Source organism: Carex rostrata, chromosome 13 (assembly GCF_964058835.1).
Source record: "Carex rostrata chromosome 13, lpCarRost1.2, whole genome shotgun sequence".
In the NCBI taxonomy this organism is placed as follows: domain Eukaryota; kingdom Viridiplantae; phylum Streptophyta; class Magnoliopsida; order Poales; family Cyperaceae; genus Carex; species Carex rostrata.
The window spans coordinates 10,668,464-10,729,411 of record NC_135930.1 but is presented as its reverse complement, the minus strand read 5'-3'; the positions used below and the strand labels follow the sequence as shown (position 1 = coordinate 10,729,411).

Here is a 60,948-nt window from a genome sequence, read left to right as displayed (position 1 = left end):
GTGAACTTAAGATTTGGGATGATCTATTTAAATGTTGGTATCATTTTTTTTTTGAACAAAATGAGTCTAATACTAAATATATTTTGCCATCGTTTTTGACAATTTTTAGTTTTTCTTTATCAATTAGACAAAAAATGACCTAGAAAGTCTATACGAAGGAGCATCTTTGGGTTTGAATTTTGAAACAAGACTTAAAGTCAATATAAGCAATTCTCTATATGCAACATCTTGCCGAATTTTTTATTAATAGAAATAAAATAAATAAAATATTTAAAAAGAACACTACTGTTGAGTTTTTTCGAAAACTAAGTAGACCGGGCTCTGTAAACCCGTCCCACCGGACGGGTCTAATTGACCCGTCCCGGTTAATCGGATTAGCCGTTAACTAACATCACGGAAAAAAAAAAAAAAAAAAAATTCCCGGACGGGTTTAAGTATCCCGTCCCGAGTCTGTAAAAAAAAAAAAAAAAAAAAAAAAAAAAATTCCGGACAAGTTTAAGCATCCCGTCCCGAGTCTGTAAAAAAAAAAAAAAAAAAAAAAAAAAAATCTGGACGGGTTAAGTAAACCCGTCCAGAATTTGAAATATTATATTTATATTATATTATTATATTATATTATATTATATTATATTATATTATTATATTATATTATATTATATTATATTATTATATTATATTCTATTATATTATATTATTATATTATATTATATTATATTATTATATTATATTATGATTTTATATATATTATATTTTTTTTGTTTTTTATATTATATTATTATATTATTATATTATGATTTTAAACATTTGAATTAATTTAGTATAAAGTCAATCGGTCAAGATTAAAAGATTAATAAATTAATTTTAGTGCATTTATTTTTTGAACGTTTTCTTACCGCTTGACTTTATACTAAATTAATTTGAACGTTTAAAATTTTCACATGTAGATGCATCACTCGCAAGATAGGCAGGTTCTAACGGTTTGGATTCGTCATTTGAAAACGATTTAATAAGTTTTGGAGTTAAGCTCACCAAACACTTTGGTGAACTTAAGCAAAACTAAACTAGTTCTATTCATAATATAATATATATATATAAGTATATTAATATAATAATATAATATAAAAAACAAAAAAATATAATATATATAAAATCATAATATAATAGAATATAATATAATAATAGAATATAATATAATAATAAAATATAATATAATATAATAATATAATAATATAATATAATATAATATAATATAATAATATAATATAAATATAATATTTCAAATTCTGTAAATCCGTCCAGATTTTTTTTTTTTTTTTTAACAGACTCGGGACGGGATGCTTAAACCCGTCCGGATTTTTTTTTTTTTTTTTTTTTTACAGACTCGGGACGGGATGCTTAAACCCGTCCGGGAATTTTTTTTTTTTTTTTTTTTCCGTGATGTTAGTTAAGGGCTAATCCGATTAACCGGGACGGGTCAATTGGACCCGTCCGGTGGGACGGGTTTACAGGACCCGGTCTACTTAGTTTTCGAAAAAACTCAACAGTAGTGTTCTTTTTAAATATTTTATTTATTTTATTTCTATTAATAAAAAATTCGGCAACATCTTGAGATTCATTATTCTGTACTTCTAATTTGATTTTTTTTATTTCATCAAATAAATTAATACCAATTCACTTTTATTAATAAAGCAAGAAAAATCACAATTTAACCAAAAAAATTCATATTGTCGAATATAGTAAAAATTAGATAATATTGAGAATTTGAGTTGAATGTTGCACGTTTTATACTTAAGTGAAATAAGTATAAGTTATCAAAACTATTTAATATTTTTGTTATTATAATAAAATATTTCTTTCATTTGGATTTCAAATCTACGATCTCTCGTATCAGAGACTATGTGCCTTTGCCTTTAGACTAAAAACTAATTTTTAATTGAAATAAGTGATTGAATCCAATTTTGTAATCATGGTACAAAACTTTTTCATTGAAGTAGAATGTCTCTAATTTTACCGATTGTTTCTGAGTTAAATTTGTTTACCATTCCATCTCTTGGCACACATGTGCACAGTGAAACAAAATTGTGTTAACGTTTTCAGTTACTCAATTCTTTATTTCACGAGGATTGATATTGGTGAAGAAAATTAGTCACGCTATTATTAATTTCATTATAATACATTACATCAGGTGAATTGATTTGGTTACGTCATGTTATGTTGGGGGACAGGGACACGTTACATGACTAATTTTTTAAATATGTTTTTCTATTTTAATTTGTAACAGCTTCTTTTTTTTAAAGCATATTTTTCTTCTTCTACAAAGGTAGGGGTGATTAATGAGCGAGCATGAGCGAGTTAGGGTATGCTCATGCTCGCTCATTAAGTAAGTGAGCGAGTTTAAATGAGCGGATAAATGAGCGAGTTGTAAATGAGCGAATTTTTAATGAGCGAGTTATGACTTATGACTCAAAACAAAATTATATAGTATGCCCACGCATAACAAAATTTGTTAAAAGTCATAATAACAAAATCCAACCAATTGTCATAATTCATTTAAATTAATTGTTATGACTATTATTTGTTTTGGGCTTTAGGTGGAGGTTTTGGTTCTGCCGATTTACAAAAAAAAAGAATATGAAACTATGAATATTAGTATATTACACAGGATTAAATGTTACATTGTGCTCACTATATTACACATGATTAAATATGAAACTATGCTCACTATCTATCAATCTTAACGAGGCAAGGTTGATGTTACACATAATTACATAGGATTAAATGTGACAAGGATTAGATGTGGCAAATTTTTAATGAGCGAGTTATGAGCGAGTTGGGTCATGCTCATGCTCGCTCATTAAGTAAATGAGCGAGTTGTTAATGAGCGAGTTTAAATGAGCGGATAAATGAGCGAGTTTAGGCGAGCTTTTAATGAGCGAGTTATGAGCGGCTCACGAGTTATGAGCGATTTACTCACCCCTATACAAAGGAATAAAATAAATATAATACGCATTGAAAATCTGAAGTTGGACATATATGTAATGTTTTATTTATTTATTTTATCATGGAGACACAAGAGATGGTGCGTTTGGATGAATCAAGGAATAGCTCGGAATAACAACTATTTTTGGGTTCAGAATAACTGTTAACCCAATATTTCATAGGAATAGCAGAATAGCAGTTAACCCGAGCTATTCCTTTGTTGAGAATAACGTTTTTTTTTTTCATCCAAACGTGCTGTGTTGAGAATAGCTCGTTAAGAATAGCAGCTATTCCTGTGTCATCTAAACGTAGCCTATGTGTTTTCATGGAATATCTAAAATTTAAAAGGATGAACGTAATATTTCGCTACGATTTAATTAATTAATCTAGTCCGCCCACCCAACAAACCAACCATCATAAAAAAACAACTCGTCAGCTATTTCTGGTCAGGATCTTATCTGTTATTAGATGGCGGTCAAACTTCCAAGTATATCGTAAACAATTAATGTGTGAACAAAATCATTCCCAACTCTGAATTTTCTTTTAAGAATGCCAAAAATTAAATCTATAGGAAAATACTCAGTCAAATCTTAAGATCATGAAAATTGGGTTTAATTAATTTTTTTTTTCAAATTGCTACAGTTAAAAAAATAAAAAAAATCTGTCTTGCTCAAATTTTATTTCTGGTAGCGTCATTGCTATAATTTTGTACTTAGTAACGCCTCATTGCTTTAATTTTGTTTTCAGTAACACACACTGCTTTGATATTATTTTACCTAACGCAATTATTTTTTTTCGGGTAATCATGATTTCTTTAAATTTTGTTCGTAATAATGCGCATTAATTATTACTTGAATTTTATTTTTAATAATAACAATAACAAAGGGAACAATCACTAGACTTCTATTAGTACAATTAAATAAGAATAATCATATTTGTGTTCAAAGATGCACATATTCCTCATCCCTATGCATTTTTAGCTTGTTTATAGTTAAATGTTTTAAAAAACACTCGTTGTCTAATATTATGTCTCAACTTAGTACTCACTAGAATGTAACTTTTATGATGTACAAATTGTGCTTAATGAAAATGCCTACCGATTTCAACCAAAAAAAAAAAAAAAATATCCCCGTCAGGTGAGGTAAATCATGATTAATTATTCTGTTTCTCTTGATGATAGAAGTAACTAAAATTTGCTATTAGGCTAGTGCCAGCTCCATATATATTAACTTGATTTGATTGTACCTACCTATTCTGTTAATACTTAATACCAATAGCGTGATAATTAATTCAATGTACATTTCTACTTGTAACTTTACTTTATTTTGTGCCACTATTTAAAATATGAAAATACAGTATATAAAATAGTTCCAAGAATAGAATTAATAAACGAAACAAAACTGGAATGAACAACATGACTGATTAAAAAATAAATACAAATAGTGTGGTTTTATAAATAAATAATTATATATACACATATAATACATAACAATGTATCTATCTATCTACAAAAGCTAGATAAAAAAAGAAAAAAAGAAAAATGGATATCAAAATCAATAAATATTATACATCTGCAACACTGTGCCTATACATAGATACAATTAGTGGCGATGACGACGGTGGTGCTTTTTTGCCTCTTTTTTCTCGTGGTGTTTGTGAAGTGCGAAACCTGCACTGCCGACTGCGACAGTAGCTGCAATTTCCTCCTTAATCTTGTGACTGCGTGCATGCTCGGGATCCTTTTTAGCCTTATGCTTCTCATGCTAGTACACAAAAAATTAGAATAAGTTAATAATATGTTACTATATTATATGTAGTAGATGCATGTGTTTAAAATTAAAGATTGATGTCTAATTGTACCCTAGCGTAGGCTCCTGCAGCAACTGCCCCGAGCTGACCCAGTTGTTCCATGTGCTTGTGGTGCTTCTCCTGCTTGCGATAGTCGATCGCTGACTGGTTGCCTTCCTGATTCGGGTGGTGACCGAACATAATTGGAACTTAAGGGTGTGAACCGTGAATGGTAATTGACAAACTCTTTTTTATTTGTAAATAAATTGATCTTTTAATTGCTCTCTACTTGCTTGATTGAATTTCGTTGAGAGGCTATATATGGATTATGCAATAGAGCCTGGGTTTCTCATGAATTTATACTCTACACAAGAGATGTGATGGAAATAATTAACACGGATGATGCTGTTTCATTACCTTAGCGACCAATTAAGGTGCCAACACGCTTTAGAACAACTCCTACGCGGTAACATTTTATTTTTGTATATATATACCAAGTAAGAAACTCTCAAGGTTTGTTCAAAGTTCAAACCATCTATCTGGATTCTGGATGGTGGTGACATGAAATCAGAGATCTTCTAGGTATTTTCTGATAAGCCCAAAAATAACAATTTGTAAGCTGATAAGGTTTTGATTTTGAGCACTTACTTGGGCCTCCTATAAAAAGTCACCTTTTTATCTGTACGGGAGAAACCAGCAATTGAAGATTCCAATCGTAGATACGAGTCCAGTCCAGTCCAGTCCAGTCCAGTCCAGTACTTCAATCCGACCAATTGACAGCCCAGCCCATATTAACAGCCTAACAAGGCCTATATATATATTCAGGCCTGGGCTCCTCTAGCTTGTATTGTAGGCGTGTCAAACATTTGTTGATGAAGGAAGACTAGAGGACCTTGATTTAACCCAAAAAAAATATAATTAAGGGTATATAATAGAACTAAACAAAAAATGGAGGGACTAAAAGTAAAAACAAACGTTTATCGTTTATCTTTTTTTAATAGCATACTAGCTATATATCCGCTAAATACATTAAACCGATTGAATCCTTTCATGAATAATCCTGGTTCAGTGAACATTAACTAATAATTAATGAGCATATATTTAAACATTTATGGTACAATCAAATTAAATAAAATACAAAGATTAATTTGGAACATTGAACTTTGAAAACGTATATATGCAGCCTATAAAAACACAAGTGCTGCAATCAAACTGAGAGCAATTCAACCTTATTAAAAAGAAAAAGAGAAAAACTTGAAGAAAACAAAAACGGAAGTTAATTTACTTGTTTATCTTTTTAGTGCAAAAACATAAGACCAATATCAACTTACCGCTACTAGTCTAAACTCCCTAGAATTCCAAAAGTAACAACAACAGCACAAATATATTACATAACCAGCATATCACAATCAGTTTTTTTATTTTTTTATTTAATTAAAGCCCTTAGGCACTCACACAACACACTCACACGACTCGAACCCATGTTCTCATGTGGGAGAACGGATGTCTTATCCAACTGCTCTAGGTAGTGTTGACACATCACAATCAGTTACAATATGTATTATGTTTAAACATTTTCTTTGTGATGAAAATTAATTCATTAATTTGCACATAGTTTCAAGTTCATTTGGTGTAGATATGCATTATCAATGTTGACTTCTTATTAATAAAGAGAAGTCTCCGACCACAAACATACTTTTTATTATTTATATTTCAAACTTTAAAACTCAATGTAGAATTCGAACCGTTCATATTGTTCATTTTCATGATAAATATTTTTTCCACATAAAATTAGTAGCACTTTCAGCTCATATTATATTAGATCGAGTGGTTAAAAAAAATCTAGTAAACTATGATTGATCTATTTTAGTGCATTCATTTCTTGACTAGTTACTAATATTGGACTTCTAAATAATTATGTCACAAACATATATTTTTCACTACACATATTGTTTGAAATAATTAATATTCGATATATATATATGTATCCTCTCAAAATGGAAATGATATATTTACGCTTATTCTTATGCTTAAATGAACTTCTATTGTCATATATTATTTTGTTTGGAGAGAACTATAGATTATGGTCAACGATATGTTTAAATGTGATACTTATTAGTTTGAACTATAGATTATTATTTTGTTTGGAGAGTGAACCCTCTTCTTTATGTTTAAATGGAGACATGATGGAGGCACAAAAAAATGAAGGTATTTGTACCCTCCTCTTTATTGTTTCACCTTCTTTCCTGCATATATAGAAGTATAGAACACACATGCTTGGTACTGAAAGAATTATTTGAGTTACTCTCTTTTGGCGCCCCCTTTATGGCGAACATGTATCCTCTGCATACTCAAAAGAGAATCTTTTGAGTTAATATATCTCGGTCGTATGATTTTAAACATAACCAATCTAACCGTTTTAATTTTAACACATGAAATCTTAAATATTAGTGCGAATTTTGTCTGCACGGAATTTAAAGCAAATTGGATGATCCAGATGCATTAACTCAAAAGGAAACATCTTGGCATCCATTTTTGTTAGTACTGAAAGAAAAATTGATTTTGGATTAATTAGTGAAATAAATTTCCTATCGTTAAAGGAGGTAATTAATTTTGACAAGTTGTCTTTGGACGTAAGTATTTATTATTTAAGGACTCCAAATGCATGTATGTTTATTTTAGAGATTTAATTATAATTTTATCATTTATTAGAGAAAATAAATTAATTCAGTCTCCTAGCTAGCTTCTCTGTACTTTTTTTTTTTTTTGAAGGGTTTTGTTTTTTTGAAGGGCTGCCTTTTTTTATATCATAAATTACGGAGTTTCTAGAAAGAATTGGACCAAATGCGTCACAAATTATAAAATGCATGCATCGATCATATGATAATCAAAATGATCAAAATTTAATTTATCAGGTTTGCCAGCCCAGAATTATTATGTGCAAACAAAACTTATTACTCTAACAATGTAAAATTTACATTAGTATGGTAATTAAGAACTTTGTGTTTTGAAGTTGTATTTATATATATTAGATAAAAGACAAGAAAAACACATTTTTTTTATTCTTTAGTTTATCCTCCAATTTAGCTCAATTACACCAGCCTCTTTTTTTTTTTTTTTAATATTGGCCATTCCATCCTTTCATCCTTTGTTTTTAATAAAAATTTCTCTCGACACTGTCTATTACTTGTTTGTTAAAAGACTTTGTTATATATATATATATATATATATATATATATATATATATATATATATATATGTCGAAATTACTGTTAGTTGTTCTAAGTTTCTAAACAAACAGTAACCATAAACGACAAAATGTTCAACTTTAAACACACGATTATTTTCTTAGCATCTAGGATTTCAGTTCTAATTAGGAAAACAATTAGAACATGAATTATATTCCAGCGTTAAACAACAAACAGTACAAGTGTATATATACGTACTACATTTAATATTAGCACCAAGTTTCAGATATTAACACCTACAATTAAAAAAAAAATAGAAATTAAAATTTCAATTATAAGTACTAGATTGTATAAGCATAAATACTTACCTTACAGATTCGTTCCTAGAACCAATAATTTAAAATCTAAATGCCAAGAATATATGTAGAACAATTAATTAGAACTTAAACCTCCAACTCTTAATAGTTACTATGCAAATTAAAACACAGTGCAATTTAAATACGTAGTAGTAGATATATAAATATTTAACATTGTAAGTATAAGCATTCAAGTATTCAACTCGTTCAATCTTCAAATTAAGCACCGTAAACATGCTATATATCTTCATCCATTTATAAATTAAAGCCAATAAGCATCCAATATTGTAAAATTATTTCTCTACCAGTTATAAAAGAAGTGTGTATTGTTGCCAGAATTAATCATATATAATGCAAACTAAATCAACAAATATGCATTTATTGCACAAGTATCTCAGCTAATTAATACATTGTGAGCTATAATAGTTGTAATATGTATTTTTGATGTCAGCTACATATATATGAGAGGTCATAATCACATCACAATAAATGGAAAAGGAGAGGGGGGGGGGGGTGTCAAAGTATTAAAAACCTAGTGCTTGATGCAACACTCTTACTATTTCATATAATTAAGAATAAAAATGTTTTTCTTTTCTTATAAAAGACACAATTTTACTAAAAATGAATTACTAACTACTTGGTTGTGTTTGTTGAGTTTGAGCTAGGAAGAGGCAACCCCATCAATTTGTAGTACTGCTTCTCTGCGTCTGCCATTCTCTCATCAAACAATTTCCATTCCAATCGGCATCTTTTTCTTATCTATTGAAGTAGATGAAAAGATAATAAACAGACATTAGGTGCCTCTTGCAACATGAAAAATGAATGCAAACGAATATTCATGTAAATAAGTGATTAAAAGAAGTCCGGCGAAATTAAATGAAAAAAATATGATGCAATGGTACCAAAATATATATACTACATGAATTAATAAATGACTGCATCAAAATTAAAGTATTTTTCTGACTCATGATGCAATGGTGCCTTCTCCATTATTTCACAAAAAAAAAAGAAAAAAAAGAATATCTTGTTTGCACTTTGCAATGCATTTTTAAGACAAAAAAATATTTAATTTATTAATAATATCCATCAAGGAGAGAAGAAATCAAAATCTTAAATTTAGTTTTTTTTTTCTCAAAATAGTATAAAGATTAAATGTATTTTTAAAACTAAAGGGTTCTCTCAACAAAAACTAATCTCTATTTGTATTTGTTCTTTTAAACATGGCCATAAAACTGAGATCATATATAGTGCATACCGCTGCAGAGGAACTGTTCTCACTTTGTGCTTTACCCTTACATATCACAAAAAAAGAAAAGAAAAAAAAAAAGGTAATATAGTATTAGAATTATAGTATATCATTTCTAAATATTTATATAATGGTATTGAAACATTTACCTGGTTAAGGAGAGTTGGAACTCTATGATGGTTAATCCATTGAGCATCAACTACTCCCATTTTCTCATAGGCAGGCTATCATTAATTAATGATAATAAATTAAATGAGGAGAAAAAAAAACAATTTAATCAATATTATATTTTTCTTATATGTTTCTCATCTTATTCATGACATGAAAAGGAATGACTTTTCTTTTTATTACATGAATTATTGTCACCTAATTAGATGAACATTTAGACGTAATTTTTTGCACCGAAATTAAAGTAATGGAAGTATGTAATAGGCAAAGATGGAACCGAATCTCCTGCCCCCCGGGGTGCAGGAAATTCTTGCCCCCAGAGTCACTGCGGGGTGGAACCAGTTACTGTTAAAGGGTTTAATTACTGTTACTGTTTTTAAATTTGGGCCCACCCGCAGTGACTCTGGGGGCAGGAATTTCCTGCCCCCAGGGGGGCAGACGATTCGGTCCCGGCAAAGATAATTACCTCAACACATTTTCTGACTGCAAAATCAAGCCCCCATCCATGCACCAAATCATTCTACACAGGCAAGCAATTTTTTTTAGAAAACATAAATTAAATTAAAATTGTACACTAAAAAAAAATTTTAATTATGAAAACCCAATGTTTATAAGGTTAATGAAATTGCAAAAAGTGCCTGTATCATATGCCACACGCATCTCCAGGCATTTCTGGAGAACACTGGAGCCATGATCTCAACAAATCTGAAAAATAAACAGAGAACAAAATTATAAATTATTGAATTTTAAATAGAGATTAATAATTAAAATATCCATCCGTACCCAGCACAAGGTGGCAAGTGAGGATCTGAGCACCAACCCTGCCTTTCCTCCACTTGTCTGATATAAACCAAAATTCAATGAAACAATAAATCTATTAGTAAATCTCGTGACCCAAATTTGAGCTTCAATTGCACGAATCTCAAAGGCCCTTTTTGAGAAGTCACATAAGATTGCACAGAGGATGATGAACCAAATCTTTGATATTCTAAAAATTGGAATTGTATGTTTTATAGAGATGTAGAGGTCGTACCGGATTCCTACCAACTTATTTAATTCTTTGATTTTTTTTTTATTTCTTCTTTTGAGTAATTTTTCTTTCCAAATCCTATATCTTGGTCTCATGGATAAATTCTTATTCTTCTTATTTTATATGTTCGCTTGTGTCGTTAGAATTTATAATTTGTTCTCATCGTGCATGTCCATTTGTATTTATTTGATAAAGAATCAAGAGCTAGCTGCTTCAATATTGATTGGAATGAGATCAAGTAGCTAATTGCATAAGACGAAAATTTGAAATTTGTTTTTGTTGCACTTAATTGGGATTAAGCTGTTCATTTCTGAAATGATATAGAAGTTGGAGGAAATGGTTTGGTTATGGAAAAATCTATTGAATTTGTCAAAATAGTGTTATTATGCAGTCCCTCTTGTAAGTTGTAAGAAGGTAAGAAATATTCTCTAAATTATTTTCTGTAATCATGACATTTTATATGCATTAAAACCTTATCTATATATTTAGTTTTGCATAGAGGACAAATTGGGATAATTTTCCTTTTTTGTAAATAAACAGCGAGGCATTAATTAAAGGAGACACAAGAATGATTTTATGATAGTATGGTTACAAAAACACTGGGGAAGTTTAATAAAGCAATATGCACTGCATGAAAAATGGTGCCACATTATGTCATCATCACATAAACGTATACTAGTCTAGACTCTAGAGCAAACCATGCCGATATATTTTTTTTCTATACAGAATTAAAAATATTAATAAATTACATAGATATTATTATTTTTTAAAATTTCTAAAAATAGCCTTACGTTTGATTTTTATTTGCGCAATTTTTATCCAAACATTGCGGTCATGCTATTTTTGAAAAAAAAAAAAAAAATATTATGATGCTACCGTTTTAATTTTTTTTTTTTTTAATAGTATGATTAAAATATGTCAAACCATGCATGTATGTCAAAACAAAAAGGAAGGAAAACTATGTTGAAAGCAGGGTCTTTTTATTTTTTGTTGTATTTTTGTACAACATAAACATATTTTAAAAATAAATCTTACTTGTGTATATCTTGGTCAGGTTTTCTCTGAGTCATCCTCCATTGGAAAGGTGTTCCACGATTCACCGCTGCTGGTTGTGAGATTTCTATTCCATTTTTCCTCACTAACTTGATATACCTAAAAAACACATAAAAATATTATAACAGGGCATATAAATTTTTTTTTTTTATGTACATCCTTGGCTTTTAACATTCTTTAAAATGTGGTACTTGCTGCTGAAACTTTATATAAGAAGTTTGCTCAAATTACTATTAAAATAATGAGGGACAAGTTCTTTTGTAATTGATAAACAGAAATTCATCTTGTTTTACCAGAAATATCCTAAATAGATATCTCTGATATGCTGATGAATGTAGAAATTTTGATATGTTAAGAATTTCAATAACAAGCGATATATATGTTATTTTCTTGACTTGGTGGGAAAAAAATTCTGATCAAAATTGTTTGACAAGGTTCTAAAACTTCTAAAAATTGTAATTTTTTTTAATAAAATAAAATAAAATAACATAAATTAGATTCAAGTCATACTCTTCGGCATCGAAATGATCAACTCCAAGGTCCTCGTCCCATATGAATATGTACTCGTAAGGTGCCACTATATCAGGGTGTAGAAATCTCTTTGCAAACCACCTAGAGAATTCGCGAGCACCCGAGAGAGAGAGAGAGGAAAAACAATCTTATCTCAGATGTTTTAATCAAAGAAAACAGCAACTTATAATACAAATAGAAGTTTGACGAAGGACATTTTTTCTGTATTGTGAATAATGTAAAATTAATCAGTAAGCAATGTGGGTGATAGTTAATTGGTTTTGTGGTTTAATTTGTTGCTAACCATTTCGTTTGTTTCCTGGCAGTAATGTGAATAACCTCCTTCGACCACTCATATTCATCCCATTCGTTCAAATGCCCATCATAGTGGAACAAAATAATGGTGAAGTTTTTTGAGGCTTGAAACTACAATAAATTAATTGATAATACCATCATTTGAGTATGTAAAGATTTCACATTATCAAATCAATCAACACAGGTTTTTACTTTAATGATTTTAGATGCACATATAATATGGATACTGTATTAATTATACACTTAGTTGTTATTGGTACTGATTCCTGGTATCAAATATCATGGCATTTTACAAGTTCAGCCTGTTCATTGAAACCCAACAAAGAATTTAACAAAAGGGAGATTAAATAAATGACTTAAAGCATCCGTCAAGACAACTGGACAGGCTTGAAATAAGATTTGCCATTGTTGGTATTTAGTTGCTTGATTTCTTTGACAGAAAAGGTGGTTTTCGGAAGGGTACCTTTTTTACTGCATTATTTACATTTTTTGCCATGGTTCCGTATCCTACTGCAAAAGCTACCAGATACTTCGGCTTGTTCGGCAAATCCTGCAGTTATCACAAAGCTATATATTATTCATTCAACAGCATTTATAGGAGAGCTGGTATTGACTGCAAAAATACAACATCAGTGAAAAAAATTCCAGTAACGTAGAGATAGATTAATCATATTATACTTTACTGTATACAGCTTTCACCTTTCCAGTACTTCACATTTAAAGCTTATTAATGGTAATTTGGTCAACTATGGTAAAAATCATACTGGTTTTCAACTTTTCATATTAACCCTGCAGAAGTGGATACCAGAAAATGGTCTTATCCAATGCAAAACTTAGTATCTCCTAATGTGCTTTTCTTTCATAATGCCCCAAATGAGCCTTCATTTTTATTTTTATTTTTAAAGAAACTTATTAAGGGCAAGTAAAGCCAAAATTTTCAGAGGTACCATGACATTTAGGATTTATTGATTTATTTGCCGACAAGCTATTGATGTTTTGTTAGGATGTTAAGTGTTAGTTCAAAATTTTGGCAAAATTTTGCCGATATTAAAAATGATTGATGAAAAACTTATGGTAAGTGATTCAGTGAAGCAGAACTTCAAACAAATAATACTTTATTGTAACAGGAAAATATGAATATATTTTGGCATACCTCGTCTGGATTTCCCCATAATCTGTGTTGATACAGGTTTGACTCAGATACTACGATACCAGGAGGAAGTCTCTCCGCTCCTTTTGGATTTGTTGTCTCATATATCTACATTACAGTGTAGAAATTAGTATAGTTAGTTTGTATTTGTCACTGTTAATAGGTTATTGCTTCAATTTTCAATTGTTAGTCTAACTAAAAAAATAAATTAGGATAGAGACTTTGAAAGGAGAAAAAAAAGAGAAAATTATGTGGGACTTCACCTTCAAAGTTCCATTTGCATCAATCCTTGAATAATTTCTGGCGAAATCTTTACCAGATTCGCAAAAACAAGACACAGAGTGTTCTCCAGCATATGGAAATGAGACCTGACAGTAGGAACAAAATAATTATTTCCTCTCGATAGGATCAGAGATACATACTTAGGTAAATAACAGAAGAATCTCAAAAAACAAACAAGTTACATAATGGTCATGTGAGTATCACATAATGACTCTTTGATCCACGAGTTTGTTTCATCAAAGATAATACACACAAAAAAAACAGAAAAATTTGTCTGGTTGCATTGATACTTATGCTGGCATGAAGGAACAGTTGAGATTTCTAAGGTACCAGTAGGGGTATTACGGGGTCAAGAGTATAATTGAGGAACTTGTTGGTTGTACCCAAATCTACTAAAATCAACATGATCAAGAACAATTCTTCTAATTTAATGGGTCAAGTAATTACCAAGCCTCCCCCTTCGCCTTGCCTCTGGAAGTAATTTTTTTTTAAAATTTTACTATAACATAAATTTGTCGATTACGAGGACCAATCCATCTGTTTCACTTAAAGGGGCATGGAAATTACATGAAACTCAGAGGACCAAATCAAAATGATCTGGGGAAAATAATACAGCAAAAATTATCTACCTTTGGTATGCTACTCATTGAAATCAGAATTCCTATAGTAAAGCCTATAGCAACCGCAGCTACTGTTGACAGTGTAAGCTTCATATATTGCCTCATTTGCTTATCTGAATAAAGATCACTAATAATACAATGCCATTAATTAGTATTTATGATATTTATTGTGTGAAGAACTACTTATGTCAACTAAGAAAGTAGCCAGACTTTCAAGCTATATATCAGGATCAGACGTGAATGGAGTCATAATCATATAAGTTTTATGCTGCGAATGAGAGCCAACTTTACACCACCCATAACATTTTACTCTAAATTATATAAATAATTATGCATAAATACAAAAAATTTGACAAAAAATGGGTGTCAATTGGCCCTCATTCAATCTGCATAGCTCTGCCTCGGTAAGAAAGTGAAGTACATTAGTACATATATTATATACTACAGAGGTAAAAGAAAAATTGCTTGCAAATAATTATAAAAAAAAGAAAGAAAGAGGATAAAAACCTTGTTTTATATGATCCATACATTTCAGAATACTATTGACCATATGGATGTGAAAGAAACAAATTAAGAGAGAAAATAAAGGAAAATACAACGAGAAATCTATCTAACAGATCTCTATCTGTGTATAACTTTTGCTCTTGCAACCACTGGTATATATGCGGTAAATTTGAGGTTATGTTATATGCATCATGTATGGTTAATTACTTCAGAAGTTAAAACATCTTAATTAATTCACATCAATGAAATTAAATACTAAAGTGGTATTGACCAAAAGGAAGTTTAAAATTTTAATAATCCCTTGTGGTTGACCTCTCTACATATTTTTCCCTCATTTGCACAAAATTTAATGTAAGTCAAGTCTAGCCTTATCGTGAATCACTATCAAAGTGGAGATCGAATTCATAATGTAGAACATGGCAATTAGCAAATTCCATAACTAATTCACAAGTCCCAATGCAATGGGACTTGTCGAAAGTACGATGTGTGTGTGTGTGTGTGTGTGATTTCACATGCTTAATCTAAAAAAAATTACTAGCTTTTACCGCATCAATTTCGCTAAATTAACTAAAAAATTCGAATTTACAATGTATAGAATTGGTTTGTACATGTAAATTGATATGTTTTATGAATGAGAAATGAATTTGTGCCCCAAGAATTGCTGAAATTTTGAAAATTCTCAAGATTGACAATTGGGGTAAAGGGTTGAACATACTAATTTTGACTTCATACAACATGCATATTATGGAATTAAATACAGCTGAATATAATTTGTGTGCTGCATGGATCCAAAATTGTTCTGTTAAAATCTTTACAGAATTGAAGTCTTGAAAAATTGAAAATAAATTAATGGAAAACAAACAAAGAGATCCTTTTATTTTATGTTGTCACTTTGAGTGTTAAGGAAGTAAATGGAACTAATTAAATCCCCGTTATTAATTTGTTTGAATCTTAAAGCAATGCACCTACGGCCCAAATACCAAGAAAATAAATAATCTTAAAGAAATGTATACCTTGAATTATGGGTCAATGAACCAGAATTTCTGTAAGCTACTTGGGCCCACCACAAATCATAAAAATTATAGAGGAGGGTTCAAATGCCTCCATGTTTTTGTGCCTCCATCTCTCTATCATTTTCAAAGTTCAAACAGTTGATCCGAACCGCTCAACTTAACCTCCATACTAAAATATGTTTGGAGACCAAATTTTATATTTTTAGGAATTTTTTTACTATTTTTTTAGATAGGTACAAAAATACTGTTTTTAGATGGTTCAGATTTACTGATTTTGTACCTATCTAAAAAAATAGTAAAAAAATTCCTAAAAATATAAAATTTGGTCTCCAAACATATTTTAGTATGGAGGTTAGGTTGAGCGGTTCGGATCGACTGTTTGAACTTTGAAAATGATGGAGAGAAATGGAGGCACGATGGAAGCACAAAAACATGGAGGCATTTGAACCCTCCTCAAAATTATATTATAAGACTTGAGCATTTTTATTATGAGTGAGTCTACGGTACTATGCATATTACGATTTGGCACCGTGCTACGGCTCTATATTCGAGTTTTTAAATCCTAACAGTCGATCCGAACCGTTCATCTTGTTCTCCATATTAATATGTGTTTGGAGACCAAATTTTACATTTATTCGTATTTTTGGATACAATACAGATTGGACCGGGTAAACAGTCTAAAGGGTGTCATTGACACGTACTCTTGTTTTCTCGAAGAATTAATTTGGACTACTTTCGTGTCATGATTGTCACAAATGATAGAAAATATATGAAATAAAGTTCTAATGCAGTATATAATTCAAAAAATTAAGATCACTTATTCCCCATTTTGTGTAACTATTCGTTATCAAAAGAACTAAAGAACAATTAATCAGAAAAAATGTGTAAAATTCTCCGTCGAGTTCATGGGAATTAGACCCTTCATTTTGTAATAATTTCTCTCTGCCTGATGCCATCTATCTATATAACTTCGAAGTTCCAAATAGCACCTAGCCTCAATCTAACAACCAAAAGCATTTCCAGTTCAGCTGACAATTTCTATTAATTAAAACAAATAATATAATAATTGATAGAAAAAGGTTTAATAAATAATACCCCTGTTGCGGTAGCAGCCCTTTCACTGTTTCCCTTGCCCTGTTTAACCACAGTTAATACTGAAAAAGATTAAAATTCAAAGCAATATATATACTATTGATTTAGAGTTACTATTAATATGATTAAACAATATTGCACCTGGTTTCTCAGAGTTGGAACTGCATGGTGAAAAACCCACTGTGCATCAACTACTCCCATTTTTTCACGTGCCGGCTTTCATTCGGAATTGGAAAATTGAAAAAAAAAAAAAATATATTTTTTTATATTAGTTTAAATCAACAATTTATATTACAGCACTAGAAAATTTAATTCAAATTAATTAAAATAAAGTAAAGATAAGTACCTCTACACATTTTCTTAGGGTAAAATCAAGGCCCCATCCATGAACAAGATCATTCTACAATAAAACGGTTTCATAATATTGAAGACAACATGTAAAAATAACAGCAACAATGGTAGAATTTGCAAGTAATATAATTCAACAAATAATGGAATTAGGTATAAGAATACCTGAATCATGTGCCATACACATCTCCAAGCATTTTTAGAGAATACAGGCGCCATTATCTCAATGAATCTATGATTTATCATAGATAGAAGAACAAAGTTGATAATTAAAGAACTACTGCCAGTTCTATGAAAGTATAATAATAGAGAAAGTAATTACTCTGTGTTTGGAGGTTGATTCAGGTCGCGATGAATACCCTGAATATGCTCAGTTCTTCTGTTAAAGCAAAAGTGAAATACCAAAGAAAAATAATTAAAAGAATGATCAACTAAAGGCATGATGTGAAGTCCTTCCTTATGCATGCATAACAAATAAAGCTTGCGAGAATTGTAAGAAGTGCGTATCGGTTTAATAGTTAATACCATATTGGTGATGCTTTGACACCTGCATTAAAACCAGATCATAATAGAACTATACACTAATCCAATAGTAACCTGACCAAATTGTTCATTTTTTGTAACCTTTTAGTGCACTTACTAAGTGCATTTATTTACATAGCAAAACAGTGGTGGAATATGGCACTGCTTTTCCCCAAACAGCATTAGCCAAATAATTGTTCAATCTCTCTATTGATATATAGAGATAGTTTACATACAAAAGAAAAGGAAGAACAAGAATTTTTGCCTATTCAAAACTGAATATAGTACTTCTAAATAGTGTAATTATCAATAATATGCATGCTCATTGTTAATCTTACTTGTGAACTTCGGTGTCATTTCTTCTTTCCGTAATTTGGTAAGCAAAATCCTTATTGGACTCAAGTCCGGGTTGAGAGATCTCCAACCCATATTTCTTCACCAAGTTTATGTATCTAAAATTTCCAGCACAAAGAATGTACATATCCGTCAAAACTTAGGAAATCGAAAGTTGTATAACTATCATCTCCTCCCTCTTTTTAGATTCTTAAAAATAGATTCCAGAATGATGGCTTATTCCTAAATTGTTTCTGAAACATGTATGTAGATAAGCCAGAAAGGTATATGTGATATTTTCATACAAGGCTGGTTATCTGTAAGATTTCTCATTTTTGCAAGTGGACACAAATAGCGGCTTATATTTATTAATGAAACAAAATGTTTAACTTACTCTTCTGCATCAAAATTCTCAACTCCTAGATCTTCATCCCATATAAATAGGTACTCATATGGAGCTACTATATCTGGATGGAGAAATCTCTTTGCATACCACCTCAAGAAAGAGAGAAACAAATTAGATAAAAGGCACCAGAATCCTTTGTTCCCAAATTTTGTATGAAAAACTAAGGCAACTGATCTTAAATAAACCTTAAGCTGTTCAATTAGGTCTCCACGACAGTCTCTAGTTGTGCAATTAAGCATCAACTAGAGTGTTGTTTAATCATGTACTCAGACTAAGCTAAACCTTAATTAAGCCTCAATGAAACAATTTTTGCAAAAGTTTACCCTCAATCATACCATTTAGTTTGTCTCCTTGTACCAATATGAATGGCCCTCTTCGACCATTCAAACTCATCCCATTCATTTACGTGGCCATCATAATGGAATAACAAAATAGTGAAGTTCTCTGAGAACTGCATCAAAGAGCAATTTGTCATTAATAGAAGCTAAAATTTAGGTTAGAGACTTGAGCAACTTTGCATAATGATATTGGTAAGGAAACAGTACAGTGGCATTTTTTTCTTTCCCTTTTTATTTATTTATTTTTGTTCCTGTTCCTAGTTGATATGTACCAATGCCATCAAATTTAAGATATCACAACCATGCATTGGTCATGTCTAGAATCACTAAATTTCTGGCTGTACCAGAGAATAGTCACCTGAGCATGACTTCTGTCTCAGAATTGGCATAGTGAGTCTTTTTTTGTATTTTTGCTTGATTTGGCTAACCACATATACATGAAAAATACACAGTACTTTGCTCAAACAAGAAGTTGGTAAAGCAATGTTCTGATACAAGCTTAATACTGGCATTTTTTTTTCTATTAATTAATACCTTTTGCACTGCAGCATTAACAACAACTTTTTGTGTCAACGAAACTGCAAAAGCTACAAGGTACTTTGGCTTTATCGGCAAATCCTGTAAATTAATGTATTGTATAAAAGGTTACAACTCTACGCATTTTATTCCTTTCCCAAGTGTATTTGTAAAATAAAAGAAAGGTAACAGGTATAAAGAGGGTAAAATATAAGGAAAAGTAAGACATCAAATTTTTGTAAATACTAAATAATAGTGTTATTTTTTTTTGTAAAGGGTTGGTTCAGGCCTCCTTTCTATTAACCCCAGTGGGTGTTGAGTTTAGAACCTGTTGCCTCTCATGCAGAAGGCATTGCCTTAGCCAATGGTTTTAAACGTGGTTTTCGGCATTCAGGGCTATTGTTAAACTAATTTGTAAATCTACCTTGATGAATTCTAGAAAGGTTATGTAATTTGAACAAAAAGGTAGAGTTTTTTTACTGTAATCTGCAGGTCCTCCCGTAAGTTTGAAAAAACAAATTTACCTAAACTATTTTAGCTTAATCCATAGGTTTTACCTGATAAAATTATTTGGTCATGATTTCTAATTGGAAACTAAATTTGAGTAGTCTATTTTATATTACAATGGTGAAATTTTATTAACAACCTCGCAAAACTGGACTTGATTTTTTATATGTCCAGAAAGAAAAGAACAAAAATTGTACCTACCTCATTTGGACCCCCCCACAATCTGCGCTGATAAAGATCTGATTTTGACACAACGATTTCTGGGGGTAACATCTCTGCTCCCTTTGGATTTGATTGAGAAAATATCTTGCAATGAAACAAATCAATGAATTTTTTTTGTTAAGTCCTCTTTCTATGTAGAACTTTAAATGAAGACATTGAAACAAAGTATCTAACTACTACTGTATTTCATATCACAACATATCACTATGTTCAGCTTAACCTCCATATCTATATTTATATCATAATTAATTCCCTCACTACCAATTCTATTTTGACTTCATGGACCTGATGATTACAAAATGAAGACAACAGCTGAAATAATGAAAAAGAAAAGATAGAACCGAGAAATTACCTTATATTTGTCATTTGTATAATTAGCCATAGAGCTACTGGATGCATTTGTGTAAGTTTCACAAGGTATGGAGGTATTATGAATTGGTACAGCAAGGCTCGAGTTTGTGTCTCCTCCATATAATAAAAATCCAGATGTCATTTGGATCTGAAAATTCTCAACAGAGAGATACATATACATATTTAGCTACAAAAAAAAATAGTTAGTTCCTTTGGACAGAAGTTTTGATGGAGTACTGAAACAGGGAGAAGTTCACAAAAACTACAAGAAAAATGTTAAAATATAAAGAATAAATTTTCCATATCCTACAGTCAGCATACAACTTATACATGTTTTTATTCCCAAACCATACATGGTACTATACGAACTGGTTTCTATCGGAAAAAAGTATATTGAAACTACTCTACAAAATATAAACTGGTTTATTCTTTTAGATGCTCAAGATAAATCACAAAAATTTTACTAGACTGAAGTACCTTATATAAGCTGAAAGCAGGGAAATGAGTACCAAGAAGAAACCCAAGTGTTGCAGCAGTTAATGTAGTCAGGGTCAAATTCATTCTATCATTTAGTGTTCTAAAAATCATTGCAAAAAAAATAATATAGTGCATAATTAACTGCCATATTAATAAGAGATTAGGATATTTCTACCAAAAAAGGTAGTGGTATAACAATTATATTTTAATTTTGTTTGGGGGACAGTACCCCAGGTGTTTAGTACCCTAAGAGGTTGTACTGATAAATTTCCAGCTAGTTTAGGTATAAAATCACAAAGAAAAGAACATTATGTGCAATACTGGTATGATAACTACAGGGGCTCTCAATACAATTTTGTTGGTTTTAAGTTGAAGTTTAACAAATTTCAAATATGGTTGCCTTTTCAGGTGTTTGACAGCATTTGTACAACACAATTTACCAGTACGGTAACAATTAATCACCTCGACTTTTAGTGACTTGGAAAAAATTACATACTTGGTCAACATTTTGTCGATATTACAAAGGGATATCTCAACTGCTAGCAGTATATGGCCATATATTGGGTGGAGACCTGAAATGGAGATAACCATACAAAGAAAAGGAATTTCAGGCTATGCTCTACAGAAGATGTTGAAATTTGTCTATACTAAAAGAGGGAAAAAAATTGTAAAACTGTAGATTGTTAATATTCGTTTGATCAAATGATTATGCTATGTTATTGAGGTTTTTCTAAAATAAAATAGCAAGGGTATAGACGTAATTTTTTTTATAATCCATGTTTATTAATGAATATATTCTTACTAGAAATTAGGACCTAGTCTTAAAGGCAAAGAAGGCAATCCTACTTACCCTTGTTTGATCGGATGCTCAAATTTATTTACTGAATTTTCTCTCACAAAATGTGATGTTCTGGAAAATAACTCAAAATAAAGCAAATGGAAAGAGATGAATTACCTGCACATTTAGTTGTCCGTAAAGTAAAACTAAAGTAAAATAATAAAATAAAATTATTTGATTAAATAACTAAATTAAAATGGAATTAATTAATTAATGTAAGAGGAAACAACTGTAGTGCTTTGTGTGGTACTTACAACAAAATTAATTTAAAGGACATTTAAATTATTAATCTTATTTCACAAGTACATTGATCAGTAGACACTTAGAGGTAGGGGTGTTCATCGGTTCGGTTCGGTTGAAACCCAACCGAACTAGGCAAACCAAAGTAATTATAATTCGGTTTTAAAAATAGAACTGAACCGAACCGAAGTTATAATACGGTTTTAGAAAGAAAACCGAACCGAACCATTAAACCGAAAAAACCGAACTAATTCGGTTCGGTTAAAAACCGAATAAACCGGACCCAATGAACACACCTCTAAGTTAGAGGGCAATATATAGGTTGTTATTTCTATCTAGTATGGGGCAATATATACGTTGTTATTTCTATGTTTCTACCTAGCTAGTACCTCAAAAATGAGAAGCACAATCGAACTGAAAATATGTTTTGTATTTTCACCTCCAATGGTTATTTCTTTTTTGTTGTTGCAAAGTTTCATGCCCTTAGGCTTCTCATTCCACAAACCTTCAATGGCCACTGTTTGTTTAAACACCTTTAAAAATGCTTTCTTGGTGCTTGAAGGTTACCAAAATCAATGGTTCTAAGGGGTTCTAATTCTAAACCAGAAGAAATTATGTAGATTGGATTGATATTATTATCGCTAAAGGGAGAATATTACAAGGGGGAAAATAAAATTGAGAGAATTAAGATTACCTCAATTAATATTTAACGATCGAGCATCCAGCTACCTATGCAATTCCTCCCTTGAAAGTGAAAGTAACAACAGTCCATCTTATAGTTTCGATATAACTATGTTTTCCTTATATTTGAAGAGAGCAGATACATTGAAAAGCTGAGAGAGGAAGAGAAGTTACGCGCGTACTTCCCAATAAATGCAATGTGTCACTACTGTTCTCGCTAATGCCCCATGTGGGTTGATAACTTACATATATACTATATATATATGTTATATGTATGTTTCTTTTGTTGGTTTAATTCTATAGCACCTAATGTGTCCGAGCAGCAGCAGCCAAGTAAAAGAACAAAAGTTTGTTATCTCCAATTTATTGAAACTTTTACTTACAGTTCTGATTTACTCATTTAAAGAAGGAACATGCATATGGGTATTGTCTAAAGAGTTTTGCACAAACTTACCTGATCTGAATAAAAAAAATTAAAAAAACTGTAAATTTGTAATTTAGATTTATCTCATTTGCATGTACAATAATGTTTAGGCACATAAAATCCAATGATTTTCTCCTGGAATCTAAAAAAGTCAAAATTGAGTGAAGAGCAGATTATGTATTTTACTTCATGAAAATAGATCTGATTTTAGTTTAACTGGATTGATATATATATATATATATATATATATATATTTTTTTTTTTTGCATTCTCGGATGACATGCTCATATGGAATGAGATAGGATACTTGTAACAATTTAATGTTCTCAATCTTAGACTACCTTTTTTTTTTTCTTTTTTTTGTTATAAAAGCAATATTTATATTTTTTTATTCTAATTTATTTTATGTAAAGATAATTATTATTGGTCCATAAAATAAAAATAAAAATAAAATGATTACTTCTTCAAATTTGAGTAAAAGTCCCGTTATAAATCTCATATTACACTCGAATTGTGTTTTCTTATTTTTTTTTTTCTGCATTTCTGTGGTCATGGATTTCACATATCATATTATAAGATTTTGTACTCATGAAATTTCATAACATACATTTTCTTAATTATCGAATACGTTCTTAATGTTTTCTGCATAATAAGTCGCACGTTCACAATCTAAATATATATATATTTTTTTTGTTAAATATTAAATAGTGGGTTACTTGACCCCAACCTCTCTTCAAAATAATAATAATAATAAAAAACTTAGATTTATTGGTTAATTTAATGCATGACAAAGTATATATGGGCAAATAAATCTGCGGTTCTTTGGGAATAATATTTACATGTTATTCCGATCTCAACTGTTTAAACTTTTCATGCGCGAATCTCAACAAAATCAGTTTTTAATGTGCATCTCAACAAAAATAAATCAACGGTTGAAATTATAATAACAGGTTCCTGTTATTTTTCCAAAAAATAACAGCAGATTTTATTTCCCAAAGTCCACCTCAGAAAAATCATATCAGATTGAGATGAGATTCTTGAATTAATTGCTAATTAAGGAAGTGTTAATTTGGTCTTACACGTAAAGTATTTTGTTGCTTATTTCAAGGATAAAGACACCTTTCTTCCCGGCCATGAATTATGTTGACCTTAACATAAAAAACACTTAGGCTTATGATCATACATGATTCTTTGATGAAAAAATATTTTATATTTCATATTATGTACCATTTTTTTAATATATTCTTATGTTTGTCTAATTTTCCTGCTAATTTAATTAAATAGAAGTATAATAAAGTTAAATTGTAGTTTCTGTTAATAATGTCAAGTTTGATATAACTATTAATTGAGAAAAAAAATTAAGTGGAGTATTACCACACTCCTTTAATTAATTAAGTTTCTTAGTATATCTCTTCTGGATTTGAATTTTTTATTTCGATCCAATACTAATTGTTCAATGTGCCTATCTCTGGTATGATGTAGTGCATACCCATGGTTCGAGTTAGTCTGATTCTTGATTCCTTCTGAGTTTTGGTTGATTCTGTGTTTTTTTTTTTTTTTTTTTTTTTTTCCAGATATGCAATACTCTATTTTGTAAATAGAATGAAAGAGAATAAGAGAACAAAAAAAAATCTGACGGTGAGACCTATTATTACAATTCTAAGAAATGGTTGGCCGAACTTTTTGTGACTTTTATTATTCAACACTTATATTTTGGTTAAATTTTTATCTAAACTTGGACTTCAAATTACTAATTGGCTAAGAACAGTCCCACTTTGAATTATGTCAACCGAATTTTTAATTAGCTTACTAAAAATATTTTAATACTGTGTCAATCGATTTTATGATTATAACAGATTTTCTAAATAAACATAGTTATAGAGACTGAGTTGTAATTGTGTACCCGATAAGTTAATGGGTTTGAATCCGGTTAACTATTTAAATCCAATTAGTGTCCTACTCTAGAAAAAATCCTGAATCCACCCCCTATCCATAATGAGTGAGGCTATGATAATATGCATAGTGCGGATTTTAATACTTTTGTTTTTAAATTTAAATAGTTGAAAAACATGATCTTCCATATAAAAATAAACTTGCATACTAAATTTTATGTATATTTTTTTTAAAATACTAATTTTTAGATAGAAACAATTTAAAAACAATTTAAAAAAAATAGGAAGAATATATATATATTTCTTTTTTCTTACAAAGTGAGTAACCGTAAAAGAAAATATATTAATTAATTAATTTTATTAATAATTATTGTTTCGGCTTCTATTAGAATTAAATAAGAGAGTCATTATTACAATCAATAGATATCTTAATTAGCCAATTTATATTTTTTCTAACTGAAATAATTTATTCAAAAAATAACTGAAATATATTGAGTAATAGAATTTTCAAAATTAAGGTTTCAACATTAAGACATACACACCTGATAACTATAATTTCTTAGATTATTACGTTATACGTTATGTTTTATTGCAAGTTAATGCAAATAATTTAAATTCCTAACCCTTTGTACAATTTGTAACTGAAAACAATAAACTATCTTTATTTTATTTTATTAATAATTCAATCATACATTTCATATACGGAAGAATCACTAATAACTAGGTTGCATTGATGTTCTTATTTTACAGAAATTATTATTTTATTTGTAGCAATTCTTTACCGATAACCTTAAAAATTTACTTGCCGATGACCTTAAATTTGTTTTTATTACAAATAAGTCTAATTACTATGCAACTGTTTTTGTTTATTTTATTTTTATGACAAACATAATTTAATTTCTTTCCTCAATAAATTAATAACTAAAAAAAAAACTCCTTATTTTAGAAAATAACAAATGCAAGACTTTTAAATCTATTAATGATTTTCAGATTATAAAATTAACAAATATTATTTCATCAAAGAACTTTGTTAAATTATTTTATCAAATTAATAAATGCTAATAATTGTTAAGATTTCTGATAACAAAAAACACCTTTGTAATTAAGTATTAAATTAATTAATTTAATACTGAATTCATTCTTTGTAACTTTCTATTATGATTTCAATTATATAATATTTCATGGATCAACAACTACATCAACTTGGATCATCTAGTTTATTATTCAGATTTCGATTCACTAAAATTAGATTTATATTTTAGTAAGAAATCTGGAATGTCTAGTAAGAAATCAGATTTTGATTTTGGTTATGATTGGGATGAAAATAATAGAAACACATTAAGACAAAGTTTTGATTTTTATTTTTAAAGAAGAAAACCATTCTCATACTTAGAAATTAATTAACAAATATAATTTCCTAATACATCCAATCAACAAAACATTAATTCATATATAAGGGACTTAATTTAATTTCATAAATCACAACATTTATTCAAATTCAAATTTCTATTCCTCACTTCTCCGATTTTAATTTAAATCAAATAATAATGAGAATGTAATATCAGAGTAATCATAACAGCCAAATTTAAATTACAAAATCACGGTGATAGTTCATACAAAATATATACTATCCAAATCAGGGAGATATTTTTTGTTACGATCATAATTTTGATTTTCATTTTTTTTAATCTTGCATTTGGTATCCTAATTAATTTTTCAATTATAAAATAATTAAAAAATAGGATTTTAATTGATCAAATTCAGTTTACGGGTTATGAAAAATATAAACTAACTAGTTTTAAATCTGAATTTTGATCAATAAATAAATAAAAATTATATTAAAAATATAAGAAAATAATATAATCAAACTTTATTACCCGAAACTGCAAAATGCGGATCTAAGGTAACTTCCCGTCCTAAGTGCGGAAATAGTCGGTTAAGCTTGCTCCAAGTTACGCCGATATTCCTCTGCCTGCGGGCGTAATTGTAGTAGAGGTTAATGTAGCTTCTTTCAACAATAGTAGCAAAATAATATTTTTACTATAAAGAAAATATTTATTTGTGGAAAAATTGAAATTGAATTTAATATAAATTAGAGAGCTAAGAGAAAGAGCAAGAGAATGTGAATTATTGGATGGATTATTAGATGGATATTCAAATGTCATGTGTTATTTATAGACAAATAACTTACACACCAATAAATTTGTACATTCATAACAATTAAAATGATATTAATTAATTATATTACCGTTTTTATTAATGAATATAAATGGATCATATAGCAGCTCAAACGGACCAATTCATTTGAACGTTTTTGAAGATGGAGCATTAATTTATCATTTTAATTTGTCTATGATGAGTCACCAACTCATTTCTAATATATTAATAATTCGATCTTAGGTGGAAACAAACAGTGAGTTTGTATGTTTTATAAATGAATTCACAAAAATAGCTCTATAATTTATAAAGTTAAAAAACATTAACACGAAAACATTTTTGAGTTTTAAAATAAATTTCTAATATATTGTTCAGTTTTATGCGTCTCTGTTCGTAAATGCTTTAGTATTTAAATATTCATATTCCAATTTCATTAATACTAAACTTGTATCATATATGAGATAATGAGAATGATGCATATTGACCACCATATTTATATAACAATCATAACAACAGACAAAATCATTACTAAAATTTAAAAAAAAAAAATGTTGATACGCCGATATGTTAGATAGGTAATGTATAAAATTTGGTATAATTTGTAAATTGTTTGGTCTTTCAAACCATTTGATGAATCACCAATTGGTTTTATAATACACAAAACTCGATACACAACCTATCTAAATTGCAAAAAATATATCTATAATTTACTTCTATTATATTAATAATCCTTTGATCGGGTGTCACCATTATCAAAAAAAATTGTTGTCAATTTTGTGGTGAAATAAGTTTGCTGCAAGTCAGTGAGAAAGTGTAAGATCATCAGTATAATCTGAGGGAACTATTTCTTTCTCCTTGTAATAATGTTTCAGTGCTTCATTCCATCTGTACAGGAAAACTCCGAGTTCCTGATAGCGCCTTATGTCAATCTGGTAAATAAAAACCAAATTTGTTCAAAATGATTACCCTTTCTTTTAAGGTCTACAATACTTAAATTTGAAGCCCCAATGGAAAATTTTAAAGCTTTTACATGATTAGTTCATCAAATGAAACGATGGTACGGAGATGACCATTGACATGACAATTATTGTTTAGTCTTAAAGTTCCCTGTTAATGCCATATGCTTTTCAATATATTTGGAAGTTGTTGCTATTTGAAATTAAAAGCACAATTTAGGGGATAAGTTTTAATTTAGCATCTTTTAATTGAAAACCTCACTGTTATCTATTTATTTATGTCTGTCACATTGCAAAAGTGACTTGATAAAAACCGCAGAGAACATTGGAATGAAGCACTTTTCCGGTTCGTTCTGCAAATAGAAAGTAATTGGGTATGATCCAACAAATCCTCCAGGTCAAAAAAACAATCAAAGGTGAAAAGCATACCTCTTGCACTTTTTCGGTTCTGTTGTCTTCTTTTCCCTACAAACCCATAGATGAAAATAAAACAATTAGACAATGTAATTAGTCTTCAAGAATAAGAAACAGCTGATCACCCTCCAGATAAATGAAAAAGCAAAAATACCTTTGTATAAGTTCCAAAAGTGTAATCTCTTCTAAAGTAAAATTACATACAATGTAAACTAGAGACATTTCTGAAGTCTACAAACAATAAAATTCCCTTTGGAGATTGCAAAGTAATTTCAGTCAAAACATGAATGAAGTGGCCAAAATTTCTCAGTATATAGTACTGTAGTCAATCACTGAATGGTATAGAAATGGCACATGCTTTCTCTGTTACATTTTCTTCTTTATCCTTTTGGAAAATCATTTCTGACATTCCTTTCAGGTTTGAAATTTGAATTTTTAAAAGAAAGAAAAAAATGAACAGGACAGATAGAAACAGCACCCATTTCGGTCCTTCAAGTTCCTTATTTTCTTACCTGGTCTTTGAGAGTTGAAGTTCCATAGTGAAAAATCCACTGGGCATCTACCACTCCTATTTTTTCGTGTGAAGGCTATAAAAATAAAATTAGGAAACTGAGTTACAAACTGAACAATTAAGGAATTGGAAGAAAAAAAGTGGTACAAAGTATCACATACAAAATTAGAAAATGTAGAATAAAAATAAAGCCAAGCAACTCCAGTGATTTACATGTAAATATGGTGAGATAAGAAAATTGGCTGCCTACGAGCTTATCTTTACATTCAATTTAACTCTAGACATAGTAATTCAATTTATAATTTCTTTAGACATAGGAATTACCTACCTCTACACAGTTTCGGAAAACATAATCCATCCCAAAGCCATGAGGCAAGTCATTCTGTGACCAAATATATAAAGAAGTTAGTATATAAAAACAGCACCAGCAATAGCGACGACCACACTGACACAGCAACAGCAGACACTATGATCACAGTAGTAATAATAACCTAGTCATAGTTAATAGTAATTAGGAAATGTGAAACCTGAATTATGTGCCATATGCACCTCCATGCACGTCTAGAAAATACCGGTGCCATAATCTCAACAAACCTAAGAATTTGTTGGAAGAATTAATTAATGAACAAGGGAATGATAAATATCTTCTGTACATCCCCTAAAAACATTAAACACATTAAGTTCCACAATATTATATAGTTTGAAGTTTTGCTTTAAATGAGGCCCAAAACCAAAATGTTCTCATACAACTGTCTTTGTGGCAACATAAGAAATACAAAGGAGAGTAGTTAAGCATAAAATTTGAACATGGCAGGAGAGGACAGTTAAGGAATAGGCGATGTGAAAATCTCACAATAATTGCCTGAGATGTTCTGTAACAAAAGTGGTACAGTTATATTAATATGGCAGAACATAAGAAAATTAAGATGGTATGTATCAAAGCAGAATAGCACACACAAAATAAATAAGTATAACTAAAGGCACAATGATCAAATTTCTATCTTATAAATATAAATTAAATTATATATAAAATTTTTAATACATATTTAATGCTATATATATAAGAAGTAATACCAACATGTAAGGACATACATATAATCAATATTAGGAGACTTCATGGCTAAAAACCAAAATTTATAGTAATTTTGCAGGTAGATCAATGAATATAGGGAAAGTATTTACTCTGTACAAGGTGGTCGATGCAGGTTTCTGCATCTATCTGGTGCGTCAGCTTCTCTGTTAACACACAATTGCCAAGCAAAAATTATAAGAAATGTAATGTTTTGAAGAGTAAAGAAGAATATTTGAACCTAGAGACAGAGAATTTGGTAACCGCATTAAAACTCTGCTTACCAGATGAACATTTTGATAGTTCCTTTTCTGATACACATCTTTGTTATAAAATTTCAGTCAGCAGTTGAATCTTTAGTAGTCTCAATAAAGCAGTAGCAAACGAAAAGCACAATAAATAATACAAAACATTGTATTCGGATTATCTTATAATATGGACCAATATAATACCAAAATCGGTACTGTCAACCTACCTAGCATGACATGGACCTGATTAATTAAACTGAAGAGGACTTTTCACTTAGTGTAACAAACTATAATAACAACCATAGAAAACGTAAAAATAAAATAAAAAATTCCTAACCTGTGGACTTCAGTATCATTTCTCCTTTTTGTTATAGAAAATGAAGGGTTCCAATACGCCTCCACTGCTGGTTGTGAAATTTCCAAACCATATTTCTTTACCAACTTAATATACCTAAACTTACAATACATGAGAACAAAATGTAAGCATTACTTAACACTTATTTGATGATGGTAGCTTGTTGGGTTGCACAATTTAACTTCAAACCAATCCAATTTTGCATTGAAAAAGTGTCAACTGTGCAATCAAACCTTAAATAGAGACTCGATTTCGTCTCAATTTCAACCAAATTAACCTAGGTTTAGCCTTAACAGTGGAAGTCAATAAAAACAAAGCTCCTTGGTAAAGTTAATTAAGATGAAAAGAGAGATTGAAATCGTTGATATCAACAAAGGAATTAAAAAAAAAGTGTATGTACTCTTCAGCATTGAAGTGATCGACCCCCAAATCTTCATCCCAAATGAAAATGTAGTCGTATGCGGCTACAATATCTGGATGGAGAAATCTCTTCGCATACCACCTATAAAGAGAGAGAAGCCAGTCTATTTCAAACTTTCAATCTTCTTCAAGTCGCAAAAATTATTGTTGGTTTCTGAGTTCTGAGTTTATCAAATTCAACCTTAATATAATTTCTAATTCTGTCTTTATAAGTAAAACATTTAAGAGAGTGGACTCAACACATGTTCTTTAACAAAAAAAATAAAATAAATTCGGAATTATGAACATTTTTATAAAAATGTGAAAAGAAAAGTGTTGGTATATATCCACTAGCGAGTATGTGCGTATAATAAATCTGACAATATTAAAGGATGAGTAAAACGACATAAAACAGTGTATAATAAAATATAAATGTATATTAGGTTGAAAGTAAATCTCCACACATATTAAAAGATGAACTTGTGTGATGAGAATAACAATAATATATTCAGTCCACGTAACAATATATTAAGTCAGGATGCTCCGGAATTTTTATTAATAGAAAAAAAAAATAATATGACAATGGGGAAGGAAATGACAGAATTTTGATATCTAAGAAAAATGTGATAAGAGGACGTTATAAACAATTACGACCTGCTTAGCGAAATCTAATTACTTTCTAACTAAACAACGGAGAATTTTTTTTTTTTTCTGGGCTTCATAGTCCATCACGGACAAAGAATACATGGACTTTATAATTCATCACGGCCAAAGATTGATGTATTCTCTAGGCTTCGACTATGGCCATGATGGACTATGAAGTCCAGGTATTTTTTGGCCGTGATGGACTATGAAGTTCTGAAAAAAAAAACTATGCGGTTTAGTTAGAGAGTAATTAGATTTTGCTAAGCTGGCCGTGATTGTTTATATCGTCCTTTGGACGTTAAACTATTACGTTTTTTCTAGATGTCAAATTTACGTCATTTCATTCTTCATTGTTGATATTTATTTATTTATTTATTTTTCTATTAATAAAATTTCGGCTGGATGCTTGGTCATCTATATGATTTTCAAAACTTTAATCATGTATATTAAAAATTTAGTTGAACATTCTCATAAAATACTAAATGCATGCTTATAACTTAGTTATTGGAATTTCACTTTGTGATCGGAAATATTTAAATTTTTTATCTCAGCCACTGCATATTATATTTTACATTTAAGTCACTTATTTAAGATTTTTCTAATATTATCCTTGCGTGCAGCTGTGTATTCATTTGTTTATTTTGTGAAAGAGACAAGGTCAAAAAAAGGGAGAGAGAGAGAGAGAATGTGATACCATTTAGCTTGTTTTCTTGCGCTTATGTGGATGGCACGTTGTGCCCACTCAAACTCGCTCCATTCATTTACCCGGCCATCGTAATGAAACAACATAATTGTAAAATTCTCTGAAAACTGCACCACATCAAATAAGATCTCACTGGTCAAGAAAAAAAAAAAAAAAGATTTATGTATAAAGGCATCTTATTGTACCCATAAAACTTTGGCAACTCGATATATACGAGTGTCTATTGAAGATGGTGAATATTACGGTGAAGGGTCTACACTCTACTTTAAAATTTTTAAATTTTATAAATTAAGAAGTTTGTGTATCGATCAAAATTGTACTGTTCAAACATAGTCTAGTGGATTTAAAAGTGTTATGAGCCCCACGGCCTAACACATCTTATCTTAGGCCATTTTTCAAACACCAGCACCATTGTAACAACAGAACCTTGCTTGCACACCGGATGCTTGACCATATGCCCCTAAGCTAGAGCAATGCCAAACCTCATGAGCCACCACCTCATACACTTCTGGTGACAGTTATATATGGTGGCACATGCTACCTCAATCTGCCGATATCCAACTGCTGTTTCCATATATGGCCTGGTTTAGGCTTGACAGTAGCGTGCACGTGCAGTCATTTTACGCATATAAGGTGTTTGGTTAGAACCATAGGGAAACCTTTCTCTTTTCTTCCATATAGTTTTACCTGAGCATCAGGCAATACTTTTACAGTTCAGTTGACACCGACAATGGTGTCACTACAACTTCCTTTGTTCATGGATCCCTGTGGAGCCTAATCAGTCAAATTCCTTGATACAATGCCAGGGAGACTTTTATACCCCTTTCACCAGTGCAAGTTTTCAGAACCTGGAATAACAAGGCTGCCATGGTCCCAATGTGCTGTTGTTGACGGGTCAAACAGGTCAAGACGAGTCCAATCTGGGTTATTATAACAGTATTTATTTGTTTATTTGGGAACTTTTGCCCCTTGTTTTTTTATTTGTGAACTTCTGTTGGTTCATTGCTTGCAGAATTTAAGTTCTAAATTCTGGACTTTAATAGCAACATACAACTACTATTACTTCATTAACTGCCTCGATATTGTTATCTACTGGTATTGGGTGATTTTTGCATATTAAATGTTACCTTTTGTACTGCAGCATTGACAGTATTTTTCTGTTGATATGCAACTGTGAAAACTACAAGGTACTTAGGCTTCTGAGGTACATCCTGTAAGTCAATAAGTTTGTTCAAATGAATGTATTATATTTCTGAACTACTAAAATCTCGAGCAATATTTTGAAATAAAAAAAAAATTCTAGCTTAAACATTAAGTGATTGCCTTTAAAAGGTATGTTAGGTACCTCAAAATAGTTTCCCCATAGTCTGTGCTGGTAAAGATCTGACTCTGACACGATGATACCTGGGGGTAGTGTTTCTGCTCCTTTTGGATTTGATCGCTCATAAATCTTAAAAGAATGTACAACAAATGAAGTATAAATTATTAAATGTGTCTGTTTCCTGCGGCCTGAGATTATTACAGATATTCTTGGTAATGTTGAAACTGAGTAATAACCTAAGTAGCCAGGTTATCCCTTTTTTCTTTGAAGATGACCAAACTACCCTCTATTTATTTTGATATACAAGGAGCAATTAAGTTTCCACCTCACCAGCCCAGTAAGAGTTTTAAGAGTTTTAGACTAAATTGGTGGGAGTTAAATTGACTATGCTGTATAGGTAATCTTGGATTATGTAACATTCCTGACTTCCTATATTGAAACTAAAAAAGTACCTTTAATCTACCATTTGAATTCTGGGACCTATCAGTCAAGTTATCGATTCTATTGGTGGAGTTACTGGTTGTAGAAGCAGAATCCATGTCTCCTCCATACGAAAAAATAAGAGATGAAACTTCATACTGAAAATTAACAAAATAATTTGATAATCTAGCTTCTTTCTCTCAATCCAGAATTATAACATATGGTACTACTCTACTAGAGCATGAGGCATTCCGTGGTGACTGGAGAGTAGCATCATGCTTTGGTATGACTTTGTGTCAATATTAAACAGGGAAAAAAATCTATCCTATTTTTGGCAGTTCTTCTTTTTATTATCTTTGTTCAAATGGGAAACAAATCAATCCTGGTTCATGGGTCTCTTTTTGCCTTTTGTTTTGTTTTGATTTTTTTTTTTTTTTTGTTGACATAAATTACTGAAATATTGAAATACAAATTTAAGAGAATTTGATATCTGGGTATGTTTGGTTATCTACATGCCAGCAATTTGGTACGGTGGTAATGTGTCATTTGGACAATATTGTCGGAGCTGAGTGTGAGAATTCTTCATTTTTGTTGGAGTTTTGGTAGGGTGAATTAACCAAAGAAAGAAAAAACAAAGAAGCCTGTAAATAATATTTACCATAAAAAGATTGGGTACCTTAGAGAAACTACAAATAGGGTAAGTGGTACCGATCATAAAACCAATGACTCCGGCAGTTAATATTGCCAAATAGGTAGTGAGAGCCGTCATATAATTCTGATCCCTGAATTAGAGAAGAATAAATAAATGTTTTAAGCGAGTATTGCAATGGTACCACAACATCGGTAATATTGTATTTGATCAGTACTGGTACATATGCTACCAGTGTTGCACCTATTGTCTGAATTTTGAGGTCCAGTGGAACTTCAACTTTGCACTGGCACAACAGCACAACACCTATCATAATTGATCAATATAATACTGGTACATTTGGTACCGTTGTAGCACCAAATTGTCTGCATTTTCTCCGAACATCATAATCATATTTTCTTCCTCTTGAAAAAGTAAAATAGCAAAGATATGTGTAGAAATACCTTCCAGACACCCTTCTATATTTTCCTCTTGTATTTGCATGTGCCTCCAGGTTTTCTTTCATGCATGGAGACATAGAAAAAAGAGGGAGAAAGAAATTGGTCTTTCTGACCGATCATGTGCTGGGAAGGAGATTATGTGCATGCAAGGATGTATGAAGTTCTCTTATTTATTTATTCATTTATTTATTGTCTAGGGCACTACTTTGGCAACAAAAAGAGAAATAATTAAAAAAAAAAAATACATCGCACGTTGAGATGGTGTAGAGTTAGTACTCACGGCATCACGGGTCTTACTTTGCATCGAATTAAATGATAGATTGGTATTAGTATATGTTGATCTTAGATATGGAAATAAATATGCTGTTATTCTTTTTAGAATAACAGGTTCCTGTTATTCTAAAACAAATAACAGGTTCTTCAAAAAACTTTGAACGGTTGAAATTAGAATAACATGTTATTGTATATGCACTCGGCGAAGCTATAAATAAAGATAAATATTATCTTTGATCACCACATAAACTTTTTTTGTTTTGTTTTGTTTTTGTTTTTGCAAAAGAAACCAATTCTGTCTACCTTTAAAGGTTACTAGTACAAACAAATTCTTGACTTCGTGCACTTCTATGATCAGTTTAATCCAATAAATCAATAATATATTTATTGGATTATGCTCAACCACTATTTACAGGTCAAAGGATTAAAGATGCTGGAGATTTTGTTTTGTATAATCTAATATATAAAATATTAGATGCTGGATTTTTGAAAACGAAAATATAAAATACGAGATATGATGAGGTATGAAAAAAATGAGGCATTGGAACTCTCCTCATAGAGATTGGCTACTCTACTTACATAAGCATATGAGAGTATATGCTCATAAGTCATTTTTTCGTTTTTAAAATCCAAAAGTCAATATGAACTGTTAGATGTGATCTCTATAATGAAATGTGCTTGGAGACCAAATTTTACATTTTTCTGAATTTTTTTACTATTTATTAAGCCACTTTGAAAATCGTTGATCCAACGGTGGCTTAACAAAACAGTAAAATTAGAAGCCACCGTTAGATCAGTGATTTTCAAAGTGGCTTAATAAATAGTAAAAAAATTCAGAAAAATGTAAAATTTGGTCTCCAAGCACATTTCAATATATAGATCACATCTAACGGTTCAGATCAATTTTTGGATTTTGAAAAGGAAAAAAATGACTTATAAGCATATACTCTCATATGCCTATGTAAGTAGAGTAGCCAATCTCTCTCTATATATATAGAGTAAGGCTTGGGTGCTATGGATAGCATAGAGGGCTACGGTGCTACGGCTCAATATTCGAGTTTTTAAAATCCTAACAGTCGATCCGAACCGTTCATCTTGTTCTCCATATTAATATGTGTTCGGAGACCAAATTTTAGATTTTTTGGAAATTGTTTACTATTTTTTTAAATAGGTAGAAAATCAAATATATATAGAGAACACATAGGAGCCATATGCCTTTGCCACTATATCAAAGATAAGTTCTTCTCAATTCGTGCTATGAATACATATTTCTATTTTCAAGGTTTAAACAGTTAATCTGTTTTAACTATTCTCGTATAATTATGATTAATGTGTAAGTAGATGAATAGATGGATGAATACAATTTGGTGGACAACTAAAGTTTCCCTTTAAATAAACCCCAGTTATCAAATTAAACGGTGCCATAAATTAAAATGAGCACCATCGGATTTCAGGCTGATTGGCGGAAGTTAGGTTTATTTGTTAAGCGTGAAAGATCCGAAATTCCGAAGTTGCGGCCAGTGCAACATAAAATTTATTGGGCCTCTGTTTAGTTTTGGACCTTATATAATAATAGAGGATTTCAAATATCTCTATTTTTTGTTTTATTTTAAAAAAATTTAATAACAAACTATTTATAATTTATATGTTAAAATAAAATAGTTAGATGTGATCTACATTATTTTTTCTATATGCACATAAAAAGTTTATTATTTTTCATTTTGTTTTTATATAGAGTAAAGATGTTGTCCCTCTAACAACCTTCCTTTTTTGTTCGCTCACGTGGTCAAAATCCACCCTCTTCAATCTTCTCTTAAAAAAAAAAAAAATTCAACACAACTCAAAACCCACTCTGTTCTTCTCCTCTACTGCTTGCCACTAGCTACCCACGTCGATGGTTGTGATGGCGGTCGAGATCCGACGAGGGGAGCGTAGTGCACTGTCGAGATCCGGCGAGTAGAGCGTGGTGCACCGTCGAGATCCGGCGAGGAGAGCGTGGTGCACCGTCGAGATCCGGCGAGGAGAGTGTGGTGCACCGTCAAGATTCGACAAGGAGAGCATGGTGCACGGTCGAGATCCGGCGAGGAGAGAGTGGTGCACCGTCAAGATTCGGCGGGGAGAGTGTGGTGCACCATTTGAGGGGATCCATGCTAGCCTAGCGAAGGTTGTCACAGTGGAACATATGAATATTTTATTAGTTAGATATGAATACTTTATTTGTTAGATATGCATACTTCATGTTAGATATGAATACTTCTTGGAAGAGGTGGGGTGAGAGAGATGAATCTGACTTTTGAATGTTGAATTGTATAAATTATTTCGAACATGTATGAATACTTCGTAATCGTCAGTATGAATAATTCTTTAGTTAGATATGAATACTTCATTGTTTTGGATATGCATAATAGTCTGTTGAGAATATTTCTTGATCCCAATCTGGACAGGTGTGAATATTATTAGTGTCAGATGTGAATATTGTTAGTGTCATGTGTGAATACTTCATTAGTTAGATATGAATATTTCATTTGTTATATATTGAGTACTTCATTAGTTAGATATGAATACTTCATTTGTTAGATATGCACACTTCATGTTAGATATGAATACTTCTTGGAAGAGGTGGGGTGAGAGAGATGAATTTGACAATGAATTTTGAATTGTATAAATTATTTCGAACTGTATGAATACTTCGTAATCGTCAGTATGAATACTTCTTGGAAGAGGTGGGGTAAGAGAGATGAATCTGACTTTGAATTTTGAATTGTATAAATTATTTCAAACATGTATGAATACTTTATAATCGTCAGTATGAATACTTCATTTGTTTAGATATGAATACTTCTTTATTTAGATATGAATAATATATAGATTCGCTGTAGTGGTCCCCAATCTTGGCAAATGTCGCTTTCAGACGATTGCAGTCCCCAATCAAGGCTGTCACAAGACGTCAGCGGTCCCCCTGGTCGTTACTGGTCCCCTCCAGCTTGTGTTTACATATGACGAATGGTTCTGATAATAAGTATGAATACTATAAATTCGTAGGTATGAATACTATACGTTTTGACTATTAATAAAAATAACATTAATCTTGCTCTTTGGTGGTAGTTAGCACGTTTTAACTTTTTTTTTTGTCTTTTAGTGCGGGGGACAGATAGGGGACTGAAGTAGGGGGATTGTTAGTTGATCCCTTTTATATAAATCAATAAGTTCAAAAATGAACACTCAGAATTTATCCATATTATCTATATTTTTGTAAACTCTTGATACTAATCAAAATAAAGGTGAAATGTCATAATATTTTGTGTGTAGAAAAATATAATATCGATAAAATCTAACAGTTTTATTTTGATATTTGAGTTTTAAATTTAAGTTATTAATATTTAAAAAATTAAAGCACGATAGAAATACAAAAAATAAAGATATTTAACCCTCCTCGTAATAATAGACATGTGATCTTTATTAATACTTTTTACTCTGTAATCAAGTTCTTATATAAGCAAATGTGGTTAAGCCTGGTAAAATTAAGCAAATATTAAAAGCACCTGTCGATCACTTTAAATTTAATTTCGAAATCTCTATACTAGTGCAATTAATTTTTAATTTTTTTACTGGTCACATGAGCAATTACTACAATAAAAGAAAAAAAATGAGAACTAATAATTTCTAAATCTATACACTTGTGTAATTAATTTTTATTTTTTAGTGGTCACATTAACAATTTTTACTGTGGAAGAGAAAACAAGTACTAATAATTTCTAAATCTATATATACTCGTACAATTATTATTATTATTTTTAGTGGTCACACCAACAATATTAGTATGAAAGAGAAAACGAGAAGTAATAAATACAGTTACACTCGTACTCGTGTAATTAATTTTTAATTTTTTAGTAAATACGTCAACAATTGTTACTATGAAAGAGAAAACGAGAACTATTATTACTATGGAAAAAATGAGAAGTAATAAAAACAGTTAAACTTGTGCAATTAATTTTTAATTCTTTTGTAGTTATGTCAACAATTATTACCAAGAGAATATGAGAACTAATAATTTTTAAATCATTATACTTGTGCAATTAAGTTTTATTTTTTTAGTGGTCACATCGGCAATTATTACTATAGAAGAGAAAACGAGAACTAATAAAAATAGTTATACTTGTGCAATTAATTTTTAATTTTTTTAGTGGTTACGTCAACAATTATTACTATAGAAGAGAAAACGAGAACTAATAATGTCTAAATCTCTATGCTCATGGAATTAATTTTTTATTATTTTTAGTGGTCACATCAACAATTATTATTATGAAAGATAAACGATCGAGTACTAATAAAAACAGTTAGAAAACTATTTTTTTTTAGAAAAATCATGTCCTTATTTATTTTATTATTATAAATATAACAAAGTTTTGGGTTTCTAATTGAAAGCCAATATGAAAAATTACAATATGATTCAACTTAGTTGAATCTTTCTTAAAATAAAAGAAAATTTAAGTAAATTAAACTCTTCCTGTGATCAATGTAGCATTCTCCATTGATCTTGTACTTTCCCTTGCTAGTTCTTGCTATGTTTTGACTTGATCTCTAAAGATTCTTGAACATCATTCTCTCCAGCAAACAAACATATATGGCAATTAAAATGATTTCTTTAGATTTTATGTCTCCTTCCTTCCTAACTATCCAGTTTCGAGCCTCTGCTTCTCACAATGTGAGCTTCCAATCCTAACGAGAAGGGGGCAATTTGTGAACATATATATGTTGAATTGTTTCATTTGCCGCACGACAAAGAACACTAATACTTGGCAAATTCCATCCTCTTTTTGCCAAATTATCCGTCGTCAATTCCTTGTTATAATATTAACCATGCAAAAAAATTTCATTTTAGGTGGTACTTTCATCTTCCATACTTTATGGATTAGCACCTTGATCCTAGGTTCATCTTTCAGGCCTTGATACGCCGATCTGACAGAGAAATTCCCTGAGACCGCCAAGTTCCAACTTACATTATCTCGGACCGAGTTTAGTGATGCTTCGATTCAGATGATAGTATAACTTGTAACTGGTTTAGCTGTAAGTTGTCTTGCATAGAACCTTAAGTGTAGTGAGCTCACTGTATGAAACAATTCTGACAAGTTTGGTGTCGGAAGAATCTGTTGAACTGTTATGTCTGGATCCTTTGCTTCTCTGTATAGATTTGGTAGTTCATTTTTCAGAAAGCCATAACCCTCATTTTGGGACCAAAATTTTATCCTTTTTTCATTCCCTAATTCCCTCTTCATAAAACATTCGCCGAAAACCATAGCTTTATTCAAGGTTTGCTTGAAAAATTTACACTCTGGAATATCGCTCATTCTAGCAAAGTTATAAGTTGATCTGATTATTGAAGTGGCCCAGTACCATTACAGAAGGTCGAACCGTCTCTCAATAGAGAGATAGTCGTACGTCACTATGTTAAGTTCGCAGTTCAACGTTTTTTGAAAAATAGTGGTATATACCACCGATTTCATTGAAATAAAAAACCACAACATATCTGATCCAGTACCTAAAATTGGTACCAAAATCAAATACGATAAGTCTTTACAACTGTTCAAAATATAAGCAGAAATAAAAAGAAAAACCAAAACATCATAACATACCCACAACAAAGTAAGGCAACAATATAAGAAAATACGAAAATATCATAACATGCATAAAATTAAGTACTACAAATCTAATAAGTCTATATCATTAACATGACTCTTATTTTTTCTCAAAAAAAAAATGAAATTACCCAAAACCTTTTTTTTTTTTTTTTCGAAATTCATAGCTGTACGAATGCATGTATATAAATTTTATTCTAAGAGGCGCGTCCTTTATCTTTAACCTAACAAAAAAAATATCTGCTAGGTAAAAATAGCAACTCTCAACGTATAGGTGCGAGCATAATATGATACAATGAACGCATTTATCATTGGACTTTGAATTATTATATAATACAATGTTTGGTACCCCTCTACCACACAAAATTCATAGCCTCCAATAGTCTCTAAGGACTTGGACATCTCCAACGGCTCTAGCAGTTTCATTGGCTTCTCAATCGATCTTAAACCTTCAGGTTTGATTTCTCATCTCCTCCATTTTCGTTTCTGTCAATTTGTAAATACAAGGTTCTGTTAGTGATATGTCTCTCAACTTCCTCCATTTTCATTTTATTAGTGTTATGTTTAATGACATTTATGAATAAATACATGCATTTTGAATGGAAAAAGAACAGCAGCTTGAAAAAGAATTGGCCCTTCCTTCTTATAGCAACAAAATCCAATCTGATCCCTCTCATACGAACATGCCTCCAAGACTTTCATGTCAAACTGAAACTATAAATCTACCTATTTTTGTTACCCATTGCAAATTCTATACAGGTGCATGTTGTACTAATTTGGTTTTCTCATAATGGAAATGTTAATTATATTTTGATTCACTTTTTTGTAGACTTAAAAGCTCATATCGTTTCTCCTAAAAGGAAACAAAGAGAATAAATAAATAAACAAAAAGAAGCAATATATCCATTATCATTTTGTAAAAATCCACCTTTGTTGTGGTTGAGACCAGATCTATTTCTTTTGCCAGAAGAAAAAAAAAAGTAAGCTTACTCCGAGAAAGTCAATAAAAGCTGTTTTTGGAAGTTGATTCATAGTAAAGCTCATTTGTCTTTTGCTTTTGTTAAATTTTTTTTTTTTTCTGTTGGGGCATCATTTTAGAATTTATTTGGGAACAAATTCCTGAGAATTCACAATAATTGGAACTTTTAGCACATAACTGCCCTAATTTTTCTTTTTTTACCATATTTTAAAAAAAAGCTGAACAATCACTGTATTGGAAAAAAAGAATCCAAAATTACCAGGTTTGCAACCAAGTGACCAACAGACTAGTTGCGCAGCTATTAGGTGCGCAACTTTCATTGACATTTTTTTTAAATATCGATCCTGTCAAATTACATGTGGGGCCCACCTAATGATTATACTTCTCTCTCAATTGAACGCGAAAAAATATTGGTTGCGCAGCTAATAGTTGCGAACCCAACAATTCTGGATTTTTTTCCAAAACAGTGGTTGATTAATTTATTCTTTTTTTGAAAGATGGTATGAAAAAAAATCAGCAAAACTGTAACAGCACAATTTGGAGCCAATCTGTCACCTAAGATTCCAATGATATTGTAAAAGAGTGAGAAAAAAAGGTTAAAAAAAAAAGATACTAGAATTAAACTACTGTAAAAATCTATGTTACAAATGGAACTAGCTTATTTTATGAACAGAATTTGTGATCTAACAATTTTTCTACCCTCATAGATGGACAAGGGTAAGGGAATTATGTTGCCAGGTCAGAGCTCAACCAGCCAAAGAAATATGCCGGCTACCAGTGAGAACGATTTATCACCGGTTGATCCTTATAATCTCCAGCTGGAGTCACCTCTCTCATCATCAGAAAGCTATAGTTCTGAATCTGACTCCACTGACTCCACCTACTCCACCAGCTCTGATGAAACTTCATTCTCTGGAGAACCAATGGTGAAGAAATTCAAGAGAAAGCTCTCCATGTACCAGAAGATGTTTGATAAAAAGCAAGCCGAAGAGGAGCCCGAAAACAGAAAAAAGAAGAAATCTGGCAATCCTATTGATGATACCTATAACCGTCAAATGCTGCTGAGTAAGTCTGTCAGCATCATCGAAAATAGCTTCGAAAGGGCCACTGAAGAGGCAAATTTGCAAGGCTATGTGTATGGAATACTTCTCAAGAATAACCATGTGTTAGAGGGAGCATCACCGAGCTTACGCAAATGGTGGGATGAAGTAGTGAGATTTGAGCAAAATGGTAGGGCTGCTGTCGAAAGGTACTATATGGAGAATAAACTTTTTTTTGACCAACAGAATAATACTGAAACCCCGAGGAAAAATTATGATACACTCATGGAGCTCTCGGATGCCACGCTGGCGTCTGTTCTATCAGCGCTGATGAATCGATGTGATCCACCACAGCGCAAGTTCCCTCTCGAGAAGAAGGTGGCGCCTCCATGGTGGCCCACAGGAAATGAGAGCTGGTGGAATGAAATCACAATTGAGAGAGACCAGGGACAGCCACCTTACAGAAAACCCCATGATCTGAGGAAAATGTGGAAGGCTGCTGTAGTGATTGCCATAATCAAGCACATGGCTCCAGCTTTCAACAAATTAGAACGCGTGGTGAAGCAATCAAAGAACCTCCAAGACAGGATGAGTGTTAGGGAGATGCACGCATGGAATTATGTGCTAAAAGAAGAGGCAAAAATGTATTCCAGAGAGCACCCTGATGCGGATCTATCTGACTGTTTGAGATCGCTCCAGAACCAAGGTTATATTATATCTGAAAATAGCAACCCTAGCAGCCCGCACAATGGAAGGGACGGGTTTCAACACCAACTTCTTCAACAGCAACAGCAGCAACAGCAGCAACAACAAGTGACATTTCAACTGCCACCACCACAGCAACAACAAATGGCGTTTCAACTGCAACCACCACAGCAACAGCAGCAACAACAAATGGCATTTCAACTGCCACCACCACAGCAACAGCAAATAGCATTTCAACTGCCACAACCACTGCAACAGAAACAACAAATGGCATTTCAACTGCCACCACCACAGCAACAACAAATGGCCCCAATGCCGAGTCTCCTAAATGAGCAAAGAATGATGCGTTACACGTGTGATCACCCAAGGTGTCTTCACCATGACAGCATGTTTGGGTTTAGTACAGTGGAGTTGCGGGACCAACACCAACGCTCTTGTGGGTTTCGGAACACCATGGACCAATTCGTGCCCCCAACTGCACCTACACAATTCCCTTCGAGCAATCTGTATCAAGGGATAATGCCACTGCAGCAGTTTACACCATTTCCTCAAGCATCCCACACCCCATTTCAGCAGAGGGCTTCACGAACGCCATTTCAGCAGATGGCCGCACACATGCCATTTCAGCAGATGGCCCCACACACGCCACTTCCGCAGATGGCGCCACACATGCCACTTCAGCAGAGGGCTCCACACACGCCATTTCAGCAGATGGCTCCTTTGCCTTTTCAACAACCGATGGTGCTTCAACCTCCAACTGCTGCCTATCAAGAGGCCACAAGAGCATTTTCAGAGACGGGGCCACTGCAGCAGGCTTGGCCACTTGAAAATTCTGGTATCCCCGACTATTCGGCAATACCAAATGAAGGTCAAGATGGGGTTCCTTCGCAGTCGGATATCTTTGGTGGTCGTTTTTTCAATGGTGAAGGGAGTGGTGGCAATGCAGGATTTTTATGTGAGTGAATGAAAAATAATATGAAGTAGAACAGAATGAATGTTTGAGTCATTTAGCATAATGCTCATTGCTTCCCTTATTTGAGCTAGGATTATTTCTTTACTTTATCTATTTTCTTTTGTGAGATTACTGTTGGAATAAATTGGCTCAGTCGGTCGATTTGTGCTTACATATGCTAGCTGTCCAAGTAATACGCTTCTTTTATTACTTTCCGCGCGCCTTTCGTTATGACAAGTTGCCCGGCCTTTGTGAAGTGGCTATGCAACTAATCATAATAACATGCCCCTGTCAACAATTGTTTATTGATATGGCTTAGCAATTCAGTCAAAGTAATAAGCCACCGAAAAAAAGAAAAGAAATTGAAAAAATGTTATTTAAGGCAAACTTTACCAATCAGTCAAGAAGAAAGCATGGAACAAACAAATTTGGTGTCTCCTTCTGATTTTTGCTGAACTTTTGAACTGGACATTAACTTGCCAAGTGAAATACCCCCACAGGCCTGCCCACCTAGGTATTTTTGCAAACACATCATGGGCAGTCTGCATAGTTACGCAGATGCAGTGTGTGGTTACACAACAAACACAAGAATGTGGCAAGAATGGGTCAGAAATTAGAAAAGCACAAGCCAAATCCCCACCAATTGCCTTAAGCTCTTGTCTTTAATTAAACCCATGCCGCTGTTTGCTTGAGAAATTTGCATGATGCCGATCAAAATCCTTTCGCATGGTGTTTTGCACGCGAGGTCGTAGATTCGTAAGTAAAATGATCGAGGAGCTCTTTATAAATACTAAAGTTGAAAAGTTTTGCATTTTGTCTTTATTTTAAAATGTTAGTTGAATAACAATGTATGAATTTTTAACTCAAAAATGAAAATTCGACCTCTAACTTTCTAAAAAAGAATCATTTCACATGAAGTAACTAGAAATATGAAACAAATATTAAAACCAATTAAAAGATTAGTTAAAAAATTTAAAAATATATAGAGGTATTTGATGGATTTACTTTCTTAATTAATAAGATTCAATAATATTTTGTGAGATTTAGATTCATTGAATCTAGAAAGGGAATGTATATCTAGATGATTTTTTATTGATTACTTTCTTAGTAAGATTTAGATACATTGAATCTAAACGACTATACAGTAAAGGTAACGTGAGATGAGCTCCCAAAAGAGTTTTGGTGAGTTTAACTTCTGTACCATCCGATTCCTTTAAGATCCGTGCAGATTCTGATTCGTTTTGGCGCTGAAAGGAGACGGAAACGGAAAATTTTAAAGGGCGCCTCCGTTATCTCATTTTCGGCACTTCAAATTCCCTTCCTAATCTCTCTCTCATCGTCTCTCTCTCTCCTTTTGCCCCGCCTCCTGAGTCCTGATCGCTCTCTTCTTCCTTCGCTCACCTCTCCCAAGACCCATGCCGCATGGGAGAAGGTGGCCAGAGAGCTGTCTTCCTTGAGATGGACATCCTGATCTTTAAGTGAACCTTTTTATTGTTTGTTGCGTGTGAAATAACTCGTCAGCGAGTCTCTGAACCTTCAAAATTGGATGTATTTTATTGCTAATATGTTGGAAAATTTGTATATTAGTATTTTTATTCTTGTACTTGAATGCTACATGTGGTTGTAATCTTGTTTACATTAGTTAAAATAGGGCGTACGTATCACTTTACATCATTGTTGATGTTGAATTCGAAAGGTTGCTACCAGCTTCTTTATGAAAATTTGGGGCAAAATGAGTATACCAGTTTCAGAAATTTCTCAGCTCAAGTTCAGAGTTATGCTCATGTCTAGACCAGATTTTCTTCATTGGTACTGTTCTGTAATGTGTAATACTGTTTTGCACTTTGGACCAGTTTCAGAAATTTTTAGCTCAAGGTTCAAAAAATGAGTATGAATGTTTGTCCTAAATGTTTAAAATTGAAGAGTCTAATATACTTGTACTATCATATCTTATATTTCTTTCATGTTCAAATATTGGACGTGTTGTTGTCAACTGTCAAGTCATATATTACCAGGTGGTTTACATGTACATCCATAAAAGAAAGAAAAAGCTTCCGAAAAGGGATACTAATTAAAGTCTTATATTAGCAATTTGAGATAAAGTTAGCTTGTAGAAAATCATCATCACGCGAATGTAAATCATTCTAGTCTTGGTAATGAAGACTTATCATTGATATCTATACAATTGATTAGGGTAAAGTCTGGGTTTCATCTCCTTACCGGTCCTTTCCGATTAGGGTGTTGTAACACGACAGTGAGCAATACTATTACAGGATTAGCACCCCTCAGATTTGCATTTGAAACTAGTGTAGGTATCGCATACGGTTCTAATCAAACTATATGCGCATTTGATTAGAGATAGAAACTATAATTGACAGCTTGTAGCACTCGCATGCAATTGGTGATAGCACCGCATAAACTTGTTTTGTAACCAGAAACTAGATTAAATGAATATGAATGATAGAAAGCTTGATCCCTAGAATACTTCTTCCATACACATAACCTATACTTTAATATTAATTGTCCCGATAACACAACTTATCCAACCATCTAACCAACCAAACAACTAAACAACCAACTAAACATAGATCACTTGATCATTATTGGTTAGATCTTTAATACACTATCTATGTGGATCGATCGACACCCCGATCTATATTATACGATAGGTTCATGCGTTTGTGAATCGATTGTAAAGTAGACAATTAGAATTATAAATATCATAAGATCTGATTTTGACCCATCACTAATCTTAGTTATAATTAGTGTTACTTGCCAATTACACATATTAGGGATATTTAGATTTTGTTACTTATTTATTCATTAGTGTTTTACAATGTCCTCAACTCTGAAAATTATCAAGTTCAAGCAACAAGTTGATAAAATCAACCATTCTATAAACAAATTATGATGCAACTATGTACTCTAGGACATTAACACTATCATATAGAAACCTAAATTCTCATGCAAATTAAACCATAATTGAAATTGTTCTACGTAACTACAATAACGTGACCTTTTTCTAAAATATGGTCCTAACAAAGGATTGATACAGGGGCTAGGTAATTTTGGGAAATTGCTCAATTTGCATTTTCAAAAGACACATTAATTGTTGTTTTTGCAAGCAAATGGGAAGATGATTCAAACTTGAAAATATATTCTCTTATGGTTTGGAAATCTCTCAAGGCTGAAAATAAAATTTGATAAGAGTGATCGAGATGGTGGCACTCAATCCCCCACAGGAAGGAGAGATAATTGCAACACAATTTAGGTTGTAAACTTGTAGAATTATCAATTCTTTATTTATGACGCTATAAGGGCTTCTTCGGTTGCTTTGGTTTTTGTGGGGAAAAAACAAGCTGTGGATATTTGTTCCCAGCATGTGTTCGACACCTCTATTTTTTTCCAATTAAATTCCCAAACAATTCCCAAGCAGTTCTTTTTTTCTCTTCTAATAGCATTGTTTCTATAGAAAAAAAAAACAAATGAGGTCAGAGATTCTTTTTTTTCTCCCCAATTGACATAGCTGCTGTGAAAACCAATAAATTTGGTTGCTCTTTTGCATAATTAAGTTATTTGATCATAATTATTAATATCAAACTGAATTTAGTTAATAGTTTAAAATTGTAGATGCTTCTTGACTTGTCCGTAGCACTTAAAAAAAAATTATTTAAAAATTATTAATATCTTTTTTTTATTATATTTGTAACCATTTTCTTATTTTATTTAATTATAAAATATTTATATTTTATAAAATAAAAATTAATAATTAATGTTATGTTATGTTATTATTTAATCTATTTTATTTAATTACATTATTAATAATTTTATTAATAAAAAAAATTGTATAATATCAGTCATTGTAGAAAGAAAAATAAAATTTCTCACAACTAATTCCACGATACAACCAAATACTCATTTCAGTACATTCTCATAATCAATCACATACATATATGTACCCGTGGGTTCTCACTTTGTTAATATATAGTGGGTTCCCATTCCATCAAATCTCATCTCATGTAATTTCATGACAAACGAACTCGTCCTAAAAGATTGCAAATGACTATGGGGGAAGGGTGACTCTATTGAACTCTGTTGTTTTAATTGTTTCACTTTACTTGCTATCCATGTATAGATTACTAGTTAATATCAGATATAAGATAGATAAGTTGGGATAGGGCAGGCAAAAGAGCTCAAACTCGTAACTCGCTCATTTACAGCTCACTTTAACTCACTCATTTACAACTCGGCTCATTTACAACTCGAGTTGGCCAACTCGTTTAATAAATGAGCTGAGTTCAGTTGGCCCCAACTCGCCCATTTATAACTCGAGTTACATAAAATTACGTAGTATTGGTCACAATAAATTTCAAAATAATCAAATCCGAATCTCTAGACTGTTATTTGTGCTTTGAAATTTTTGCAAAATATGTTTGAACTTGTGTTGTAATACTATCATTGGTTAAACGAGTTGTGAGCCAACTCGAGTTGATAACGAGCTGAGTTCGAGTTGGCTCTACAACTCGTTATTATCATCTCAACTCGAATTGGCTCGCTCGTTTATTAAACGAGCCGAGTTCAAGTTGGAAGTAACTCGCTCAAATTCGGCTCATTTACAGCCCTGTTGGGAGGAAGGTTTTTGTAGTTTGGATGATGTTAAAAAATTGTTATTTGGTGGCATGAAAGGTAGTATGTAGGAGAAAAGACAAAGGGAGGTTGGGAGTGTTGGATCTTCAAATTATAAATAAGGTCCTCTTGACAAAATGGTATTTCAAATTCTAGGATAATTCAATAAAAAAAAGTTTGGAAAACAATATTAGTACATAAATATGGCGCTACAAGTCTTAGGTTGTGCTCTAGAACAGAGAGGGAAACTCCTCATTAAAGGGAAGGAAGATGAGAGATCAGGGGTGAGGCTCATCTCCGTACAGTGATTTTATATCCCGATTTTGAAGTGATGATTGTTGTCAAAAATCAACATGGCCTTGAGCTTTTTTTTCCTTCCAAACAATGCTTGTTCACCTACGCTCCCTCTCCGGTTCTTCTCTTCTGAAGCAGGTGAAACCATCGGGCAAAAATGATCTGGGGTGGGGCTCACCCCCGTACAATGATTCTCTCTTTTCTTTTCTCCACGTCCCTCCGTTTGGAGCACAGCACAGTCTTAAGAGGAAGAAATCTGCATTTTGGGCGGATATTGTAAAAGATAGTACCACAGTAGAATTAGGGATCAACAAGGTTGTAGGAAATGGCCAACAGAGACGATTTTGGCATGACAGATGGGCTAGTGAGTGCTCATTGCAATGTCAGTATTCTTATTTATTCCAACAATCGCAGCTAAATCAGCTAAGACCTCAGCTAAGGATTCTCTGGAAAGGGGATTAGTCTTCAATTTAAAAGACTAGTATGAATTTATTTGTTGGAATGGAATAGTTGTTGAAGAGTTTTCTAATTTCAACTTACTAATTAGTGTGGAAAGTGATCAGATAGTGTGGAAATGGGTCTCAAACTCACAATATTCAGTTAATTTTATTATGATTGGTTAGATTATAGTGGAATTAAAAATACATATTATAATAGTACTAGTAATCGTGGCCGTGCACAGCAATGAGAGCAAATTATGTAGTAGAAATCATTAAGCTCCTTAATAAAAATGAGAGATAATTTAAATCAAATTTGTAGAGAAAAATAGTGAAATACTATATTTATTTACAAGATAACACATGTGAACTCTAGTGTAGTGGTAAGAATTTTGGCACCAACAGAACCCAACTGGGTTTGAATCCCGCCTTCAGCAGAAAAAAAGAAAAAGGGTGCGCGGTGCATAGGCTCAGTCCGTAGGTGTCGTGCGTGGTTCAAAGACGCGTTCCACGGGTGCGGCGCGCGGTTTACGGGCACTGGGATCATATGCGGCGCGACCAGTGCATACTTATGTGTTGAAGCTCATAATTTGAAAAATTCATTTATGTGCGATCTAAAAATTCAACGGCTGAGCATCATTCTGAGAAAAAAATAGTAAATCAAGACCCTTGCAAAATCTAGACATTAAGCTTCTTAATAAGGATGAGAGATTTGGCAAGCAAATATACCTTTGAAAATTAAGATTTTTCTTTGTATGTTTTTTAAGAAAAACAGAACATTAACTAAGGACAATTTTATCAGAAAAGGTTGGAGTGGGGATAATAAGTGTATTTATTGCAATGAAAGTGAAATTGATGACCATTGTTACATGTCCTATAGTAAATAGGATATGGCAATGGATTTTTTTTTGTATTCAAAACTTATATGACAGTTTGTTTCACCATTACAAGTCATCAGAAACTTCTAAAAATGATTTCATAAAGAAGTTTACTTGAAGCTCTCTTCACAAATGAGTAACTAGGAATTATACTGGTGACTAAAATCTACAGGATTGTACAAAATTTTCCAAATTATCAAAATTCAAAATGTTCATTTTAGATTAAAAATAAACGCTACTAAACTAAAAACATGAAAAGCAACAAAAAGGAATTCAGAGGAAACTAATTTCCAATCAAGAGATCACAAAGATATTAGCATCAACCCATCAAAAGACCAAGAGATCACAAATAATAAGATCAGGAAACCAAATGACAGTTCTTACAGCTAGAACCATTTACACAACCAAAAAAGGATAAATATAATCTATAACTAATGGAACAGCTCCATGTCAGCAGGTCTAATTCTCCAAAGAAAAAAAAACAGAACACCTAATCTCCCTATTTCTTCACCTTCCTAGCAAGAACCTTCCTCGATGGAGATGCCTTCTTGGTTGTTGCCTTCTTTGCTGCACTCGTTTTCTTTGTTGGGGTCTTTTTCACTGGCGCTACAGGAGCCTTCTTTCCCGGCAAATCCTTAGCTGAGGCCTTAGCCGATTTAGCTGGCCTACCAGCTCCTTTTGGTTTAGCTGTAGCCTTGGTCTTAGTAGGAGCCACTTTTGTCTTAGTTGTCACTTTTGACTTAGCCGGAGATGCCTTTTCCTTGGCCTTTGGAGCTGCTTCTTTCTTTGCCTTAGCTATAGCTTTTGGCTTTGGAGCAGAAGCCGGCTTGGCTGCAGCCTTCTTTGTCTTGTCAGTAGACGGCTTGGCCTTGAGATTAGCTACTGGTTTGGATTTGGTCTTAGCACCTGCCTTGGCTTTGGCAGGAGAAGCTGACTTGGCGGATTTTGCAACCTTTCCCTTTGGTTTGGTGCTGGGCTTGGCTGCCTTTGGCTTAGCAGGATTGGCAGATACAGGTTTTGGTGCTGCACTAGCCAATTTGTAGGAGTTCTTAACTTTGACAAGTTTACCAGATGCATTTAGCTTCTTGAGCTGATGCGACAAGTGTTTTTTGTAATTCAAGGGCAAGTGGGTCTTGTGCTTGTCTTCTATGAATTTCCCAATTGCAATCACACTTGATCCAGTTCTCTCCTTCAGGGATGTGATTGCCTCACTAATCATCTGAATTAAATGAATAAATAATAATCAAAGTAATTAGTGATTTACACTCAAACCAGATCTATACAAAATTGCAAATATGGGTGAGCTCTGATGAAACTGTCAGAAATTATTTGACAATTTCACATGAAAAATTTGTTGAGATATGTGTACAACTACAAAAATCTTGTCCTTTAATTGACTCAAACTATGATAATCTCTGTTGAACAAATACTTAGTTTGTGTAAAAGATGTAGTTCTAGTTGTGAAACTGTCAGAAATTAATTATTTAATTCAATAAAATTACATCTGCTCCCACAAGTTGTTGTAATCCGTACATAAACCTGAAGATTTCTAGAGCCCATGTTGAGATCGTATATAACAAGTCAGAAATTGATTGTTCAACAGATTGAATCTATGTAATCTATGTTGCATAGACTCATACTGCACACAAATCTGTAGATACTTTCCTGAGGTTATGAATACAATAAAGAGTAGATGTATTAATGTATAAGAGTTTCTTTTTGTTAGTTGAGAAGGGTTTCACTCGTTTAAATCTAGTTTTAACTAAGAGGTAAAAAGAGAGAACAAACCTCAGCGTAAGGTGGATGGCTAGGAGCAGAACGAGGCTTCTTCTCCTTCGAAACCTTCCCCTTCTTAGACTTGGACTTGGCGGCGGCGGCGCCCTCTGCCGGAACGGCAGGATCGGAGGCTACATCCTCGGTCAGAGCTACAGCAATATCGACAGTTGTCATTGCTTCAACTCAAGGTTTGGATGAGAGATTTTGTAAAAGACAAGAGTCGTTTGCACGGTGAGAGAAGCGCGAGATATATTTTATTTATTTTACCAGAAGAGATGACCATTTTAAATATAAGAAGCGTCTTAAAGGGGAGAGGGAGTGGTGCGCTCTGATTGGTCTAGAAGGTGTCACACGGATCGAGTTCTCTCAAAACTTTGATACTGGGCCCTTGGATTAATCTCTTATCAACGGTCATAAGATGGTGAGACTGTGAGGCTAGGATGCTTGCCTTGGACTTGGGATATAGTAATGTGTTCTTAAGTGTGTTTCTCCTCTCACTTTGTAGATTAATATCTCGACCTAGGGTTGATGGATTTATATGGGGTTTTGACCAGGGTTTAGGTCATGAAATGAGGTTTATGTTGATTGTAAGTTTGGCTCATTTGGTTGTGTGTGCAGGGAGAAATTCGTTAGAGAATGTGGGGTGGTCTTGCAGTAGGGTTTGTGTGAGTTTGTCAGATTATTTCAAGGTTTAGAGGGCAATGCCGAGGTCGCTCACCGTTATTTTCATTTGGTATTGTACTAGCATTTATTTGTGCATATGTTGGTTTTTGAATCATCTAAATCGAGCAAGAATTGAGTATTTTAGATGAGTATAAACAAGATCGAACTGAAACATGGTCTACTTTTAAGGCTCAACTGTTTTGAGCACTTTCAGTTTATATTCTATTTTACTTACTAATTTTCTGCTTTAGGTTACAAACCTTGTAATCGAACTTTTCAATCAAATATGGACTGGACCCCTATTTTTCCTCAAAAAAGATCGAACTGAAACATTGTCAGAGATCCGATTTGGAATTGAATTAATGATTGCTGAAACGCAATTTTATTGCGTGTCGGCAATCAATGACGTTATCAAATAGCTTTTATAACTTGTTTCATGATTTAAGACAATTAAATTTGATTACGTTACGCATCAGCGCAACACGCATTTATGTCATGATAAAAGATGATGGTGGATAAATTAAAGGTTCAAAATATGAGAAACCTTATTTTGATAGTTATATGCCAAATCTGTGGGCTTAGTTGAATTTTTTTTATTTTATTTTTGTTTGAAATGGAAATAACTCAATATGTATTTCCAAATTTATTGAGTGGAGATTTAGAGCCATGTCTTTAATTAGTATGTTATGTCTCCATACCAAAGAAAATAACATAAATATACAAGTGATACCGCATGCGCTAAAACAAAGAATGCCAATTGAAATTTTTTATCCCCCAAAATCATAAATCATGTGACAAATATACAAACTGTACACCACAAATGAGAACTAATAATTGATTTCTCTTGACAGTTGTTATCAAGTTCTCAAAAAGAAAAATAAAAACTAATTGATTTTCCTCAACTACAACACATTCAAATTATTCAATGAAAACAAAATGTAAAATTTGTTAACAGCAACTCTTCCTGCCTTTACTCTTGGAATCCTAACACATGTAGATAGAGGGGCATGCCTATGTACACCTGAAGAATGTCTCTGTATTAAATTAGATGCTTCTTGAGATAAATTTTAAACTAGTATTATAACAATTGACATTCATAACAGTTTATATATCTATTAAGTAAATGTGGAAAGTAAAGTCACCTAAATATTTAATATCTATAAAGAATTTTTCATTCGAATTCTCAAACTGCAACCTCTCACATTAAGAACTTTGTCACTATATCAAAAACTAGTTCTCGGTTAACGTTAATTTGACAAATAAAATAATTATTTCTTAAATGTATGTGCACTGTAATTTAGATATCTAAGAGTATTTATATTGAATCTATTTTTAATTTTTAAAACATGCTAGCACTTTCTATTCTACTTTTTATGTAGCATAATTTCTAAGTACAAAGATTTATTTTAAAATAATTTGCTTTCCAACTAGTTCTATCATTTGTCATTATGGTTTCTCTAACTATTTTTAGTAATAATTAATGATGTGGCCACTAAAAATAATTAAAAGTTAATTGCATGGCTATAAAGGTTTCAAAATTAAATTATCTTAATTTATATTTGATACTTGAAAGAGGAGAGATCGATCCAATTGCACTATTTTAGAGCAACACATCTTGACACCATATGTTTATAAGTTATTTTAGAGATTACAAAGTCCAAACAGTCGATTCGAACTGTTTAACATGATCTCCATACCAAAATTTATATATTTTTGGTTTATTTTTAGTATTTATTAATATGTGTACGAAATTATTTTGCCTCACAGTACTACAACAAATTAACAATTAATCAATTTTCTCTTCTAGATCTTAATTTAGTTTAACTTACAGCAATTAATTAATTGATGCATGGAATTGAAGCTATATATTATACAAGTTGGAAAAATATATATGTACTTGCACAATTTTCATGTTGTACTATTGTGAGCTGATGACTCTAAATGAGTACTACTAACTTTTAGTATATAAAATATATACTTAGTTACCCTAATTCTACTATGTTGCATTACAAGCGCATAAGCCTACCGTGTAGTAGTGTCGGGTGTCGATCCACAGGGATAGATCTATAAATGTTTAACAGCATTATACTAGTCTAGGTTCTCCGGTTTGTTTGGGTTGTGTGATAATTAATTAATAATAATAATAGTGTGTAGGTTGATTTTACATTTTACTCTGGCAAATTTATAGGTGGAGATGCTAATTGTTGTAAGCCAAAGAATAGGGAGCCTCTAGGGTTTTAGATGGAATCCTTCTAATTATCTCAAAATACATTTATGGCACTCATGTTTACCCATATGCGGCACTATCACTAACCCACATACGGTATAAACCACCCCGTAGACAGAACCTCACACCGGTACTATTATTCTCTACGGATGCCTTGGTTCAATTCTATGCATATTTGAAAGGTTCTCTGACTCTAAGTTCGACTTGTGGGGAACAATTCAGAATGTCACAGGATGTAATGTAATTAAACCACTCACACTAATCTAATTAATCACATTCCCCTATTACTCGCTAAGTAATAACCCTAAACCCTACTTATTACAATTAATAAATAAATTCCTAATTATAATTCGAGATAAGATCTAATCTATATCCTGCCAAGGGAGCCCACTGGGTTCTAACCCTAGTCTTTGAACGGCTAACAAGCCTTGTTAGCAGAAGTATTCGGTACTTACTCATATATGTCTATTACCATATACGATGGCCTTTCACCTATATATGTGGAGGACATTGGCATATAGTAAACAGAACTATGTATGCAAGGATATATTTCAATAACATTCAAAGAATAATGAAATCTTAAATAAACATAAAAGAAAAATAATATATAAAGAGATAATATAGAATTCAATACATCCAAACCATAGAGAAGAGAAGTTTAGCTACTCCAAGCCATGACAAAATAAAATGAATAAAATAAGAAAGACATAACCACAACCCTTGAAGATTGGAAACCCTTCTTCCTTAGATGACACCTTCTTCTTTTGCCTTGGACTTTGAGCGCTTTCCTTTCTCCAACTCCAGAATTTACACACACTATTCTACTCTAATCTATGAACTTACACAACTAAAACATACACACCAAATCCTATTACATGGGGGTTTATATAGTAATCCTTAGGGTATAGGTCTGGAGAACATGGAGGCTATATTTATCATTTACATGGCTAATATTAGCCTCTCATGCCATATTTGGAGCTCCAATTATAGACTTCCAATCATAGCAAGGCCTGCCACATCTGTAGGTTCGTCCTTCTAGAAAGTTGCTGCTCAACGGTGAGATTTAATCCAAACTAGATAGTCCACGGATTGGATCTGTGTGCCCTTGCGGCCTAGGCTTGGACCCGCATACGGTATACCCTATACCGCAAGGCATTCTGACTTAGCCAAATTTCAGAGATTTCACCATGTTGCATGTTATGCACTTTGTGTGAGGTGTTTGCATACTTCATGTGATGCCTTATGCTTCCTTCATAATTGACCTAGATATTACATTTTTGCTCTGTTTTCGACCTAAATACGCAACTCTCCAAAACTTGCCAAAATAGCCTAAAAACACGTTTGCGGATAAAAAGTAGTGATTTTCGTTATACAAATTGGCGTTATCATGAGCTTTGTCAAGTTTGGACAGCTCTTTATAATCCAAGTTTCCATTTGTAAAAAAGAATGTGTACAAATGAAAACGGTGAAAACTTTCAAGTTATCAAATTGTGGGAGTCTTGCCGGTAAAACTGCTGTTGGCAGTTCACACACACACACACATGTAATTAGGGATGATAATATACAAACATGAGTCATAACAATTAATTGAACTATATATAAATTCAATTCAGGACAACCTGCATGCATGCAATTAATTAGCACACTGATTAAAATGCATATGCAATTGATGGGGACATTCGAACTATGTGGGTCAATCATATAAAATTAGACCAATTCATATGCATGTAATTAATTTAGGACCTTCAAATTATCTAGCTATGTGGGTCAATCATGTAAACTTAATTAGCACCCCCCATATATGCATGCAAATTAGCACACTATGCATTACAATTTGTGACCTAATTAAAACTATAAATGTGGGTCAATCATATAAAATTGAATATGATAATATGATTGGGGGTCAATTTATGACATTACAGTACCCAACATTTTATTGTAAACAATTAATAATTAGATACACGCGTCAATTAGAGATATTATTTAATTATACCAAGCGCAAAGCGCCCTTGAGATGTAACTCCAGAGTATGAACATCTGTGATCTTGTCGAGTAAAGCATTTACAATAAGGGGTACCACTTTCTAGACCATAAGATCAATGAGGCGCTAGGAACCCCTAGAAATAGACATACCGACTGTAGGCCATGCATGGTAAGGCAAAGCTTTTGGGAAGAGATCTCTATGGAGGTTGACGTCCAACATTCGAAAAACACACATCACATCTTGGATGCTCCCTTACGCTATGCCCAAATCATTCTAGCCAACTCCATTTTTGCCATCAGGGAAACTAACAATGAAGTAACCGAGCCCGACATTTTTCTTTTACAACAAATAAAAAATGACTTTTGGATGTGGCAACCAAATATTGGATACTTTGTTCATGAGCACTTAAGCACAATAGCCACTGACATACGTATGGACCGAGTCATTGTTGTGGGAAGGATCATCACCATTATATGCAAATATCTTAACATCCACATAAGGCATGAGGAAAAAGCGTTGTGACAAACTCGTCTCAACATGACATACTTTAACAGGATCAAACATGTGAAAGATGGCCTTTGATCAGTGATCAGGTGATCTAAACTACTACGTATCCCACAGATACTTCATACTCATACATATTGACCATTATGGCCCCCACCAATCCACCAAACTCTCATCACAAAGTTGAGGACGATGAAGCGGAAGATGATATCATGTCCATGATAATATCCTCATACAAAGCAACAAAAGCCGCAGCAGAGTTGCACCCTACACAGCACCACATCAGTTGCATATGAATCAGCCAAACTGCACACTCGACCGCACACCGTTGGAGCCGAACTGCACGCACAATCGCACAGCCTCTGTCTGCCACATTTCGACCACTTTTGACGAACCAGCATCCCCTCTGTAGCAATAAGGTCGTACCCAAATAAAGAAGGGGTAGATTTTGATGCTATACTGAAGAGGATCACCCATTTAAAGACCTACAACAAGCTCATGAGTGAGGCCTTTGTGGAATTCCAATGTTATTACGCACGAGGAGTCACCTTCGGTGGTGCACCCCATCCCTTCTAAAGTCTATAAGTTCAATGGTTCTAACCCTTCTCTATTTAAGTTTCCAAATTGATCAACATTGCTATCAATGTAAAAAAATTAAGCTTGGGTAGAAGATGTGAGGACCATGTATCTTTGCATTGCATGTTTATTTTTAGTACTTGTGAAAACTAGGGTTTTACTTAACCATGAATAGGGTCTTTTGTTAGACTTGTTAGGATGTTTCCCCAGTCTTTGTCGTGCATGTTTAAATTTCAGCAAAACTGCATTTAGGTTTAAGGAGTCTATACTTGTTGAATTATGAAAGAAAAAGATTTGGATGAAGTTTGTTGAGTCAAACCCTAAAAATATATATATAGTCTCCAAGACACTTGAATGATGAATTTTTAGGATTACAAAAACTTTAACTAGCAACATATTTTAGATTGAAAATAATACTTTGAAAATGAATTTATTAAAAATATTGTGCATGAGGATTTCTATAAAGTGAAAATATTTCAAATTGCACTCTCTTTAAACTTTGACCCCGATAATTTGGCAAAATCTAAAGATAATTTCTAGATACATGTATTTAAAAATTGTGTGTATTCATAGTAAACATGATTTGTACTTTATATTTTTGTACAATTATTTACTTTTCTAAAAATACAAGAAAAAAAAAATCAGAAAATATGAATAAAAAGGTGGAGATAGAAAAATGAGTACGGGCGCCTACATAAGAATGGTTGTCAATAGGCTCGAAAGATCTCCCCTCCACCCGGCTTGATCTAGGGCTCGATAAAATCCTTAGGTACATTCAGAACGCATAATCTCTTATTTGTATCTATATGCTAGAATGGTAAAACCAGAACTAGTGAGATGGTGGATTTTTACATTTGTTATTTACTTTTAATCATGTCTTACTGACACACTTAGTCTTTTAGTTTTGTCCCAAACTTTATGAGTATGGTAGAAGAAGGGATCAAGGCATAAAGAGAGAGGCGAAATGGATATTTATTTGCTTCATGGCTATCCTTATCACAATGATTATAAATTTCTGTTTTTGAAAAATTCTGATTAGAGTCAAAAATTGCGCTGTGAATGCAAATGTTTCTATTTATTTAAGATTTCCTTAAAAGTACAAAAACTAGGGTTTTGAGTAAACAAGTTCATGGTAAATCCAGATTCAAAGTAATTTGACAAGTCTTGTCGTTCGGTATGGTAATGTTTTATTGTTCAAACCGACCTTGAACTTAGTGAGTATGACCCGGGAACAAATTGTTGAGATTTGCTTGGGGACAATCAAATCTAGCACATTCATAAAATCTTCGTATTTTATTCGGGGACGAACAAAGGTTTAAACTTGGGGGTGTGATAGGGGTAAAATAAGTAGTGATTTACTCTACCACTTAACCTCAAAAGTGGCCATTTATCGAATTACATTTATCTATTTTCTAAATAATCATATTCATTTTTATTATTTCACTTGATTTTAGAGAATTGCATAATATTAGCATTATTTGGGCTAAAAATAAAAGAAAATGCATCAAATTGGACACAAAGCCAGAGACCAGCCCAAGGCGTGCGAATGCCCTCATCCGCATGCGATCCAGAGAGCAACCGCATATAATTTATGCCAGCCGTGCGACCGACAGGTGAACCGCATGCGACTCAGGCATTCGCACAAGATAACTTTTAGAACAGCGGTTACATCTCTAGGTCAGGGTTTAAGGCCTATATAAGAACCTAATCGAATACCACTTG

General features: G+C 32.2%; 5 protein-coding genes across 9 annotated transcripts; all 5 read right to left on the bottom strand.

The window, feature by feature from the left end:
• Positions 1-4,380: 4,380 nt before the first annotated feature.
• On the bottom strand, positions 4,381-5,106 carry LOC144564310 (uncharacterized). Of its 2 annotated transcripts, XM_078313911.1 has the most exons (3): positions 5,020-5,106; positions 4,840-4,988; positions 4,381-4,742 (listed from the first exon to the last, which is right to left on the bottom strand). In XM_078313911.1, the coding sequence occupies exons 2-3, from the start codon at positions 4,966-4,968 to the stop codon at positions 4,581-4,583; spliced, it is 291 nt and encodes a 96-aa protein (XP_078170037.1). In that variant the 5' UTR covers positions 4,969-4,988; positions 5,020-5,106; the 3' UTR covers positions 4,381-4,580. The 2 variants fall into 2 exon arrangements, with proteins under 2 accessions (XP_078170037.1, XP_078170036.1); XM_078313910.1 differs by having other exon boundaries at positions 4,840-5,086.
• A 3,731-nt stretch (positions 5,107-8,837) lies between these two features.
• Positions 8,838-15,252, bottom strand: LOC144563947 (uncharacterized). Its single transcript, XM_078313405.1, has 14 exons — positions 15,193-15,252; positions 14,695-14,812; positions 14,047-14,151; positions 13,787-13,891; positions 13,097-13,183; positions 12,623-12,744; positions 12,319-12,420; positions 11,791-11,907; positions 10,509-10,565; positions 10,364-10,430; positions 10,192-10,245; positions 9,707-9,781; positions 9,567-9,602; positions 8,838-9,070 (listed from the first exon to the last, which is right to left on the bottom strand). The coding sequence occupies exons 1-14, from the start codon at positions 15,213-15,215 to the stop codon at positions 8,945-8,947; spliced, it is 1,194 nt and encodes a 397-aa protein (XP_078169531.1). The 5' UTR covers positions 15,216-15,252; the 3' UTR covers positions 8,838-8,944.
• Positions 15,253-16,905: 1,653 nt separating this feature from the next.
• Positions 16,906-21,925, bottom strand: LOC144563943 (uncharacterized). 4 transcript variants are annotated; one of them, XM_078313399.1, is made up of 14 exons: positions 21,811-21,891; positions 21,315-21,414; positions 20,839-20,985; positions 20,466-20,570; positions 19,776-19,859; positions 19,239-19,354; positions 18,892-18,993; positions 18,503-18,616; positions 17,965-18,189; positions 17,808-17,874; positions 17,641-17,694; positions 17,436-17,510; positions 17,298-17,336; positions 16,906-17,202 (listed from the first exon to the last, which is right to left on the bottom strand). In XM_078313399.1, exons 1-14 carry the CDS (start codon positions 21,819-21,821, stop codon positions 17,074-17,076), a joined length of 1,368 nt encoding a protein of 455 aa, XP_078169525.1. In that variant the 5' UTR covers positions 21,822-21,891; the 3' UTR covers positions 16,906-17,073. The 4 variants fall into 4 exon arrangements, 3 of the variants coding, with proteins under 3 accessions (XP_078169525.1, XP_078169526.1, XP_078169524.1); XM_078313400.1 differs by having other exon boundaries at positions 17,965-18,021; positions 21,315-21,925; XM_078313398.1 differs by having other exon boundaries at positions 21,315-21,924.
• A 6,195-nt stretch (positions 21,926-28,120) lies between these two features.
• On the bottom strand, positions 28,121-35,906 carry LOC144563945 (uncharacterized). The gene is made up of 14 exons (XM_078313401.1): positions 35,680-35,906; positions 35,264-35,369; positions 34,620-34,745; positions 34,192-34,296; positions 33,974-34,057; positions 32,838-32,953; positions 31,500-31,601; positions 31,082-31,195; positions 30,610-30,663; positions 29,955-30,021; positions 29,756-29,809; positions 29,429-29,503; positions 28,932-28,967; positions 28,121-28,475 (listed from the first exon to the last, which is right to left on the bottom strand). Exons 1-14 carry the CDS (start codon positions 35,751-35,753, stop codon positions 28,347-28,349), a joined length of 1,242 nt encoding a protein of 413 aa, XP_078169527.1. The 5' UTR covers positions 35,754-35,906; the 3' UTR covers positions 28,121-28,346.
• Positions 35,907-51,839: 15,933 nt separating this feature from the next.
• Positions 51,840-53,535, bottom strand: LOC144564586 (uncharacterized). The gene is made up of 2 exons (XM_078314195.1): positions 53,285-53,535; positions 51,840-52,715 (listed from the first exon to the last, which is right to left on the bottom strand). Exons 1-2 carry the CDS (start codon positions 53,444-53,446, stop codon positions 51,996-51,998), a joined length of 882 nt encoding a protein of 293 aa, XP_078170321.1. The 5' UTR covers positions 53,447-53,535; the 3' UTR covers positions 51,840-51,995.
• Between the last annotated feature and the right edge of the window lie 7,413 nt (positions 53,536-60,948).

Bases quoted from the DNA above. Each gene is read 5' to 3' on its own strand.
- LOC144563945 (XM_078313401.1), bottom strand. From the start codon at position 35,753: ATGTCTCCATGCATGAAAGAAAACCTGGAGGCACATGCAAATACAAGA. The intron at 35,370-35,679 runs GTATTTCTACAC...TCTCTAATTCAG, and splicing joins TATAGAAGGGTGTCTGGAAG to GGATCAGAATTATATGACGG. The intron at 34,058-34,191 runs GTACCTAACATA...ATTGACTTACAG, and splicing joins TATGGGGAAACTATTTTGAG to GATGTACCTCAGAAGCCTAA.
- LOC144563947 (XM_078313405.1), bottom strand. From the start codon at position 15,215: ATGTATGGATCATATAAAACAAG. The intron at 13,892-14,046 runs GTGAAGTCCCAC...ACTGTAATGTAG, and splicing joins ATGCAAATGGAACTTTGAAG to ATATATGAGACAACAAATCC. The intron at 9,782-10,191 runs GTAATTATCTTT...AATTAATGATAG, and splicing joins CAGTCAGAAAATGTGTTGAG to CCTGCCTATGAGAAAATGGG.
- LOC144564586 (XM_078314195.1), bottom strand. From the start codon at position 53,446: ATGACAACTGTCGATATTGCTGTAGCTCTGACCGAGGATGTAGCCTCC. The intron at 52,716-53,284 runs GTTTGTTCTCTC...CATTTAATTCAG, and splicing joins GCCATCCACCTTACGCTGAG to ATGATTAGTGAGGCAATCAC.
- LOC144563943 (XM_078313398.1), bottom strand. From the start codon at position 21,449: ATGCACTATATTATTTTTTTTGCAATGATTTTTAGAACACTAAATGAT. The intron at 20,571-20,838 runs GTAATTTCTCGG...TTTCATTGCAAG, and splicing joins ATACAAATGACAAATATAAG to ATATTTTCTCAATCAAATCC. The intron at 17,511-17,640 runs GTACTTATCTTT...TCCGAATGAAAG, and splicing joins CCCTAAGAAAATGTGTAGAG to CCGGCACGTGAAAAAATGGG.
- LOC144564310 (XM_078313911.1), bottom strand. From the start codon at position 4,968: ATGTTCGGTCACCACCCGAATCAGGAAGGCAACCAGTCAGCGATCGAC. The intron at 4,743-4,839 runs GTACAATTAGAC...TTTGTGTACTAG, and splicing joins CTGCAGGAGCCTACGCTAGG to CATGAGAAGCATAAGGCTAA.